The sequence below is a fragment of the Enhydra lutris genome, unplaced genomic scaffold, assembly GCF_002288905.1.
Source record: "Enhydra lutris kenyoni isolate GAN:26980312 unplaced genomic scaffold, ASM228890v2 scaffoldscaffold15, whole genome shotgun sequence".
Taxonomy (NCBI): domain Eukaryota; kingdom Metazoa; phylum Chordata; class Mammalia; order Carnivora; family Mustelidae; genus Enhydra; species Enhydra lutris.
In genome coordinates this window covers 27,928,011-28,000,099 of record NW_019154099.1, presented here as the reverse complement: position 1 = coordinate 28,000,099, position 72,089 = coordinate 27,928,011, and positions in this window count along the sequence as shown.

Genomic DNA, 72,089 nt, shown 5'->3' with positions numbered 1-72,089 from the left:
AACTTTTATTTACTTATTAATATTATGAGTTAAATTATCAACTATTTACTTCTCTTAAAAAATAATTTGGCAAACTTACATACATTTCTCTCATATGAAAACTGGGGTTTGTTGAAAATTTTAGGAGTAGATGATTGTTAATCCTTTTCTTACATTATGTATTTCTATTTCAAGATTCCTTTCATAAATATCACAATATACCTTATATACAAGAGCAACATTTTTTTGTGTTTAAAATGTTGTTACTCAGCAAGCTTCCTAATCATTTTCTTCTACCTTAAATTTTTATCAAAATAAATTTTTATTGGGCTGTAATACTTCCTCGAAGGTTTTTTTTAAAAAATAGGCTTCGTAAAAACATTATTGCCTGGCATTATTTGTCTTTTGTATCTAAACTCTCACTTGCACTTTCAGTCTGGAAAATAATTTTGTGCTCAGACCTTTCTTTTTTTCTTCAGTCTCACCTATCTATTATCTCTGTGTTACCTTTTTGCTCATTATTTGCCATTCATTACTTTTTAGTCTACATTCTGGTGTAATTTCTCAAGTTGGATTAGTGATTGGTAATTCTAATTGGAGCCACATTCATTCCACTATTACTTCATTCTACTGAGGGGTTTACTTTTTTATGTTTTTTATTTTACAAAGACTTTTCCTTCTATTTCTCGATTTGTCCCTAATGTGGCAGTCTGGATTCAATTAATTAAATTGTTGATGTCATTATCTTTCAATCGCCACAGTGACTGAACAGTGGGCATCTCAAGTTTTATTCTACCTATTCCATTACTGTGTTGGTGTCTGACACTTGATCTAATTGTGCAGATCAGTCCCCCTTGTGTATGTTGCTGACCCATCTTATATACTCACTGAGTCCTCAGTATATTATCATACCTTTCAACATAAACATACAATTAGCAGCAGGAAGTTGTACAGCCCATTTGGTTAAGACTTCCTGGGTTTAAATTCCGATTCTTTACTTAATACCTGGATAATGTACTCCTGTTTTGTCATTTATAAAATAAAGACAATAATAGTACTGAATGCATGGAGTTGGGATGATTAAATATATAGAACACTTACCCAGGGCTTGGTACACAGTAAGCACGTAAACAGTGCTAACTCTCCAGTAACAGTGTCATTTAGCAACATTTCTCCATGTAAGTCCAATTCTAGAGTTTTCTGATCATTTGTTGCTACCAGGTCACTGGGAAATAAGGACAATTCTCTTCCCAGGGATGTTGGAGATGAATGAATGAGAAAGCTGGTTTCTCTGAGTGGAGGTAGATGGATGCTAGGGGAAGTGATCTGGGAGCGCTTCTAGCTGCAGTGTGTTAGATAGACTGTGCTTGGCAGGTTGAGTCCTTCAGTTGAGGACAGCCCACTGGTTTGAAAGCTTCTTCCCAGGACATGGTTGGCTGGCAGAGCTAGGTCTTCTGTCAGCTTAAATGATGTAGATCCGTTCAGCTCAGCTGGCTGGACCTCCTTAAGCAAGACTGGCTGCTGAAGGATTACTAGTCCTAATCAAGGGATCAAATAATAAAACTTGGGTGTAAGTAACTTACTGAGTGTACCTGATGACAAAAGAATCTGTTTTCCTCCTCCGATATCTTGAACAGTGGAGGAGGGAAAGCAAGTCATCCCTGTGGTCTATCAGGATCACCTCTACTGACTCAGTGAAAACACCAAACTTGAGGTAATTAGCTGAAACCCTGAATTAATTTCTTTTGTAACCCTAATTTTTCCCTTCCTATGTGAGTTTAATAACTTCAACAAAAAAACCAAGTGAGAAACAATATATCGAACCGAATGCTTAGCTCATAATTTTCCATTTGAAGCATTTTAAAAAGGGAAATTATGTGAAAATTGTGGGTTTTAGAAAAATGACTCGTAGCTGTGTAAAAACCAGACTGGCTTGTTTCTCCTTCCTTCATTAGCCACAGTCCAATTTCTACAAAGCCACCAGGCTTATTTTTCTGAAACCACAAATCTGCTCAAATAATATCACTTTTTTAAAGACTTATTTATTTATTTGAGAGAGAGTGAGAGGGAGAGTGAGAGCAAGAGCCAGTGTGCCTTCTGGAGAGGCAGGGGGAGGGAATCTTTAAGCAGACTCCCCACTGAGCTTGGAGCCTGACATGGGGCTCAATTTCATGACCCATGGGATCATGACCTGAGCCAAAACCAAGAGTCAGGTACAACCAACCAAGCCACCAATTTCACTTTTTAAAACACTTCTGATGGAAGGAAGACAAAAGTGGTGGCTATCCAAATAATCTTGAAGCTGGCTGATGAAGTTCTCATCTATAGTAGCAGTGGTTGGGACAGAGAGAAACAAACTAAATTGAGAAAAATTGGCCTGTAGAAATAACAAGACTTGGTGTGGAGTTCGTTTTAAAGAGTGTGAGTCATTCGTTTATATAATTAAAAATTATTAAACACCTACTATTTAGAAGCTGGTTTAAAAAAAAAAAAGGTCAAAAATCAGATTAGTTGCCTTCAAGGAACTCTTGATATAATGGAAGAGACATGTAATCTAATAATTATAATACTAAGTGATGAGTTCAGTATGGGGATGCTCACACATTATTATAGGAGCATGGCAGTGGATATAAATAATTCTCCCTGATAGGCCCCAGAAAAGACTTAATAAAGAAAATCACTTTGGGAATATGTTTGAAAAAATCTGTAGGAGTAAGTGAAGTAGGCAAAAAGAAAAAATAGAGTTCCATGCAATGAGAAAAGAATTTTCCAGTGAGAAACAGGACACAAAGTGTTCAAGGCATAATTATATGGCTGGGTGCAAGGCAGAACTTTGGGAACATTGAAGGATCAAGTTGTAAAGGCAGCAAAGTGAAAATTCTGGAAGTTTTTTTAACTTGGACCTTACAGGCAAAAGAGGATAATTGGAAGGATGTAGATATGGAGCTGACTTGATCTGGAAGGGGAGTTCAGGGTAGATTTGAGAAGTTTAAGGAGGAAAGCATTAAGATCAGTTAAGTGAAAACTCAGATAAATAATGAGCAGCACCTAAACTAAGGTACCAAGAGAAGTTGACATTCCATGAAATGACTGTAATGCTATTTGCAAAATTATTCAAAGAATACAGACACATACCATACATACACCTCAGTTTTAGAGGAGCATAAATAAATCTAAAAATCCTGGGTCAATAAGATTATTGTGTACTAAAATACTCATAAATTTATAATACAAAATCCAATGGATCAAGTTCCTCAACCTGCAGAAAAACTGAACCTCAGTGAACCTCAAAATGTCCCTCTGTTATTACTGGGAGTTCCTAAGGAGACATTTCTTATGTGCTCACAAGTCAGCCTGTCAGCCTCCTCACTACGTGGTGTCTGTTCTTTCGTCCTGGCTCTAGCATGTTTTCATCTATTCCCTGCAGGGCCCTGCTTCTGCCTCTGACGATGGTGTCCCTTGTGAGCAGGCCAGTGGTCATGCCAAAGATGCTGCCTCTGGAAACTCTCCAAGCTATGAAGCTTGAGTGCCAGAGGAGTGGTGTTTTCTTCATAAAGGTTCTGAGAACAGTCTCTTCTCTAACTCTGTCCATAGTCTGTCACTTGGCCCAGAAACAGCCTCTGTGGATATCCAGTTTCATAAAGTCTCTCAGACAATTCCATTGTTCTTGACCCTGTTCTCCTACTTCCTGTCTCACCAAGTTTCTCATGAAAAACTTCTGCCACAGGGGCTCAAATACTGGTGTCTAAGAATCTGACGTTAGATTTCTTCTGTGGCTCTCTCTCCTCAGTTCCCAAAGAATCTCTAGAAAAGCCAATTAATTTACCTGTGTTACCACTCTTCCCCCCCAAAAAAAAAAAATTTTTTTTTTTTTTGTTGCTATTTAAAGCTAAGAAACTCTGTATTGCTGGGAGTTCCAAGAGGTATCAGTATGGAACTCAATCATCTAGGATCAACAGAAAATTCAAAATAATAGCTTTAAATGATAAGAATTCTGAAAATAATCAGAAAGAAAAGAATTATTTTCTATCTGATAGAAAAGAATTATTTTCTATCTGATAACAAGAAGTCTAGAGAATGGTGGTTCAGGACAGGCTGAGTGACTCAGTGGTCACCTGGGACCCAGGGTTTCTCCATCAAGAGGTAAAATTTGTCCTCATGCTTGTCACCGCATGATCACAAGAGGGCTGCCGCACTTACAGCCAATATTTTTGAGTCACAAACAGCAGGGAGCTTTTCTTAGAGGACTTCTTCATATGCCTGATTGTCCATAATAGAGTCACTCGATTAGTCCTGAGAAAGATGGCCAAGAAAATTGAGTGTTTACCTTTCCAAACTCCAGAATTAAAATAGGGGTGGAAATCTTTGGCAATGACTGTTGCATGGTTCCATCCATTGAACCTAAAGCACCCTGGAAATTCCCTTTTGAAGGGAATTAGTATATAATGAGGCTGGGTTTGCCAGCTAAAAAAACCAGGGCATCCAATTAAATCGGAAATTCATATGAAAAATGGATAGTTTTTTAATATAGAAATGTATCTCCTGCAACATTTTGGTCAAACTTATATTAAAAATTGTTGATGTTTATCTGAAATTGAAATGGGAGTCTTCTGTATTTTATTTGCTCAGTCTAGCAACCTTGAATGGGGTCTTTGCCTTTGGTTACTAGGTGATCTCATAAATTAGTTAATATTTCTGGGCCCCAAATTATAAAAGCAACACTACAGTTTAGTCATAATGTGCTAGTACTTTGAATCTGTTGCAGTGATTCCCAGGAAGCCATCTAAAAATCCTCTAGACCTCTCCTTCAGAGAGTCTGATAGAAGAAGAGAACATACACTCTAGTCTTTGGTAATGTGCCTGGTGAGTCCTTCTTCACTGCCTAGTCCAGACAAGCAGATCCAGCACGTAGTCATTACCCTGCAAACACACAGCCACCCACCCACATGTAGCCCTCTCTGTCCTCCTCCCATGCCCTCGGGTGGTAGCAGATAGCAATAAAATCTGAGTTTGTGGAACGGGTAGATGTATGTCTGTGTTCTCAGGTGCAGAGTGCCCTTGGACTAGAAAATCAGCCTTTGTCTGAACTAAGAAAATCCACAGATACAATTTCTTCAAATTTTTAAATTTAATGTTGATTAACTGAAATATCCACTCAAATGGTTTTGCAACAAAGGAATCACATGAACCAAACAGGAATTCAAGTCTCCAACTATTAGAAAAATAGAACCCTTCTCAAAGCTTCGAGATTGCAATTTTCCAGGTTTTACCTTCCTTCATAATTCCCTGATACCCTTTCTCGAGCTGGGCTGAGCCACCCATGTTCAAAAGTGATATCATGTGTTGGAGAAAGAGATAATGACAATCAAAATTAGGGGACTCATCAGGGACCTGAGAAAGTTCTTCAGTTCTTTCTTTAAAGGGTGGCTGAAAACAAGACTTGTACCTTTAGACTGAGGAAGCCCTCTCCTTGGATAGTTTATGGATAGGGCTGGAGGCCCTGAAGATACTGAACATTATAAGTATTTTGCATAAATAGGGATCTGAACAAGTTTTAATTTTAAAAAATGGGATCCTTTTTACACTTAAGGAATGGTGCTGGTCATGCCAATTACACATATAATTTTTTATATATCTATACTCTGAATATCTTGGAAACAGAACTATGTCTTCATCTTTATATTCCCAGAATGTTACCTGAGCTCCAGACACAGACATGTGTCATATAACTTTTTTGAATAAATAAAGAGATTAGTTTCTGACTAACTCCTCTCTACCCAGCCAGGGGAAAGAAATAAAATGTTCTCTTTTGACTGCTGCACAGAAGTTTGCTTGGTGAGATGGGCAAATGTTTTTACTAGTCACAATTGAGGGATGCAGAAAGTCCTTATTGAGAGTAAAACTACATTTGTAGAACTTACAGGAAAATTCCAGGTGTCCCAGAAATAAGTTTAAACACTATGAGCTTTGACACCTGGAAATTAGCAAATGAAACTTGAGTGAGCAAGGAATTTTTTTAATGCCATCCTTCAAAAAAATTTTATATATAGCATTTCCTAATACTTCTCACCTCTAAATCAAGAAGCTAGATTTAATTACTTAATCCTCTCAATGTGCTCTTTTTCTCACAATGTTATATAAATAAAAGAGGCTTCCAAAAACGATTTCTCTGTTTACTTGTGAGGTTATTAAAAAGTTGCTAAAAACACTGCAATGGTTGTCTTTGTACATGTATGTTTGTGCACACAGATGAATATTTTTCTGTTGAATAGGTCCTTAGAGGTCAAATTGTTAGATCAAAGCACACCCACATTTTTAAGTTCTCATCTGTAGTGCTAATAAAGTGAATGAGATGGTCTATTTCCCCACATTCTCACCAAAACTAGGCATTATTATATTTTTAATTTTCACTAGTCTGATGGTCAGAAACTGTCATTTCAGTATTTTGATTTCAATTTCTCAGGTTACTAGTGACATTCTGTGTTTATTTTAACTTGCAAATATTTTCTATGAATTATCTGCTCTAGTCATTTGCCCATTTTTCCCCACTACATTGTAATTTGAGTCCGTCTGCAGAAGCTTCTATGTTTTACGATTATCCGCAACTATTTTTAAAAACCAGTTATGCGGGGTATTAACTTTAAATTATTATTATTATTTTTTTTTTTAAGATTTTGTTTATTTGACAGACAGAGATCACAAGTAGGCAGAGAGGCAGACAGAGAGGAAGGGAAGCAGGCTCCCTGCTGAGTAGAGAGCCCGATATGGGGCTCGATCCCAGGACCCTGGAATCATGACCCGAGGCGAAGGCAGAGGCTTTAACCCACTGAGCCACCCAGGCGCCCCTAACTTTAAATTATTTAACATGCAGCTCTGCCTCTTGTAGTCAATGTAACAGTGCTGAGTTTGACGCCCCTTCAATATAGTAAGGATGCCAAAAATTTGCTAGGCAAAGCTACTAGAGGTAATTGTATTATCTCATCCTAATCACCATTGCTATCTCCATCTCAGCTGCTCCCCATTTATAAAAGGGAAGAGGAAAAGCAGGGAAAAGAACACAAAATGCGAGGATAAAAATTGAAGGCCTGTGGATATATGGATAAGATGATAGTTCATTGCTGATCCATACCACATCTCAGTCTTATTTAATGTAAATTATCACTAAATTTAATCATCTGATGCATTTTATTAAAATCAAACATAATAAAGTCTTTTATTACAAAACATAAACTGGAAGGAATTATTCACATTGTGCCAAGTGTACACATGATTATGATTATGTTACAGTAAGATACAATTTGCTAACAAGTCACCTTACCAAGAGGGGTATGCCTGTTGTAGAAAGAAGGTGGTATGAAACTAAAATTAAGCATTAATTTTCCTCTACATTAGGGTATATTTTTACCGCAAAAAAAAAAAAATGGATAAAGCTGGGTACATATTTTGTTATCCTTTCAACAATACGTCTAAACCTTGGGCTAAATATTGTGTGTCTTTGATGTGAGAATTCCCGGACTTGGGAAAAGAAGTTTATTCGTTTCTCACCCTCCTCAAATAACCATGTAGATATGGTGTTGGCTTTTAGCACACTCTTTATGACTTCCCATTTATATTAAAGTGTCACTAGCAGGGCGCCTGGGTGGCTCCATCATTAAGCATCTGCCTTTGGCTCAGGTCATGATCCCAGTGTTCTGGGATCAAGCCCCATATAGAGCTCCCTGCTTGGCAGGAAACCTGCTTCTCCCTCTCCCACTTCCCCTGCTTGTGTTCCTGCTCTTGCTGTCTTTCTCTCTCTCTGTCAAATAAATAAATAAAATCTAAAAAAATTAAGTGACACTAGTATGATCACGATTCACAGATTGTATAATGATGACATAATCTTTTGAATAATTCACCACACTCTGTGGCAATAGTCTTATGCCTGTTGATGACCACTACCAGTCAAAACTATGGCCTTATGATTTAAAGGAAATATTCTAGTTTGGGGAAAAAATATTGTCTCTTATGCTTGGGGGTAGTTTCCAAATGATGTGCTTAATCATGGCTCACATGGGTGAGTCTAGCATCAGTCATGACAGCACCGTTAAACAAATCTGGACTTACCCTAGATCACGGTCCATGACAACTGGACAGCCAGTCCATTAAGCTTCTTCATTCTTATAAAGAATCAAAAAGAAAGCAGATAGGAAAACCATTAGGATTGCAAAAAGAATTTTTAATAAAGGGATGCAAATTATCAGGGTAATAGTAGTAACCCATTATTGACCCTACAAAGTAGATAGTATTGGAGAGATAACAATTTTTAAGATAAGCTCCCAAAGAAATAATTTGCTAAAGACCATGGGACTCAGAGATGTCAGAGCCAGGATTCAAATCTTTACTGTTCCACTGCCTGTCATGAATTCTGGTGCTAAGCCTTAAGAGATTCATTTCCATTGCACAAAAAGCACGAATCACAAAAAGGATGAATTGGGGATTCTTTTCATTTTAATAGCAGTGTGAGGGAACCACAAAAGATCTGAGCAGTGAGTCAGCACACTTGGATCATAACATCTTCACCATGAATCAGGGAAAATGAATCTAAGTAAATTAAGGTCTTGTGGGCTTCTCTCTACAACTGCTCATTTCTGACTTTCTAAAAATAATTATATTCTCTCATCTACATTAAGTGATCTAACTGGAACTTTGTGCTTATTATCATTATATTCAGTCACTGACTTTCATTCTACCAATATTTATTGAGCAGCTATTACAAGTCAGACATTATTCAAATATACATCAATGAATTAACAGCTTCTCCTCATCAACAGGTTAGTATATTATTTTCCGTCATATTGAAAATCGAATCAATTCACTTCACAATAAACACAGGGAAAAACGGGGAAAAGAAAAAAATATATACTAATTCCTACCTCTGTAATCTTGAAATGGTAATAAAACCCAAGACAATATTTTATTTTCTCTTCTTGCCAACCTATTTCTAATATGGAGTTTTATGATCTTTAGAATGAGAGAAACATACAGGGATTGAGACTATAAGAATGAAGAGAGGAATCAAAATAAATTCTGTAAACTAGTTTTCACCTACTTAGCTGGATCTAAATGGAACTTAAGTTACAAAAATAAAAAATGGCAATTGTTGTTTTCTTTTCCTCCCATGTCTTCAGGACCACCAATGCCATGTCCAACCTGACATTGAAGATGACCCAAAATAACAGATGTACCTAGTTGGGCCCAGAGTGTAAAAACATGTAAACATGGGCTGAGATAAGGTGTAAGCAAACACCTCCACTTTTCTTTTATATTATGCACTGGACATCACACCATGGGCTTTTCTGCTCATGGCCCTAGACTGAAGCCAGAGAAGGGTGAAGAAATTGGATTAGAAATATGATTTTGCCACTGTCAAGTATCCAAAACATAAATGAAGTAATGGAACCTGACCAGCCACACAAGAAGTTTTAAATCTCAAAAGGAAATGGAAAAATATTAGTTGGCAAAAGCAGTGTTTTAACCAGTCCCAATGCTTCAACTCAGGAAACAAAGAAGAAGCAGCCATTTAAAATGGTGCTTTGTGTCAGTAAGTTTATTAAATGGGAAGACTGGCAATCTTGGGTAAAAGTAGACTGTCCATCCAATTAAATTACAGAATATTAAAAAGGTCAAAGCAATATAGAAGTCCTCTAATTCATAGAAAACACTAAAATTCTGATTTCTCATACTCCTGACAAAGATTGTAATTGCGATTTGAAAAGGGTAAAATATTTATCTAGTCCTTTGACAAAGATTGAAATGAGAATGTGACTGGTCACAAATGTAACCTCACAAATGTAATGTGAAAACTAATTTTTTTTTAAAATAAGGCTGAAGCAATATACCTATTTCTTTTGTCTCTGCAAGGAGGACTACAAAAGTGGTTCTAACAAAATCATTTATTCTTTTAATCTTGTAATTTAAGTTTAAAGTTACCTTGTTATGTATGAAATGATATTATTTATCTAAAATCTCCAGGAGCTTCTGTACCACATAAGCATTAACTCTTCACCCATCTGTGGGTTGTTTTGTGGTTTTCAGTTAATATTTAGTTTCCTTCATACATTGTTAAAGACATTCAAGTGGAGCCCTGTGTGTGCACCTAATCTTTCTAATGGATACAGGGTAAAAACTGCAACATGTGCACAATAATGGTGTGACTTTGTTTGCAATAAACATTTAAAATGACCGACTTTCTCATAAATACACTAAATAGGATGATCTATGAGATTTCTAATTTATTCTTGTTTAAAATTTAACCATGCTTTTTTAAAGCATATCAATTTTGTTAATACCATGTAATTAAAACATGTCAGTGCGCAGCAAGTTTTAGTCTAAATTAATGACTATGAGAATTATTTTAATTAAATAACCAATTATAGAAAAATCACAAGCATGAGAGCTGACATTTAAATGAATTTCATTTAAATTGCTTCTTAACATTGTCCCATCTAGGACACTAATGCAGAATGAACTATTGTATCAACTTAGATTATCACTATTTTTGTATGCACATAATGTATTCATATTCAATCACTGGAACTGAGCAGGATATTTGGTATCGATCTTAAACTTCTATTAAAAAAAACACAACAGAACGAGCTAAAGTAAAAACAAACCATCTTTCTTTTCTCTTTGCTTTTTTTAAAATATGGGCTTCTAAATGCTATTGTAATTCTCACAGGAAAAAATGTTTACACATTTGGGAATTATTTAATATACTTAATTATACCGAATTAAACCAGGAGACTTTTGAAATTCACTTTTAAGGGAATATGCATATGTGACTTCAATACCCTGCACATAGTGGGGCTCAATAATCCTGGGTATCAGTGATTTTATATATATATATATATATATACATATATATATATATATATATATATTTCTTTGTCTCTTTTTTCACATGTGCTGTTGTGGTATGTGGCCTCCTCTTGGAAATTGGACATTTCAAGACCCTTATCAGATTAGGTTATCTAAACTGTGCGAATCCGGGCTGGATATTTGTTTAAATGTTTGTTCCTAAATAACTCAAACAATACAGTGTCGTTTTCTCTAGTTTAATGAATTATTGCTATTATTTTTTATATTGTGTAATTGTTTTTAATATTCATTTCATATTCATCCTTCCACAAAAAAAAAATAGAATTGTCTTCTAGAAAAAAAGCTAGCTCATCTATTGTAGTCATCCTCACTAAAAATTTTTAACTTTATAATACTATTTCTGGTAGAAGAGAAGAATGCCTGAACACAAGGCAAATTTATCCCAGGTGTGTTGTCTTATTATCACAAAATATAAGTTGTAGAGGACGCTGCAGAAAGAGCTGAAGTTTTATCTATTTATGAATTGGAGTTAAACATATTTTGATTCATTGCCAAAGTATCAATAAGATTTTAAAGGAGGTATGAGAGCCATATAAAGGATTTCTCCTTTGTTTGCTGTCATATCACACAGTTTGATACAGAATGTATGATTTTTTTAAGCAGACAATTAATATTCTTTTAACTTATTTTCTCTAGGGTGAATTTTACACATCTTTTTGGGGAAAATCTTATTTATTTGGAAGTTTGCAATCTGTAATAAAAGGTGCTTTCACCATGGCTTGCTGGAAAAAAAAAAAAGCAGCCATATTTAGATTTGACTAGTTAATTGTTCTCCTTCATTAGAATGCATTAGGGCATGCAGTTTAATTATTATGTTCATATTTGTAGACTTTACTTTTTTAAGTCATCAAAGATTGTTTAATATCAGAAAAATGATTTTTTTTGCATATTTCATCTTGCTACCACTTTAAAAATAAAGAGGAAAAGAAAAGGCTACTGCATTTGTTGTTCATTGATTAACCAGTAATGTTATGTATAAATAATGTATCTGACAGTATGGCAGCCCACTTGGGACATTATGCCATTTACTACAAAATAGGATGCAACATACAACTGAGCAGTGAGAACAAATTAAACATCTTTCCTTGGTAACTTTAGCATTTTTATTAGGTGATAAACATTACAGTGAGAGGAAAGCAGATGTAGTTATTTCAGTAATATTAACCTTAATCGAAAGCTAACTTGACGTACAGCATAATACTCTTGCATTATAAGATTTTGTCCAATAACAATAGAAACCAAAATTTCCTAGGTCATAATGAGATAATACCTGTAAAAATTAATGACTATCTTGTGTAAAATCTCATCTATAGCTACTGGATTGTATTATTAATATTGATGAAAAAAATTTAAACATAAATCTAATGTGTTATAAGCATGAAAAATCCCCAAATATTTTTAATGTGGTATTATTTTTGCCTTAACTAAAGTGTCCTATAGTATTATTTGACTATGTGTGAATTTCCTTCCTCTAGGGCTGTGTTAATGTAATCTCAAAACTCTTTTAGAAGCATCCAAATAGTGACTAAAGTTAAGAGCAGTAATGTAATTAGCACTCAACATCCATCTTCCCTCCCTTCTCATTTCATTCCATCATTTACTCATGGGGATACAGAGATGAAATGCCCCTGTCCTTAAAGGAATTAACAATTGAGTAATTGAGAAAAACTATTGAAGTCCATTTAATATACAGGATGAATTGTGGAACCAGATCCTTTCTTCCTTTCATTCAAAAATATTTATTGTGTGCTTACTGTGTGTCAGGCACAGTTCTGGGATCTTTAGTGTAGAGCAGGAACAGAACAAAGATTCTTCTCAGTATCATGCTTATATTTGAACGGGGTGGGGGGGAAGTCCATAAACAATATCATAAATACATAATTTGTATTGTATGTTACAAGGTGAAAAGTTACAAGGTGAAAAGTACTAAAAAGGGTGCAGTGGAGTAGACGAAAACCTGGAGAATGGGAGTCAGAAGAGTGGTTGTCAGGGTGGGCATCATTAAAAATTTGAGCTACAGTTGAAGAAGGTGAAAAAAGGTTGGCCTCAGCCAGGAGAAAAGCACACTGGGCAGAGGAAGCAACCCATAAAGTGGTCCTGAATTTGGACTCTGCCTCACATCCTGAAGAACAACAAGGAAGTCAGTGTGTCTGGAACTGAGGAAGCAAGGTCAGAGAAGAGTTCAGATAGGAGCTGGGATACCAGATCATGTAGGGGTCATGGGCTCTTGTAAGGAATTTGGCCTTTGTAAAAAAAAAAGAAAAGAAAAGAAAAGAAAAAAAAAGAAAAGAAGAAAATAACCAGGCAGTCATTACAGGAGGGTGAGCATGAGAATGATATAACTTGACTTCTGTTTTATAGGATCACTCTGCCTTCTGTACTGGGTATTCACTGTAGGAGATCAAGAGTAAAAGAAAGGAGAGGCACCTGGGTGGCTCAGTGGGTTAAGCCTCTACCTTCGGCTCAGGTCATGATCTCAAGGTCCTGGGATCAAGCCCCACATGAGGCTCTCTGCTCGGTGGGGAGCATGCTTCCCCCTCTCTGCCTGTCTCTCTGCCTACTTGTGATCTTTCTCTGTCAAATAAATAAAATATTTAAAAAAAAAAGAAAGAAAGAAAGAAAGAAAGAAGGAAAGAAAAAGAAAGAAAGGAGACCAGGTAGGAGACTATTACAGCAAATCAGGCAAGAAATGATGGTAGCTCATGTCAGGATGGTATCAGTAGAGGTTGAAAAGTGACAAATTCCCGAAGTATTTTGAAGATCCACCCAAAGATTTCTAGGAAGTAAGGCATGAATGTGAGAATGGAAGGATAATTCCAATGTTTGGGGCCTGAGCAACCAGACAAACAGAATTACCACTGCTTGAGATGGATTAAGCAAAAGGCAATCAAGACTTCCAAACTGGACTTGTCGAGCTTAAGATGTTTATTACATAAAGTAGTGGAAATGTAAAGGAGGCAGTTGAATTTAACAGCATGGGGAGAGGTGTGGAATGGAAATAGAAGTTTGGAAGTATTCAACATCTAGATGGTATTTAAAGCCATGAGATTGGAGATACCAAAAGAATGTGTGTAGATGAAGAGATGAGTCCAAACACCTGTGTTCCACTCTTACGAGGTCTGGGGGTAAAGAACCAGCAAAGAAGACTGAGAAGGCAGGAGACCAGCAGAGTGCAACGAAAACCAGTTCAGTGTACCAAAAAATCGAAGACAAGAAAGTACGTCAAGAAAGAGAGAGTGATCAATTGTGTCAAATTCTTCTAACAGTTCAGGGAGATGAGAACTGAGAACAGACCCTCAGATTTAGCAACATGGCCTTTGACCAGAGCAGCTTCAGTAGATGCAAGTCAGATTGGAGTGAGTTTAAGGCAGAATGGGAGCAGGGAGTTGAGAGAAAATAAAAACAGACGACTTTTTCCAAAGAGTTTTGCCTCAAGTGGAGCAAAGAAACCATGTGGCTGCTGATGGCAGGCAAGATGAGGAGAACAGTATCATTGTAGAATAAAAGAAATTACATCAGGATGTTTACTTGCTGGTGAGAAGGATCAAGTGGAGAAGGAAGCACTGGTGATGAAGAGAGGGAGGATTTCCAGAGCTGTATTCTGGACAAGGTGAGAAGAGGTGGGACAGAGGCCCAAGTGGTGGGGCTGGCTGTAGATAGAAGCAGAGACAGTTGAGTCTGCGGTAAAGGGCAGGAAGCAGATGTGGGTGAAGATACCACTGGTGGGTGGCCAATGTGGTCAAGTCTAAGGAGGTTTCCTTCCGACTGCTTCCATTTTACTAGAAAAATGGGAAACTCTGGGCATAGAATCTGCCCTAACTATGGATGCTCTCCAAGCACTTGCCCTAGGGACTTAGAACAGTCTACTGGTGTTGGCCAGGTGAAGAAAGGATCAGAGGGCGGTCAGGGGTGTTAACAGCTAGAGCCAGCATGCCCGCAGAGTGCTAGTGATCTAGATTTGCATAGCACTTTGTTGTCACAAAACACTTTTATATCCATTTTCTCATTTATTCTTCACAACAGGAAAAAAATTATCAATGCTCCCACCTTATAGAAGAGGACACTGAGCCTTGGGGGAAAAAGAAAAAGATCATTTGCTAATAAGTAGGCCTCTGGCAACTGACCTTCCAGAAGGAATTCTTCCTAAAATATCTACTAAATACTAAAGTATTTTTGGTGGTAGTCAAACATAGTCTTGTTTGCCAGACAAGAAGATTGATTATTCTGATAAAAAACAGAACAAGTATCGCAAAATGGGAGGATATTTATTCTTATTCACCACTGTTATTACTATCTTCCTAATAATGATTCACTTGCCCAATACACTCCGACAGGTCTTGAGAATTTTATTTCTCAGCAAAAGAAATGACAGTATTAAAAATGGCCACGGGGAGACATTTTAAAAGTCTCTCCAGGAGGTGCTGTGGAGCCATTAAACGTCAAATTCAGGCTCTAAGGAGTGAGGAGGCAGCTTTGGGAGTGCCAAGGAAAAATAAATAATTAAAGCCCGAGAAAGTGGCTAGGATGTGATACACGTTCCTCCTGGCTCTTTTGAATTCAGTCATGATGATGCAACAGCACATTTTCCAACTTTTCCTCATCTTCAATTTTCTTTGTGTTGCATTCCAAAAGACCTTCTTAAAGAAAAGAATGGTAGCCACAACAACTCAGGGTGTAAATACTGATAACACAATCCTCACCAATAGGTGATAGGAGACAATTTAATAAATTTAATTCAGGACATTAAGGCAGTGACTAGGAAGACAGTGACTAGTAATAGTAAGCGATCCTTGTCTTTTTATTTTACTCAGTTAGGATTTTCTTTTCCATTATCAATCCCCAAATACAGAGCATTCTCATTAGTGTAATGTTCCACAGGTTGTAAGGTGTGTTCATACCCATTACCTCATTTCGTTCTCCGTGTAAGATGGTAACCACCAGTTTAATTGGTTAGATCCCCAGTTAGGGTAGTTGGGTGAGTGCTGAAACCACATCGTCCTGTTCATCAACAGGCTGTTAGCACAAGCCTGGGGTGGGGAGAGTTTCATCCAACAGCAAAGAGAATTGCAGTAAACACACAAGCATCCTCCCCATTTGACAGACGACAAACCTAACAAAACTTTTAGAGCTGGTAAATGGCGGTTTGAAGTAAGGTCTATGATTCTTAATCTAGTGTTATTTTCACACGTAGTGAGTCTCAGCATCTCTAAACCTCACCCTTTCTGCAGAAGACAGCAAGATTGTAAGGAAGCAATAAGGAGGACAAGATATGCCTTGCTTATGCTATATTTAGAAATAAGATAATATAATGGGTTATAGTATCATACTATATATGAAATGATTGTACTCTCTGCTATGCTTCTTGAAATGTATTTAAATATACTTCTTTTCCTAGCAAAATGTAAGTGTATGTGTATATTGAGGGAAGAGTTAGGTGATTTATTACCCTTGGAAATCATAGGAATAGGTATAATGCTTTGAGAAATCAGTTTTATTATACAATTGACATAATCTAAAGGAATCTTTTAAAACTTTCATTTAATCTTACAAAGCAAATAGGTATTCCTTTTTTTTTTTATTAAAGTACAGGATGGTTTTGTACTAACTTTTCTTTAGATTCTTTTAAAAAATAAGTTTATTGATATTGGCGAAGATGCAGAGAAAGGGATACCCTCTTGCACTGTTGGTGGGAATGTAAACAGGTGCAGCCACTCTAGAAAACAGAAGTTTCTCAAAAAGTTAAAAATAAGACTACCCTAAAACCCAACAATTTCACTACTAGGTGTTTACCCAAAGGATACCAACATAGTGATTCAAAGGTGCACCTGCACCTCAATGTTAATAACAGCAATGTCCACAATAGCTGAACTATGGAAAGAGCCCAGATGTCCATCAACAGATGAATGGATAAAGAAGGTAGAGTATTAGTCAGTCACGAAAAAGAATGAAAGCTTGCCATTTGCATTGATGTGGATAAAAGTAGAGGGTATTGTGCTAAGAGGAATAAGTCAGTGAGAGAAAGACAAATACCAAAAAATTTCACTCATTTGTAGAACTTAAATAAAATAGGTGAACATAGGGGAAGGCAGGGAAAAATAAAATAAGATGAAAACAGAGAGGGAGGCAAACCATAGGAGACTCTTAACTACAGGAAGCAAACAGGGTTGTTGGAGGGGAGGTTGGTGGGGGGATGGGGTAATTGAGTGGTGAGTATTAAGAGGGAACTTGATGTAATAAGCACTGGGTGTTATGTGAAACTGATGAATCATTAAATTCCACCCCTGAAACTAGTAATACACTATATGTTAACTAAACCGAATTTAAATTTAAAAATTAAATAATTATATCCCCTATATCAAAAAATAGAAAATAAAAACATAAATGAAAAATATGTTTATCATTTTGCATGTTCCCTTAGGATAAAAAGCTGGCCAGTATCTAAAAGAAAGAATAATAATAATAAAATAAGTGAATTGTCCTTACATTTGCAGTTCTATTGACAAAGGTAAATCCTTGTTAATGTTTTCCAGTGGAATCGAAGCTTTTGAAAAGGAAGGTCCTGATTGGGACTAATCACTGGCTGAGGTATCCCGGACCCAAGGAATTGAAATCTTTATATTAAACACTGTTCTCAGAATAGAGATGCTAATGTAGGCAGTGCAACATTTTTTTTAAGTAAGAGTTTGTCATCATTCTTACAGCCTTCCAGCTTGCATTCACTTATCCACCATTGCTCAGTTCCTGATGCGGGACCCCCTCTAACAGGGCCCCCACATATATGTGTCATCCACACCGCCAATGTGACTTCTCCATATCAAGTTGTAGTTTCCCAGCCTACCACTTGATGGCAGACACAGTAAAAGTCAGTGGGGGAAGCAAATCCAAAGTTCTCAGAAGCCTTGTTGGAAATACGGAGCCCCCACTCCTGTGGGGCTCTACAGCCTGCTCTCGCTGCATGGATTCAGAACTGAAATGCCGCCAGATCAGTGTGGGTCTGATGGGATGGGGGAATGGGGCTGTGTGCCAGCGGGGGAGCGAGGCAGTGGGGCGAGGACAGGAGGACTGGGAGAGAAGTAGAAAAGGGAGGAAGAAAAGGTGATGGAATTGGGAAGAATGGATCTTGAATTGAACCAGGAGTCGTGGTAGGACATTCGCAGTGAAATAAGAACACTGACCATCCTGTATCCTAGTGTTGTGATGGAGCATCTGTACAGAGACAGGAGAAATCATTTAGCCTTGAAATCTCTCTCTCTAGTGCTTTCTTTCTATATATATAGTGCTTTCTCTATATCATATATCATACATATACTAGTTTCCTAGAGCTGCCCTAACGAATTACCACAAGCCAGGTAGCCTGAAACAACAGAAATGTATATACCCTTTCACAGTTCTAGAAGCCAGAAATCCAAAATCCAGGAGTCAGCAGCATTGTTTTCTTCTGGAGGTTCTGGGGGAGGAGCAGTTCCCTGCCTCTCTCCTGGCTTCTGGTGGCTGCCAGCAGCCCTTGATGATCTTGGCTTGTGGGGACATCACTCCTGTCTCTGCCTCTGTCTTCACGTAGGTTTCTTCTTTCTGTGTCTCAAATTTCCCTCCATCTTTCTCTTGTAAGGACACACATCATTGGGTTTAGGGCCCACCCTAAAGCCTAAATGATCTCAAGGTGCTTAATTACAACTGCAAAGACCGTTTTCCCAACTAAGGTCACAATCATAGACTTCAAGTCAGGGGCCTCAATTCAAAACACACACACACACACACATAAACACAAAATCATATACGTAATGTACATGATGTATACACTAATAGCATATATACACATACATACATATACACTTACGTATGCAAAAAAGAGGATCATACATTTTTAGAAAGGGTATTATAATTATGTTTTATGTGTTTTTAAGAGCCACAAATTTTGTAATGTCTCACAGAATTATTTTCATGACTAGATGTATTTACAGAGTTGCTTTATAAGTCAGAAAGTCTCCATTCCTTGAAGACTTAATAGTTTCTGCTTGTTTTGTTGTCTCTCATGCCATTAGAATAACTTACTTGCTAAGATTAGAGATAGAGAAAAATGAAGTAGACATAAAAATATTTGAACTGGAGATTGTCTTATTTATGTAAGAGCCTGTAAAAGAATTTTCCCCCATCCAGTTGTCAAAGGAGCCTCCCAGATGTCCCCAACTGCTTGCTCCTGCTACTTCTACACTGTACTCCTGTCCCCTCCAGTGTGGGCTGCACCCAGCGGCTCACTTGTAAAGAGCAGAAGGCAGCAAATGAGATGGGATGTCACTTCTGAGGCTGGGTTACAAAAAGACAGTGGTTTCTGTCTTGCCAGCCTCTGCTTCCTCTCCCTTGTCCATTCTGATGAAGACAAGTGCTCTTCAGAGAGCACCAGCTAGGACGGAACCAAAAGATGTCTTCCTCCAACAAGCGAGGAGTAAAACTCAGGCTCTCCTTCCCACTGCCTGAGAGGAACCAAGTCCTGTCAACTACCACAGGGGATGAAACTGCTGGCACATTGCTTGTAGCTTCATACAGACCCTCAGCCAGACCCGCCTTGCTAAGCTACACCCAATACCTGATCCACGGAAGCCGTGAAATTACAAATATTTGTAGTTCCAAGCCAAGTGATCTGTAATGTGCACTTTCCCATAATGTGAAGTATTTTAAGTCTGTTGATATTGAATCTCATTTATTGATCCCTCTATCGTACTTCTCTGCAATGCAACGGTCTATAAATCGAAATTAATGTTACTTTCTAATTCCTGTGACAAGCTCTCAGTGTTTAAAATTGTTCTGGATTGAATTAGTATTGTTTTTTGTATAATCCTGCCCAAACAAGAAATTATATATTCTTATATATATAATTATATATATATAATTATATATATTATAAATTCTATATTCTATAAGTTATATATATTATATATATATAACTTATTTGAGTTAATAATCAAATATACAAGGCAATTTTTTTTTTGAAAATGCAACTCTTAAACAGGAGGGTGGTGTTATTTCTCATACCTGTGGGTAACTATTATATTTAGCATGTGATAATTTTCAGAACTAATTTCATTCTAATCTTTCATTTTTATAATTATAAGCATGGTGAACTTTGCTTACTTATCCACATAAAGAAGTAGATGGAAGTAGATGTTTTGTCGCAATCGTGTTCAGGAATGGCTAAATAATTTGTTGGGCCCAGTACAAAATAAAAACGTGGGCCCCTTGTTCAGAAGAAGGAATAAAGTGACTTTACAGTTATTAAAATATGAAGCTTTTTCATTCCCCACCGCCCGTCTTTCTCTTGACTTCTTGTGAAGTTTTTTTATTTGCTACTTAGTGTCATTCTAAGAAAAGACAAATTAAAATTTTAAATTATTAGCATGAATTTCCCCCATTCATCTTTATATTGTGCAATGACAGTTTTACATGCAAATATAAAAGCATTTGACTTGTATGCCAAATCACCGAAATTATACAGTCTGTCTTTTGCAGCCCATACATACATGTGTATTTTATTCTTACCAGACTGGTGGAAAAACTGCACAAAATCAGCTCAACTGTTTTTGTTTTCCTGCTTTGTTTTAATATGCACACCATTTCTACTTTTGACTTACTATCAAGTAAAGAGAGATAGAAAGAAAAGGCCATCCTTTCCATTCCTTTAATGCTCTCATTTTCTGCATACATGGCTGGTTAACACAAGAAAGTAACACAAATAGGAAAATATATGATAGGGTCCCTATTTTGTTGAAATGTCTTTTCATCACCTTCTCTCTGTATCTGATGCAAATTCTAATTCAAATGGCAAGTGTGGCCTCTGAGAACCCATACCCTCATCTACTCAGTTGTTGATGCAACACACTTTCATGTAGCTGCTTTGAGTTTTGCTGAACTCCCAAGCATCAAGGGTCCACCAGAATTCAACATTGCTGGGTTACCACAAACAATATGAAAAAGGGCCAGCAAGGCATGGTAGACATGTGTATTGAGTGAGAATCTCTTTTGCTTATCTTCATGCTTCATTGTCCCATTAGACTTCATTGCAAAACACAAGTTCAAAGATAAAATTGTTTACATTTTCAGGACATTAAGAACAGAGACATTAAACCAAGCTCAAGGCCCTCTGACCGCAGGGTCCCATGCAATGGCAGTTTTACACCCATGAAGCTGACTTTGGTACTATTACTCGGTTCTTTAAAATCATCCTGAATATTTCAAATGATTTTTCAGCTGACTGTACCACAAAAACCTACTTAGAATTGTTCAAAACCAAGAACTAGAATCTATTTGGCTTGTGAAGTCTTTACCACAATGGTCATTAAAGCCATTTCCTTCCTGGTGTACATACACCCCCCTGCCCAACACACACACAATCCTAGTGGTCCATTTGTTTCGCTCCTTAGGGGTTTCATAACTGGAGGCAATGCACCTTACTAAGAATCCAGTGCAGTGCCATATATGCCTACCTTTGTGAAGCTAGCAAAGGGGAACAGTTAAAAAGGAGATAGAAACCAGACCTCCTTCACAGGCGTTTTTCAGGCGAATCCATTGTAGAAAGGAGAATGTATAGAAGTTAAGGGTCTGGAAATCGATTCAATTAGAACTATCCACACCTTCATTTTTAGAAAGTCTTTGTTCTAGCTCAGTATAATGCAGTCCCTCAGAAGCAACTTAGGTTAAGGAAGCTAAAACAAATTCATAATTCATAAAAAGGCCATAAGATGTTTAAGAAAATTTAAGTTGTACCGAAGCATCTGATTTTATCCAGAAGGCTTCAGTATAATAAATCCTTGCTAGAAAAACTAGATTTGTTCATCTAGATGAGGAATGATACAGAATCTGGGATTTCATTGTCTGTAACAACTCCAGTGAATGTGATTGAAGAAGTTAAATATGTACTGAATTCTCAGAAATGAAATCTTTATTTTTCTTGGCTTAATAATATAAATGTGATTCCTTTAAATTCAGGTTGTTTGTTGATTGAACTCTTTCTATAGAACATCTCATTTGAAAATTCAAGTCAAAAAAGTTTCATGGTAAAATCTTTCTGCCTTTAGAATTATTAAAGATGCATATTCACTGGTAGGTACTCATTCTTGACACTTTATTTACTTTTTTCCCGGCCCCCTGTGGCCAAGATCTCCTGTAGTTGGGCCTAATATATAATCTGTTCTATATTTTAAAGGACTATCATTTGATATTCTTCTGAAATATATATATAGCCATACATATATATAAATGTGTGTATGTGTATACACACACACACACACACACACACACACACATTTACATAGATTACATTAAATTCTTTCAAAATTTCGTTCCAGTATTCTCTTTGATAAATTACAAATCTAAACTTCTCAAGATAATATTCTATATAAGAATAAGTGAACCTCAGACTCAGTAATCCACAATTTATCAGAGTTTGGAATGTAGAGAGCCAAAATGACCCATTAATGTTTATAGCTTTTATGAACCATCCTTTGGTCTTTGAATCAGTGAGAAAGTTAGCTGTAGAAGCCCATGGTAGAGGAACTGTTTGTTGCTCACCCAAAATTTCCATCTTAATATCCCTCAAATGACAAAATCTATCGGCATGTCCTCTTGAGAAGTAAGAAAAAATTATTTCGAATGAGAAAACAACAATATGTTTTAGATTCTATTTTTTGTACTTTATAAACTTGACTCTATAAAGTTTACTTTATAAACTTGACTGTACTTAATAAACTTGACTCTACTTTTGGATGAGTTATCTATATACCACCCTGCTATTGAGAATTAGGGGGGAAAGTATTCTTTTCTGCATTAATGAAACGGTTTGATTGTCATGTACTAGAAATGACCTCAACACATAATTGATTCTGCCTTTTAATTATTGTCAGAAATAGTGGCATAGGATCAACTATTCAAAACTCAAATCATAAGTTTTGGCAGATGTCCTCCAGCAGTAACTGGCTTATATCCAACACTTCTGTGTAACGGGTCAAATCATTCAGTTATCTATGGATACATTTTGCCAATTAATCTATCTCGAAGGTTCACCAGGAGTTACATTGTTTAAAATGAGTTATATTTTATAGATACTTTATGTGAGGTGTTTTATGGTCATGGTGGGAGGCAAAGGGGGGGGGATTATCAACTACCGTTTTGGAAATCACCTGGGCTGTCTATTTGTTGAAGCAGAGGCAGAAACACTTTTCAAAGAAATCTCAACCCTTCTCACAGTCACTCCTTTGGTCTACCTCCAAACAAAGGTGGTCTGACTAGTTTTGAAAAATATATTTCAGGTCTATCCTCTATTAGTCAAGGGTCAAGCCTATAACTTCACTTTAAAACTGCAACATAGAATTCTCATATGTTCCCTTTTTTTTTTCTTTTTTTTGTCAAATAATGTTACCCTTGAACTCTCTGGTGTTCAAATCTTCTCCAGGTTTCATTTCAAGAAATAATATTCATGAAAGATATATGATCCACAGATTATTGCAAATATTCTCAATTTTATTCTGGGGTCAGTTCAGCTGCATATTTATAATTATTGTTTTGGGTTAATAATGATTGCTGCATTTTCTCAAGAGAATGGTACTGACATCATTAGGGCACATAATAAAAAGTAGAATAAGAAACAACAATTATTAACAGGGCTCACCCTAGGGGTATTTAGGACGTTTTTACTTTTATCACACCTAAAGGAGATCCCATAGCACTGTGCTTCCCTTACAGAAATTGTGTTTTCTTTATGGGAACTGTGATGAAATTTTCCTCTTTGTTCTGGGAATCAGTTCTTCTCCAACAACTAGAATTGGGGTGTATCTTCATGTATACTAACCTTGTTTCTGGCCTTAGTTTTTTTTTTTTTTTTTTTTTTTCACATCACGTTTATTTTTTTGTTCTATTTCCTCCTCTCTCTGTTTTTTTCCTGGCTCAAGTTCAATCTTATTGGAAGATTAGGGTTTAAAGATGGAATCAATCCAGAACATGCTCCTCTCCCCTCCCCCTTTTTAAAAAAGAGAATAAAAACTGGACACTCTGCCTCATTAGAAAACAGGAGGTGAAGGAGTCAGAGCACATTTCCTGGACTTCTACAGGAGAGAGACGGCAGCTTTTGGACAAAGTGAAGAATAAGATAGGATCTTTGCTCTTTTGTACTGAGAATGAATGTTCAGGTGAGACATGGTGTGGGTCCCATGGAAGTTCCAAGGTTGCAGGGACACCCAATCTAGGCTACCTTGAAGAGCTCTCCACCGCACTGGCCCCTTTCCACTAGGAGTCTGCTGGAGGACCCTTCTGGAGTAATCTGACATTGACAGGAATCATCCCTGGGCTGACTGTGTGCTAATTCTATGGAAGGATAAATAGAGCCTCACCAGATCTTCTCAGACTGTGGTTCTATGAGCTGTACATGGCTAGGCTCTACCTAAACTACGAGAAGTGAGTTCAGTTCAGGGAGCTAGCTACATGGTGCTCATCATCCCTTACCTCCCCATGAAGATTTGGGTTTGGGAGATTTGGGGTGCAGTTACCTGTGAGCGAGAGACCAGCCTAGCTCCCAGTGTCTGCTGCAACACATGCATTTCTATCTGGTTGACTCCTAGGCCTCATCTCTTTTATCCTATTCCATCTCGTGTGTTATAGTAATCTGAATATTTAAGTAGTATAAATTTTAAGTAAAAGATTTTCATAACTGTATAAGAAATTTAAAAAAAAGTTCCAGATTTCAGAAATGAAGTCATTTTCTCTGTGGTCAGATTCCCAAATATGATCATAGGATTGAGTTACCAACAAGGAGCAGAGCTTAAGGTCTTCAGAGAGTCAAGAAATGAGTAGGCTATGGCCTTAGCTTTGTAATGCAGGAAATTTAAATAGCTCAAGATGGTAAGTAAACAGGTAGAGTAGAAAGAAACAGGATGAGTTAACAGTCTCAGTGTTTGCAGACCGTGGCTAATCACTGAGTGCCTGGAAAGTCCAAGCAAAGAGAATGAGAGGATCGTGAAGACAATGAGTGGTCCATGAATGCGTTTCATGTATGTGAAGATGAAAAAGCATTTTGAGGAGAGATGTTGAGGATATAGGAGCTGCTGTAGGTAATAAGTAGAGGTGAGGAAGGGCATATCAGAATGGAGGGAGAGTTGGGAAAAAGATTAATGTTTGTGCGTGAAAGAAATGGGGAGGGGAGTCCTACATTTGGGCAGAAATTAGATGATAAGGATAGAAGGTCTGGATAAAGTCAATGATGTCTAGTTTCAAATGGCACCGGTCCAACTGGTACCAAGTCCTGGTTCCCACAGACCACTATCTTGAGTCTTGACCAGCATCAATTTGGCATATCCAAACTTATATTTCTACTCGACCGTGCTTGCAAATGCAGAAGCATGTGTTACTTTCATCAACTCCCTAAGCCTCTCATTCTCTCCCATAAATTCCTAAGTCTTTAGTCAAAATCAAGAAGGAAAAGTCAACCTGTGCTGAATGCAAAACTTGCAATAGCAAAATATTTATGCTACTACTTTTGTGTGTATCCACACTTTGCCTTTTACTCAGTCAGAGCCGTCCACACTCCCATAGACAGCGCCAGTAAGAGGGAGCTCTGCACAACCTCCAGTCTTGTTTTTGGCCAGTCCTGTGGCCTCTTGCCTTGTTCTTGCCCCACTCCCTAACTTTTAACTCCACTCTTGTTTGTCTAGCTCCTAATCTTTTAGATTTCATCCTCCACTCGAGACCCTACATTTATTCCTTAAAGCTGATGACAGATTTAGTGTCTTTAGTGTTTCCATCTCAAATATGATTCTACGCTGATCATTGTCTACATGTGCCTGGAAACATATACACAGCGGATAGCTACCCTCCTGATCAGTTCTGCCACTGGACATTCACCAGCCACAGTGGTCAGAGTGAAACACTTCACCTTCTCGAAGGTTTGATAAACACCCCCCCCATCCCTAATCAAATCCTTCACATTCGACAATATACTCTGCTGAGATCTTCCTAAGTGATGATCCCCTAATCAAATAGTGCAAGCTGCCCGAATGTATCACTAATTCAAATGTGCAAGTGGAATTTCTCCTAAGGGTTAAATATGTATTTCAATCTGATCTCCTCTGGATTTTGTCATAAAAGTGTTAAGAAGTTCTATTAAGTGGCAAGAGGACAAGTAATGTAGTAGTACACAGAGGCTCTGGGGCTAGAAAACCTTTCAGGACAGAGAGCCACCCCTCCACGTGCTTGGTGAGACTCTTGTTTTACCTGTCTCACCATCTGCCATATTAGAGGACTGAAGTCATCCACAGGAAGGTGAGGAAAGGGAAAAAAATAAGACAGATGACCAGAAATCAGTAACATTGTTAAAAGAGGTATAGGGGTGCCTGGGTGGCTCAGTGGGTTAAGCCTCTGCCTTCTGCCCAGGTCATGATCTCAGAGTCCTGGGATTAAGCCCCGCATTGGGCTCTCTGCTCAGCAGGGGGCCTGCTTCCCCCTTCTCTCTGCCTGCCGCTCCCCCTGCTTGTGCTCGCTCTCTCTGTCAAATAAATAAACAAAATCTTTATTTAAAAAATAAAAATAAATAAAATAGGTGTTATATTCTTGCAAACACTATGGATATGAGCCTGAGAGCTGGGGACACTTTACAGTAGTAACAATTAAATTCTTAACATGCCTATAACATCCTATACAGTTAACAAGTCAGTACTCATATCCAGAAGGTTACAGTGAGAAAATGGAGACTGAAAATATTTATTTATTTTTTATTATGTTATGTTAGTCACCAACAAGCTGCTTAAATCACACAATCTGGGGCGCCTGGGTGGCTCAGTGGATTAAAGCCTCTGCTTTCAGCTCAGGTCATGATCCCAGGGTCCTGGGATCGAGCCCCACATCGGGTTCTCTGCTCAGCGGGGAGCCTGCTTCCTCCTCTCTCTCTCTGCCTGCCTCTCTACCTACTTGTGATCTCTGTCTATCAAATATATAAATTTTTTTAAAAAATCTTTAAAAAAAATCACACAATCTACCATCAGTAGCCATAGTTTATTCTGCATTTGCCGTTCTAAGACTTGACGGCATTCACTCCCCTAGTCAGCACCACATTTCTCTGAGGGACATACTTAGAAATCCTCATTCATGTGTAGATAAGTGGAGGAACAGAGAGGTTAAGTAACTGGCTCATAACACACAGGGAATGAATAATAGCACACGGCTCCAGTTCAGGAAGTTTCCCTGGAGGCCACATCTTAATCCTTCTACCCAGCTGCCTGTTCAAGGGCCCCGACCACTTGCCCCTTCTAGCAAGCACGAGACGTTAAGAGTAGTATATCTCTTTGTATGTCTCCTTGTGGGGAAGCCCCACAATGAACTGCGAAAGGAAGGTGCTTCGTTCGTACTCAGATAAAATGCAGAAAAAAAGTGAAAAATGACTACTAATAAAATTTAATCCCAGGAAATGCCAGTTGCCTGCTGTAAGTGTGTGTAACTCCTCCATATCATTGGAAGATAAGCACGTAGCCTTCACAGGAAACTATTTGCTTTGGGTAGCAATGATTCTTTGCATTCAGGAAACTTGCTATGCATACAGAAACATAAAAAGCTTCGATTGTACTTCTCAGTGGTGCTAAAATATTCCGTAGATAAACATTTCGCTTTGTTTCCTTCTTAGTAAAATTATTTTTTTCTGCTTTGATAGATTTTCTCCTATTTAAGGTGACCTGTCCTAACCCCTGTTAGAAGAAAATAAGAAATACTCTCTATATACAAGATAAGACAAATCTAATAGTTGTGTTTGCAAACATCAAATAGCAGTGGGCTCAAGAAGTGTGATATAAAGCTATCAATTAATTTTGTTGTAACTGTATGCACCTGTGAACAACAGCTTAATTAAAGAGGCAAACAGAAATCTCTCACAATAATACCTCACATTACTTGCACTTATGTGACTGTCAATTAGCTGGAGTGGATAAACACAATTGGAAGTATGCCACGCGGACTTCTGGTAAAGGAAAGAAAAAAGATAGAACCAAGAGATACGTGAATAGAGAAAGGAGGACCCATAGGCCAATATGGACAATTCTCTGTGGGAGAAATATCCATTCCAATAAAGGAAATAAAAGTAGATGCTTTATACTGAAAGAACCAAACTCCCTCAGTCACTGGAACAAAGAAAATGAAGCTTTCGTACACAAATATACATCAAAAGGAAAAAGAGCCGGAGCATCTGGGCTGCCTGCAACAGGAGCTCAGCGCTGGTGTTTTATTTCTATATAAAAGAAAGCAAGACGAATCTCTAGGCTACTTGTCTCCCAAGATAATAACATTCTACCTCAAGGTCTCTCCTCACAATTTTACGTTGTCCACAATTCTTTAGTCTTTCAAAAACAACTTTGGCAAAGGGTTTGGGAGAGACGCTCACAACTTGCCAGAAGAGTATGTCAAGGTTCCTTCTGGATAAAGAGATGGATTATACAAGTTGGAAATTTCCAGTTGTCAGCTCTGGCTCTCCGGTGATTTATTTTGCTAATTGAAGGGAAAGGACTACGGAGTTATAAGATTGAAAATTGAGCAGGCAACATTTGAATTATGATGAAATTATAGCCTACCGCTAAAAGCCTCCTTCAACCTTTGTCATCAAGGAGGGTAGTGAAATTGTCACTGCTTTTATCCACCAGTGAGGCAAGTCTCAGTGATGTCTCAAGAAGCCAAACCAAGCATTCGCGCTGTGTCACCAGAGAATAATCATGACAGCCCTCTGAACCTAGAAAGGGCTGGAAGCCCCTTGAGGGCTGGGATTGCACCTTAACCTGGGTTTCCTGAATGTCTGATGCAGTGGCTGGAACTCAGTTACAACAAACTTGAATGAAAATTACACTTTTTTTAAAAAACCTCATCCTATCCCCACCCTCCTAGTTCTTAAGCTCTTGAGGCAGGCAATGGACTTTATTTTATGAATAAAAACACAAAAATGGAACTGAAAGAAAGCCGGACTCCTGTAACTTCGTGGTTTGCTGCTAAGCCCTTGCTGGTCCTGAGACATAAATATAGAGGAGAAAACATTTGAGCGTTTACAGGTGGAGTCCATATGTATTCCAGAAATACTCGTATGACGATACACGATATGTTTCTAACTTTAAAACAAAATACATTTCTTTCTCTTGTCTTTTCTTTCACCCATTTTGCTCACCTCTAACTCCCCGCCTCAGGCAATCAAAGTCTGTTCTCTATATCCATAAGCTTGTTTGTTCTGACTTATTTCACTTAGCATAATGCCCTCAAGTTTTGTCCATGTTGTCACAACTGGCAAGATTTCCTTCTTTTTAGTGAATAGTGTTCCTTTGAACATACATATATGAAATATATATGATATTTACATATTATATATATTTGGTATCTATCACATACCTATGATATATAGCATATGGTAAATGTGTATATATACTATATGTGTATATATGCTATATAACATATCTATCTCACATCTTCTTTATCCATTCATCCACTGATGGACATTTAGGTTGTTTCCATAACTTGGTAATTGTGAATTATATTGCAATGCAATAAACATGGGGGTGCATACCTTTATGAATTAGTGTTTTTGTTTTTGTTTTTCAGATAAATATTCCAGAAATAGAATTGCTGGATAACAAAACAGTCCCATTTTTAATTTTTAAAGGAGCCTCCATAACATTTTCCACAGTGCTGCAACCGTTTGCATTTCCACCAGCAGTACATAAGGGTTTCCTTTCCTCTACATCCTCCCCAACACTTGCTGTTTCTTATCTCTTTGATAATAGCCATGCTACCAGGTGTGAGGGGTGTCTGTTATGGTTTGGATTTGCATTTCACTGATGACTAGTGATGGCGAGCATCTTTTCATGTGTCCATTGGCCATCTTTTTCTTTGGGGGAAAAAAGGTCTATTTTTTGTTTTGTTTGCTATTGAGTTGTTTACTCTTTTTTATTGATTTGGATTTTAGTTTGGCTATTAACCCCTTTATATATTTGGATAATTAACCGCTTACTGGACATGATTTGTAATTTTTTTTCATTCAGTAGATTGTCTTTCATTTTGTAGATGATAAAAGGTATATTTCTAAGGCAAATACAAAATAATTCCCAAAATAATGCCTAAAATTACTTGTGATTATGTATCTGTGATAATAGATGTCAAATCTGGTTCATTATCTGTTTTTATAAATAAAGTTGTGCTGGAATTGAGCATGCTAATGTGTTCATGTATTGTCTCTGGCTGACTTCCCACTACAATGGCAGAGCTCAGCCATTGTGGCAGAGACAATAGGGCTTGCAAAGCCTGGCCCACTTATTACCAGGTCCGGTACAGAAAAAGTCTGGTGACCCCTAATTGAGTTGATACGATTATATTCTTCTAAAAAATGCTTACCAAATATGGGGCACTGTGATGTATCTCATTATCTTCTTTCCATGACTTGTCTCATTAAATTGAGCCGACAAATACATGCAGTTGATTTGATTTTTATCTTCATTTTCATAGTTGAAGTCTAGAGAGGTTAGGTAACTAGCCTGTTGTTCAGAGGTTAAACCCTCTTAGAAACCCTCCTTGAGGCCGTGCTGTTGGGCTGGTAGGTGAAGGTTTTGTTTACTTTCCTTGTATGCCAGTAACACTGTAATTACCTATGAGACAGTTACCACAGGGTGATTATTGTGATCACACAGATTATTGTGATCACAACAGATCACACGGTCTGTTGATTATCTGCCCAGCTACCTGCCTACTACACAGGCCTGTGTCATATTCTTCTCAATCCCTGCATGTAAGTGCAACATTGCAGGTGTCCCAGCTTCTTGTTAAATGAGTGAATACCCATATTGGTGTACAACACTCTCTTCGTCCATTTGAGCAGCCATAACAAAATACTATACACCGGATGGCTTAAACAACAGAAATTTATTTTCACCCTCATGATCTTATTTAACCTTAGTCCTCTCCTTAAAGACACTATCTCAATATAGTCATATGTGGGGTTAGAACTTCAATGTATGAATTTTGGGGGACACCATTCAGTCCATAGCAGTTAGTAGGGAAGACATTATTAGTTGTCTGCACTAAACTTCATTTTCAATCCCCATCTGCCCTGTTATCTTTATTATGAAGCTGGAAAAGTTAAAACTTTCAGTAGAGACTAGCAGAGGCCATATGATGAGATCTCTTCATCCAGCCCATTTCTCTTCCTTTTTTCTGCCTGGAATAGGGACATGATATCTAAAGGTGCAGCCTTCCTCCATTGTAAGGTCCAAAACCATATGCTAACTAAGGGAGGGCTGGAAGGAGCCTGGATCCTCAGGGTCACTGGTAATTTGCACACCAGCGTAGAACTGCCTGTTTCCAGACTTCTTGGTACATGATACAATCCTTGCTACCAAATGGAGTCCCAGCTGATTTCACTTGGCATAAAGGGAACGACTTCACCCAAGTTAGAAGTACCAGAATTCATTGTACCACTGACTAGCCTTGCAATATTGAGCAAGCCCTTCACCTCAAAGAAGTGGAGCTCGATGACTAACGGATGACTTTCTTCCAGCTCTAAAATTATATGATTTGATGGTTCATCCAGGGAAAAAAGTCTGTAAGGAGCCAGGACATTCCCAGATAATTCAGTAATAATATTTTTAAAGAGCGAGTTTGCTTGAAGAGTATGTATGAGATGAATACATATTTTTAAAAAGTATTTTAGTTAATCTTGCCTGTAAAACCCCTTTGCCATGGTGTTTTCTCTGTGAGCATTATCTTAAATTTGTAATGATTTATTTTCTTAGAGAGCACCAGTAAGGACTGACAAAGAATGACATGGTCTCTCCTGTCCCACTTGCAGAGGATGCTGTGTCCCTGTGACTCTAGCTGACCCCTAAATATACTGTTAAGCACATATTTTAAACGTGACAAGATAATCAATAAATCTCATAAATATTGATGTCTCACAGAGGAAATGTATCTTCTCGAGATCAGCATATGGAGCGCAGCACCCCATCCAGTCATTCTTCATAAGTCCTATAGAAAGTCATTGTCACATTATTTTTGCTTTCTTACTATGTCATTATAGAGTGTGTCAAGGATGCCTGTCAGGCACTTGTACCAACAATGTTTTGAAGCCATGACATCATTTTGACACTAATTTCCATTTTTCCATTATTCCATAAGAAGCCCCTAACATCTCCTATTTTATGGCAAGCTTTTTACTGTCTAAGAACTCAGACGTCAACTGTGACTCTCGCTTCCACAAAAAAATATATATATATAAAAAAAGGTTGGTTGTTAATTGATGTGCTAAGGATTAGAGTAATCTTTGTGTATCCTGGTAATATGATATACAGTGATTGGACTGATCCCCCCCCTTTAAGTCTCTGCCTAATGACACCCCCATTTTTCAATTCCTTAATAGCTGCAAGCCTTATGGAAGGAAATCCTTGGCCTTACCAAGTAGTTTCATTTTCAGGAATAACTCCAGTGTGAGCGAGATAAAACAGTGGGAGCCAACGATTTTTCAGAGTACTTTACACTGTCACCCACCCCATCCAAGTCTGTCGCACTTACAGTAAGTGGTTTCACTAAAACCCTTCAGTTTATTGATGCCTCCTTCATCCTTCATTGCATGTTTGCATCTGGCTCTGTTGGGACGGGCTGCATGTAATAGAAAGTGCTCCTCACCCAGCAGGGAACCGGGTCTGATTCAAGGCCGTGTGAGCTATGTGCGTCCTTGGAGACGGAAGACATGACAGTCTTGTTCGGGTCTTTGAGAAGCATTTTCCTAACTAAATGGGCTCCCTGTGCCCAGATGGGTGACAAAATGTAACAGTCCACAGTTTGAGAGAAAAAAAAGAAAAAAAAAAAAAAAAAAAAACTAGACGGGTTTAATAGAAACCCAAAGATGAGCTTTTATCTTAACTAGGCATCTTATCTTATAGGAAATAAGCTGAGTCAGTATTTTAGTCCCAAGAATTAGAGCTGAGGTAGGACTTTAGAATTTTGACAAAATTTTAAAATTCAGGGCTTATTTTGATGCTTCAGCATAGTATAGCGGTAAAGCTTATGGACTCTGGAGCTCTTTCTCTGTATTCACAAATGCCTCTGTCACTTACAAGCTGTGTGACCTTGGGCAGGTTACTTAACCTATCTGTGTATCAGTGTCTGCACCTGAAAATGGAGATAATAATAGGACCTTACCTCATAAGATTGTTATGAAATTTGAGCTCATACATCTAAAGTGTTTAAAACAATGCCTGACCCTGTAAGTACTCATCCAATAAATGTTAGCTATAATCAGCAAATGGCCATTTTTTTCATCACTGTTTATGAGCATTTGGTTGTTAGGGATAAAAGCACCAAATACTCCCAGTGAGCTACAAAGCAGCATCTGGTCTAACCTTATTCCTCTAGACTACGGAGGCTTCACGATGTGTCCTCCTGGTTTGGTTGAAGTGCAGTCTCCAGAATTCCCTTTCTGGTGTGTTTCCAGTTAGGGCAGACCAAAAGGGACGTTTTCCTAGAACATTTTCCAGGGGATGGAAGGGAAGCAGTTAGCCATTTGGTAGAATACACACCCCCCTTACTCAATTATATGCAAACCTATGTGCTGCTAGGAAGGGATTTTGTAGGAATCATTAAGAGCCCCTAATCAACCAACCACAAATTAATTAAAAGTGTCTGACTTAATCTTATGATCTCTTCATTCTGACCCTCTTTCATTAAAATTTTTGAAGTAATATTTCATAATTTTTTTCCTATTTTTTATTTTCCTACATTTGTCCCATCTCTTAGGCCTTCCTCACCTCCAATCCACAATGTTTAAATCAAGTGACGTCCTTTAAAAGAAGGTTTATAGTGTCCCTGGGATGGGACTCCAAACTTCCACTCATGTTCTTGGATTCCATCCCACGGATGATCTTCCCTTCTTGACTGCTTCTCTGTGGGTCCAAGCTTCACCTTTGGGGGGTTCTACACTGCACACAATCTTACTGACCTGGATGCTTGCCCTAGACTTCAGGCTTGCTTAGTTCCGCATTTTTGTGAGACTATACCTTATAATAAATCTGTTTATCTATCTAAGCCAGTTCTCACTAGTTCTGCTTCTCTGGTTGAACCTTGACTTACACCTAGATTTACCAGGATGGAATTTTGGCTAAGAATACTACATATCAGAGTCACCTTAAAATTCAAATCCAGTCTTTGAGATACCTGAAATAATTAACAGTGTAGGTAACCATTATAAAGTCCTATTTAAATGATTATGTAAAAGTGAGATAATTCAGCTTCTATATTAGATATGACTTAAAATACACTAATATCAATGGTGAATTATTTGAACATTAGGAACTGGTAGTAAAGAAGCCATGAGAGGTAGGATAAAAGTAGGAAAATAAAAATTTAAAAACAAATTACGGAATGTCATTTCAAAAGTTATGAGAGTAGGGGGGCATCTGGGTGGCTCAGTCAGTTAAATATCTGACTTTTGATACCAGCTCAAGTCATGATCTCAGGGTTGTGGGATTAAGCCCTGTGTTGGGTTCTGGGCTCAAGGGGACCTCTGCTTCCCTCCCTTTCCCTCTGCCCCTCCCCCTGCTCTCTCTCTTACTCTCTTTCTAAAATAAATAAATAAACCTTTTAAAAAGTTATGAACGTAGGGCAAAATGAAGAGATGATAAGATTTCAAGAAGTCTCAAATTTGGATGGAATAGAATATAATACAAAAGCTAAAAAGGCAAAAAAAAAAAACCCCAATAATAATAATAAACATTTTTTTTAAGTATAACTAAAAAGAGGTGGAGCAAAAATGACCAGGATATACATAACATGGAAACCTTAGTGAATAATAAATTCATACTATACAGCATTCTGTACCAAATGTTAAATGAAAGAACCAATTAAATAAAATGCGTCCACACAAGTATCTTTTTACTGCTTTCTACAACTCTCTTTTTTAATGCAGTCAGATACTACCCTAATATAAATTACTCCCTGGAAACAAGTTGATCACTTTCAGAAGATGAATGAACTCCCAGTACAGGTTAATAGAATTGAGCATAGTAGAGCCTCAGTTTGATCCATAGACCTTAGAGTCCAAAAGAACTTCAAAGTAGGTAAAGCAAGGGGAAAAAATATGCATACCTTACCCTTTCGGGATATTTTGTGTAAGATTTTCCTGACAGAAGAAAGAGAAAATGGGGAAGAAGAGGAAATGACACAAGCCAAAAAAAGATTTTCCCCATGAACCCATGGGAAAAAGAGGGGAAAGGAGAAATGGGTAGGAAAACACAAGGTAGGTAAGCTTCGGAAGGCACCCATCAAGGACAAGACACTGATTAAACAAGGAAATCGGTTAATAATTATATCTTCTTTTCATTATAATTTCTGAATAGGAAGAAATATCACAATATTAGGAAAGTCTGGGGAAAATAATTCCATAGGGCCCCAGGATGCAATTCGGTGACCATTTTCTTGCTTTTGATTTGATGTTGCATTTTAAAATCTATTATTTTAAATTTGGGGACAAGAAAATAATATACATTGGCTTCCCTTTTATAGTCTGAGTAATTGAAAAGAAGGAAAGAGAAAGTCTCCTTTTGTCCTACACCCCTATAACCTTGACTGGCTGTAGCCTAGTTCTCAGGTAAATATGGGCGTCATGAAGGAAAAATTTGGCCCCAAGAATGTGAGAATACCATGTGGAAGATTTACTGTCAAATGATAGTTATCCATAATTGCCAGTCATTAGGGCAACTTTCTTAACATCAAAGCATATATTTATGCTTTATGTACCAAAGCAAATAAAACTTTCATACGCTGGTGCAAGTTTACACTCTGGGGTGTGTGAGTTTCCTTAAACTGACTTTTTATCCTTTAGGGGAAGTTGTATATTTGTTGAAATACAACTGAGTGCAATATGATGGGTTAGAAAGAATAATGGAGGATTGAAAGTCATGAGCTCATATAAAGTGCTAGGAAAACTTTTTTTTTTTCCCCTTTGAAGTGATATAAAAGCAAATTGTCAATAGAAGAATTGCTATGAAGTGCCAAAGCCTTAAAAAATCATCTTAATTACACCACAACTGAGTCAATCAACAAACTGTATATGCAGGTGAAGGTACATCCTATACTGGGATCCATGAAAAAGATAAAAAATAACAATGGTATTAATAACTAACTTTTGCGTACTGCTTTATAATGAAAAAAAAAGACTTTGGCATTTATTATCTAATTTAATTCTCAAAAGGCCATGTGAACCATGTATACCTAAGCTTCAAAACTTTGAAGAGAATTTACAAGATGTTTAGCAAATGAACTAAACCTCCTACAAAGCAACAAAAAATATAACGTTAGTGTGTAGATAGAGCAAACTGGATGCAAGGGTGATTATAAAGTAATGATTCTATATTATTACAAGTTTCCTCCCCACTCCTCCCCACTCCACCCCCCCTAAAAAACCACATACATGTAAGTTTTTCTTCCAAATTGTCCAAAGCTAGAAAGCTACATACTTACTATGCTGAGTTTTCATGTCATTTAACTTGTGGGTACTCCCTTTTTGAAACTATTTTCTGAGCTGACTTTTGAAAGAAAAATGTCTTCATTGCTTTGTAGTTGCATTTTGCTTTGATTACAATAACTATTACCCAAAGTTTAAAATGAATTTTGGTTGTCTCTTAAAAATTCGAATTTGCCTTCAAATGATACAAATTGGGCACTTAAAAAAGATGTCATGAATTTTAAAAGAAAACTTTTTATCTAATTAAAAAAAATATATTATATATATATGTATGTAAAGAGAGACAGACGATCTCTCTGTCTCTCTTTACATATATATATATATATATATATAATATATATTTTTTTTTAATTAGATAAAAAAGTTTTCTTTTGTAAAGAGAGACAGAGAGATTGTTTTTGGATAGAGAAGAAAGCATACAGCTACTTGAAGGAACTGTCTAATTCTACCCCTTGTACTTTGCATTTAAAAGACCAGTCCTAGGACTCTTCACTACAAGGCTCTGATGAGCTCCTCAAGACAAAACCCCCAAGAAAAGAATATGAGAAATTAGAATTAAGTAACTAGACTAAATTTAGAAACACAATGACATGATGTGAAATAAAGGTCACAAACTGAGGATTGGGCATCACTCCGTAGACTGGCTGTCAAGGGGCTCATCTCTTGCAAGTGTGAAGGACATTATTACACAAACTTCCCACATGGTAACTTTACTACTGATGCTCCCTTAATTGTCTACACTTCTTTTTGCCTTAATTTTCTTAGTTATTAAAAAATAATTTGATATTATTATCTCTATAACCCACTGCAAATTCACCTCAGGACAAAGATGAATATAGATAAATTATACATTAATTGGTTTCAGTGGGTGGATGGTGGCAAAGAGTTATACCATCAATCTGAAATATATGGAAAAAAAGAAAACACTACACTTAAGTTACCTTGGGTGAAAAATGATGTCAGATATCTCAAGATCACAGGTATTTACACCTGTCTGAGTCTCTTTCTCCCTTTGTCCTCAACGTCAGGTTAACTTCTGCTTTGAGTTCACGAAAGCCTATGCTAATAGATAAAGTTGAATGACTATTAATTAATACCATAAAATTAATACCATTTGTAGAGGTAGCAAGCAGATTGACTGAGACCTTAGGAAATATTAGAAATATTAGAAAATACTCTTAAAGGTGACAGCAGTCAACACAACTTGCTTATTTAATTAGTTATTTGTCAATATTTATTGAGATCCCAGTATATCCTAGACACTTTCCTAAGTAGTGGGGAGACAGAGGTGAATGAGAAAATCAGGAGCTCTGTCTTCCTGAGATCATTGTCTGATAGGAATGGCACAAGGCAGACCCTCAACAAATGCTTCCAGAAAAGTGTTTTTAAGGAAAGCATTTATAAAAGTGAGATGTAGAGTAGAGCAGTTAGGTCTGGGGATGAGTTTGTGAAAGAGAAAGAAAGCAGTTTAAAAAGACCTTGAGATTTTCTAGTGATAATTTTTAATATCCATTCAAATATTTAGCCTAAAGACCTGGAAATAATTAGTAAGTTAGAAATGGAGGGGTGTGACAGATGTTAGGACTTATTGTGGTGATCATTTTGCCATATATACAAATACCAGATTATTATGTCACACACCTGAAACTAACATAATATTATATGTCAATTATAACTCAAGTTTTAAAAAAAGAAAATCTTTTAACAATAACAACAAGAAATGAAGTGGAGGATATGGGAGAATGATTTACGGGCAGGAAGGGGGTAAATGAAATAGGAACGCCTTTTCACACAGCAAGTTTCTGTGCAATAGGCAGAAAGAAATTTGAGAGCAGAATACACGTAAGGGAATAAGTACATGAACAATATTAAATTTAATTATCAGAGACAGAGGAACAGTCCCTTAGTCATCAAGAAAGCACTTTTCTTGCAAAAGTGCAAGCAAAAAGAAAACACTTTTCACCCAAATATGTACTTATCCAGAAAAACTAATTTCGCCACTTGAGTACAAAACATTTACCTTGTAAATACATGTACTTGATTTCTTAAGCAAATAGTAAATAGCAAAAGCCATGGAGGTCCAATACAGATATTCTGTTTCTTGGATATTCTTTGACTTTGTTAATTAAGAAGCTAAGACACATAATGAACCTCTATTTTCTACTATCCCCAAGTAAGTCAGTGTGAAAACATTTGGACCACTGGAAGTATTGAACGGGATCTATCGCTTATTATTCCCAACACATGCAAAGGGAAAATTCCATTTTAAATATCGATTTACGCAGCCCCGTTCTGATTGCTGCCTCTGAATTGCCGCTGCTCCCATCCTCAGGAAACTGAGTTCCGTGAATCAGAACTGTGCAAAAAAACCAAATCTCTATCCTGCAAGGACAGGAGGAGCGCTACTGCCAATGCAGGTCAATCAAGTTATAATGGGCTCTAATTAGCACTCTGAAAGCTGTTAAATTCTTTACCTGCAGCTGAATGGCAGTTAAAAAGGTGTGAAATCCTTTCTTTCCTTTGAAAACATCACAGAGTTTACAAATTTTCCCCCAATCTCTCTCGTGTATCTTCAAGTCCAGAGGGAGAACCAAATGGAAAGAGAAAAGGTGGTTTGAGAATCAAAAGGTTGTTATTAATTTTTAATCTTTGGGGATCCTAAGAATACCCACTTAGCTTCTGTCCCTCAGTGTTCAGGTCTGTGAAATGGGATGGGAACAAAAATACCTACCTTGCCGAAGAATTGTGAGGAATAATTATTTAATGTTCATAATGCTCTTTGAAGATGAAGAAAATGATTCATGTGGCTATAAGTGTTATAATCATCAACCTAAGCCCAGGCAGAAATATCAGAAAAATTAAAGCTAGCTTTGAGTGAAGAGAAAATTTATTCTTGATGCCTGTGGTTTTAGATTTCTGATGCCGACACAAAATGCACAAAATTCGAGATTTAAAGCAAAATTATATAGAGAAAACCTCTCATGCTGCTTCAGCTCATATCCCTTCTGATCCTGAACTAGATAGCATACGGCGATATAAGCTTGAAATGGAAGAGTATTTCTCAGATGGTGTTCATCATTCCTTACTCATCCACATGGAAAAATTAATTTAGTACATGCAGGTGTAAGTGTAATTGTGCATGAAAAATTATTTACAAAAGATAGCAAAATGATTCACTAATCATATTTGTGTTTGGTGTCTCTTTTCACTTCCTTTTTATGTTATATAATTATAATTACAATCTTAGAAAATTTAAGTCATATTGTTTTTTTCTGGTGTCTATTTCAACTTGGAAACACTTCCACTTTAAAACTGTCATCAATAAACATGTGAATGCACATTAAATACTTTACACTTTAATAGATTCGGTTTGGAAGTAAATAAGAGAAGAAGAACAGGGTTCCAACTTTCATGGATCTCAAATTTAATGTAGACAATATAAATGCAGCAAAGGAAGTCTAGACTTAACAAATATTAAAAATAAGAGACATATTCATAGAGAAAAATGATGTAGGCCAGGAGATAAGGAGAGAAAATGATTTTTTCCAATTTTTCTACTACTTATATATTTATATTTATATAAGAATATATTTATATATTTACTTATATACTTATATATTTATATATTTATATATTACATACATACAATATCTTACGGATATTTTTTTACTCCAAGAGTTGAAAGATTAAAAAAAAGAAACTACTAAACGAAAAAGAAACTACTAAAGAACAATAAGTAATTGCAACTCAGCCTATGAGAAGAGAGGGCTATTTAAGAACTGAAAGTGTCCCCTCATTCAGTAGAGTCGTCTGCTGAGTTTGTGCTTCTAGAACCCTGGGTGTCAGTTTCTATGGAGGAATACTCCCACAAACTCTATCCAGGCTCCTATCCTGAATTTCAGATCTATATTCAAATACTCATGGGTGACCTTCAATTGGATGTCCTCAAGGCACTTTAAATTCATTTGTCACAGCTGACTATAATAAATTCCCGATCCAACTTTTTCCTGCTGTGCTTTATCTCCATTAACGGTTGGTTCTGCTATTCACGAAGAGTGCTGAATTAGAAACCTAAGCTTTATTATTGATTATTATTATTAAAAACCCACTTCTAATCCATCACCAAGTCCTATCAGTGTTACTTCCAAAGTTTGCTTAAATTCACCCACGTTATTTCAGTTCCCCACTCTAGTTTATGTCACTGTCACCTTTTAGCTGAATGAGGGTGTTTCACATGGGTGTCTTTATTGTGAGCAAGAGAAATGCCTTCAACTTTCTTAAACAAAGACCATGAGTTTATGGAGAAGATCTAAGGTAGCTCTCAGAATCTCTGGGCAGGTTGAATAATTGGGCTTGAGAAAGAACAGGATAAGGGATTGAGACCACGGGAATGAATAGTGCCTCTGCTGATTTGGTGAACACCAAAATTTTGGAAATTTTTGTCATTTATCTCAAGGATAAAACTGTGAATTGAATGTTATTATCCTAACTTGAGCCCTTTGCCCAATCCTCGGCCAGGTCTGGGTGCCACACAGGCAGGGGAGATCAGATGCTGAGCTCAGAGCCACCATAAAGTATGATGTAATCCTTCCTAAGCCTTTTTGTGTCCAATCTTACTCTCTCCCTTCCCCCCACTCTGCATACAGCCAGAGACACTATCCTGAAACACAAATGTAAATGAACAATGGTATCTCACTTGAAACCCTACTGCAGCTGCCTCTGTACCTCAGGAAAAAGGTCCTCCCATCTTTATCAACTGGCGCCTCCTTTAAGAACAATCTTTACTTTCTGCCGTTCTACTCCCTCCCTTGTCAGATGCTCTCAAAGTTCCAGCACACTGACATTCTTGAGAACCACTCCACATTCTTTCCTTTAGGTCTTTCAAAATGCTCTCTGCCTAAAATGCTCTTCCCTCTCCTCCTTATCCCTTTCACACAGCTCTTATTACCTCTCCCGACATTACTCTGTATTAAAACAGCTGGTGTATTGCCTCCTTCATGTGGAGGGTTGACTGGTCTCCTCCAAAACCTTATCTCCACTCAGAGCATCAGAATGTGAACTTTTCTTGGACATAGAATCTATGCAGTTGTAACTAGTTAAGGATCCGGAGAGGAACTCATCCTGGATTTATACTCAATGACTGGTGTCTTTATAAGAGAAGAGGACACAGAGACACAGAGGGAAGACAGGGACAAGTGGAATCACAGAGGTCACATGCACATAGAGGAAGATATTGGATTTATACCTCCACAAGCCAAGGAATACCTAGACACTGGAAGAAGCAAGAAAGTTTCCTCCTCTAAAGGCTTCAGAGAGAGTCTGGTCCTCCTGACCCTTTGATTCTAGTCTCAAGAACTGTGAGAGAATAAATTTCTGTTGTTTTAAGTCATTGAAGTTGGGGTAATTTTTTCCTTTTTTTAACTACAGCCTGAGGAAACTAATACATTGGACAATATGCTCTGCTAGGGATAGGAAAAACATTTATTGTGCTTATTTTTGTATCCCAAGAGCTTAGCCTAATGCTTATTGTATAATGGGCTTTCAATAAATAATTGTAGGATGAGTGACTAAAGGCAAGTCTTCCCCACATTCCTAGTACACCAAATCTTGGCTCTGTCCCAACCCATCCCATCCCTACAGTGGGTATTATCATCTCTCGGTTTTAATAATCCACAGACATAATAGATTAATACCTATTTATATCTACTCTTAAAATAGTACCTTGGGGTTATTTAAGCTAAAGTGCATGTGGGAGAATATACCTCTTAAACAAGATTTGCATTTTATCAGCAGGAAAAAAATAAAGCTGTAAACTAAAGAATAAATCTCTTGTTATAAAATTCCACATCTCAGTAGAAATACAGAAGATATTATCTTAGGCAAAGGAGATAACCTTGGGTTTCTGAAACTTATTTTTTCAGATTTTGAAGATTATATGACTTTGTCTGACCCTAATCTTTTGCACATAGATGTTTTAGTTAAAAATGAAAAGATTTTACCAAGAAGACGTAAGTATCTCAAATTTCCGAATATCATCTTCTCAGGAAAAGATCAGTAATTTGATTAAATGGAATCTTCAAAACACACACATACACACACACACACACACACACACACACACACACACGTGAATCTGGTCTAAAGTACAAAGGCAAATAACTGATTATAGACTCTGCCCTGGAACCAAACAGATCCTCCTTTTGAGTGCTTCTCTGCAAGGCGTTGGCAATATTGATTGAATCAATCTGCTTTCAATATGCCAAATGTATCTCAGTTCATTTCGAAGCAACAATCACATAAGCAAACCAAAAAAGCAGATTTACATCTGGGTGCAGACGTCCTTGCCCTTTATGGAGCACAGGTGCACTTGTGTCTGCGCATGTGCATGCACACGCACACTACGTGTTATAATAAGGTATTTCACTCTACGCACATCAGTTAGAATTAAGAAAGGAGCTGAATTTCCAGGGTTATTAAGAGCTCTTTTCTCACCAGCTCCATCAGTCATTGTCCAATCCCACAAATGGAATAACAAAACCTTGTGAAGGCATTAGCATTCACCCTGAAGAGCTCTCTGCTATCTGTCTTAATATTCCAATTCTAAAGATTTCTTTAGATGACACATTTTAAGATTGCCTTCTATGCAAGGTTTATATTGAAGCCCTCTAGCACATCCTAACAAAAATTATATCTCTTATCACTTATTATTATACATAAGAAAGGGTTGAAAATTGCAGAAGTAGACTCTAGAAATGTAATCTATAATATGCAGACAACAAACTTTTGCTAACTGGATAAAAATGCTTTATAAATTCTATAAATTAACAATATACTCGAATATGAAAATATAGATTCTAATCGCCTGCCTATACCAAAAATAGATTTTTTGGAACTCCAACTCTATAGTATGATAGAAAGTAAAATTAAATTTTGGATACAAAGAAATTTTGGATATAAACCTTGCTCATCTTTTGAAAAATAAGAAGTATCACTTATCGTTCAGTTATTTTTCAAGAGATGTTTAATTGAAGAAACTTAAAACGTATGACTGACGACTGAAGGAAAACAGATTGACCTAGAAAGTTGACTGAGTGGGAATAGTACAAAGGAATAATGTTTCAAATGTACCCAGCTAATAGAATGTGCAAGTTGCAAAGTATTGGGCACCAATATTCTGCATATGCCCAGAGAAACTATAGACATCGACTTCCTGAAAGAAGTTTGGAATGTGGAGGAGGAAGTGGGCTTATGAGCCTTCTTCTGATTCCTGGATGAAACAATGAAGGTGTCTTCTTTTTTCATCCCCATCCCCCACATTTGGCATGACAAGGAATGTTTCTAAATTCATTTGGCAAGCGAGCTGAGAAATAGAGTGAAAGCCAAGGAGGGAGTGAACTTTTGAATTGATGCATTTGGGAAAGCTGCTCAAAGATATTGTTACATTTACCTGGGGGTGCGTGATAGCCACAGCCTGTTTTTCTCAATTGTTGGACCATGTGCTTGGGAGTCTAGCATTGTTCCATCCCTGCTGACTGCACACCCTCTGTGTTCTAGGCCCCCTCACTACTTGATTTTACTTTGTACGAAAGGTGACTTTTCTTAACGTACCACCTCAGCCCCCCTTAATTTACTGTTTTATCTGCAGACTTTCAAAGGCATCCTCTTAATTAGTTTACCAAAGGGAAATTTCTGGATAATTCAGAGGAGTTTGTATTATTTCACTCTCAACAATCCATGCTTGTAAACAATATTTTCACAATTCTGGTATGGAGTCATTATAAAGTATCCTGGTTATAAAAGCAAGGGGTGGGGAAGTTAACAGGGAAGGGACACACTTTCTAAGTCACTTGGTCCAAATGCTCTACAGACATCTGATTAGCTCAGCTCAACCTTTAGACCGAGTTTCTTGAGTCCAGTTTTTATCCTGTTCCGGGAAACTATGGTAGGGAAAGAGATAAGGTGGGATCATTTGGTTAAAACTAGAAAATTGAGGCTGTTTTTGAAGCAGAATCTCTTATTAGCTTAAATGGGCAGAGAAACAAAACTTCATTTGGGATTCAAACCAATTAGCCCAAATCCCATGTTCCCTCCATCATATCATGATGGTGGTTCTTAACTGACTACTTTCTTTATTTGACGTGCATTTTGATGGTTGCATCAGCTCTCATGGTTTTAACTACTACCTACACACAGTTCTCTATCTCTAACCCTGACCTGTTTCCTATATATTAAACTTGAAAATCCAATTATCTATTGGATATAGTCACTAGATTGTCCCAGAAATCACAACAAACTGCATGTGCAATTACCTTAAAGAGTTACTCTAAGAATCAGAACTGATTCATTTAAAGCATTGAAAACTTTGCCTGGGATGAAGCAGAGGCCGAATAAAAGAGTGTCTTTATACTGTTTCCATAACGCAGCTCATCACCCACCCCTACCCAGTCTGGTCTTCCTTGTCATCCATCCATTTCAGGTAACTCACTGCCTTTCAACCAGTTGTCTACAGCAGAAACCTGGGAGGTGTGCTGAATACTTCCCCTCTGCCAGGTCATACATCCTACCAATTATATCCACCAAACGGTTCTTGAATTTTTGAGCCCCCTAGAAATGACCATCATTGCTGTTCGAAAGGCCCAGAAGGAGAGTAAACATTTCTGAGAAGAAGATGGCAGTAGCATTAACAACTCCTCTGCTAGTGGAGGTGAGGAAGGCAGAGGGGGAAAAGGGGGCAGAAGAAAAAGCTGGGAGAACCAGGTGCTTTGCCTTGTGGGGACACAGTGACTGAGTTTGTGGTTTTGCAAGTGGAGGCTAGATGAGCACAACTTGCCACATCAAGCCCCGGATGCCCAAAAGGAGCACTAGGCAAGTCACTAGGCACGTCAGCCCCTTGCATACTGATGGAGGGAGAGAGGAAAAAGTGTTGACAAATATGATACTTTAAAAAGGAGGTCCTGACTTCGTGACTTCTAGTTGCATTTTCTTGTTATAATTTTTATTTCAGTATCATAAACACCATCACACGTCATCCCTGGAATTATGCTGCTTCCCTTTAATGCCTGAGCCAAGCGAGGCAAAAGAAAACAAATGAAATCTCCCGTGGTTCTCTTTTGCACCGCTGAAACACTGTAATTTCATGCAGAACTTCGCATATGCTAAATAGGAACAAAAGGAAAATGATTAGAGAAAATGCAAACATCATCTTCACAATTACTTTTCCAAATTACAGGGTTTTGATGCTACAATTATTAAATGTAGGACCCAAAATACCGGTATGGCTTGCCTTTTCTCCCAACCGCAGACTGTCTCCCCTTGGGAGATGCAATCTTATCTTTCACCTGCCTACAATAGTCTCCCAGACAAATTAAATCCTTTTTTTTTTTTTGTCTGATTTAAGGCAAAAGTACAAATTCTAGGGAGATTATTTTGGGTCTGTCCATGCCTTCCCAGTTCCTGACCTGTAGGACCTGACTTTGCCAGAGATAATTGGCAGGAAGCTCCCACTGGCTGGTGCTACAGTCATGCTGCTCTGCCCAGCTCAAGAGGGAGTCTGTCTCCTCTTTCTTTTAGGTCTTGTAGCCTACATACCAAGTGAAGCCTCCTCAGAGTTTATCTACTTTGAAATCTTAATATAATGCAGGCTTAATGTTATAATATTCATAGAAACTAATTAAATCAAAAGATCACACTGATACAGTATCGTCACAAAAACCCCTAGGACTGGCATTTGGATCATTTCCATGAAATCATTCTACACAAAGGACATGTTACAGTTGAAAGCAACCTCAAAATCCAGTCGGTCCAATTTGTTTCTTCTAGAAATAAGAATTCTCACATCCAAGGGATGGACTGATTCACCCCACGCCCTACCCTGGGACCTCCTACCCTGTTTAACCATGTGCTAGTCTCATATCTTCTGCAACCAATAGGCAGCTATGAGCAGCCCCAATCTGTTGCCAGCTTACATCCCAGGCTCCTGCTCATTTCCTTTCATCTTCTCCATGTTTACAGCACCATCCCTAAATGCATTATTACATCTAACTTGGCTATTTTTTTTTCCTGAACCCTGATTTACTTCTTGGACCTACTTTTCTAACCCGAGGGTTTTAAGTGTATTTAGATGTGGTTTTTGTGCTGGACCCCAGCCATGGTCCTACCACTGCTCTGGTTGTGTATCCAGTTTTCTGAGTCAACCTTCACTGCCATCCTAGGCAAGTGCTCCTAGGACATACTCCTTTGTGTAATCTGGGATCTTCTAAATTTCGTTTCAGAAAGAGTTCATTAAGTTGATGTATTTATTTTTGTAATTACTAACCATGAGGGGAAAGGAAAACCTACAGATATGCCAAATAAAACTTTACTATCCATTAAGCCTGAATATGCTGTTATCCTTTATTTTGTATTATATAACAATTAAGAACATAGGCTCAGTGTAGCAGAATGGGAAATATATATTTCGTCTTTATCCCCAGTCCCTGGCACTTGGCCTCTGAAAAACCCTTGGAATATCCAGAGTGATGAGTGTCTTCGGTATGCTAATGAAATGACTGGTTTCTGGGGGCCCTTAAATAACTTCCAGATTAGTCAGCATGAATCTTCATCAATCATAGAAAATTCTCATTCATTATTTCTTTATTTCCTATGTTCTATTCTCTTTTTCTCTCTTCCCCTAATGGAAATCTGATTAGATAATCTGAGACTCTTTAACTTTAATCCTGTAACTTGGTTATTCGTGCCATTTAATCTGTCATATTTCCTTTCTACTGCATTCTGGAAAATTCTTTCTGACTTACCTTCCTTTCTACCAAATTTCTCTCCTTTTGTGTCTAATCTACTATTGAAGTTAAACATTGAGTTTTCAGTTTCAATTGCTAGTCACCAGAAAGAGTAAGGCATGATTAGAGGGATAGACTTTCCAAGTCCTGAGGGACTGGTGATTGAGTAAATTACCAATGGCTAATGATTTAATCAAGCACACCTACATAATGAAACCTCCATAAAAAACAAATGGGGTTCAGAGAGCTTCTACATTGGTTAATGCATGGAAGTGCTAAGAGGGTAGTATTCCCAGAGGCAGGATGGAAGCTTCTTATGTCTGCCCTATGCATCTCATCCATTTGGCTCTTCCTGTGTTCTATCCCTTACAATAAACTGGTAGTAGTGAGTAAACCATTTTCGTGAGTTATGTGAGCCATTCTAGCAAATTATTGAACATGAGGGAGGGAGGTCATGGGAACCTCCAATCTGTGGCCAAATTAGACAAAAATGTGGACAACCTGGGAACCTAATACTTGCAGTGGTGTCCAAAGTGATGATCCTCATGAGGGCCTGAGCCTTTACACTTACGGAGGCTGATGCTAACCCTGTGTAGTTAGTGCCAGAATTGAATTGAATTGTAGGATACCCAACTGGCATCCAAAGAGTGGAGAATTAATTAGTGTAAAGAAACAAATGAACACACACACACACACACACATTTGGTGTCAAAAATTCTGTGAATAAAACCATCTTACCCAGACAGCCAGAATTCAAATCCAGGTTTTACCAATTTCCAACTATGTGATCTTGGACAGGTTACCTAACCTCAACTGTAGCTCTTCTGTGAGACAGGTGACAAAAATAGAAGTATCTACCTCATGGGGTGGTGAGGATGACATAGGTTAATGCATAAAATTATTGAAAACTTTTCCTAGAAGTCAATAAATAGCATTTATAAAATCTTCACATTTATATTTACTTTCCTTTACCAACCTATTGCTCTTTGTTGTTTCTTATATTTCATAACTTCCATCCATGATTTTTTTCCCCAAAAAAAGCACTTTTTTAGAATTCTCCTTAATGAGGGCTTGATATTGGTATATACTCTCATTTTTGGTTTATCTGAAAATATCTTTACTTAGTCCTCATATTTTAAAGATAGTTTCACTTGGTATAGTTTGGTATTTATTTCCTTCTATCACACTGAAAATATCATTTCAGACTTCTGACTTGATACTGTTAAGAATTCCCTGCTTTTTCTTTTATGTCACTTTGTTTTTATTATTTTGTAGTATCACTGTGCTGTATCTGGGTGTGTATTTCTTTTTCTTACCCTGGGACTTATTGAACTTCTTGAATCTTCATCAGTCATGGAAAATTCTCATACATTACTTCTTCATTTCCCATGTTCTATTCTCTCTTTCTCTCTCCCCTAATGGAAATCTGATTAGATAATTGGAGACTCTTTTAACTTTAATCCTGTAACTTGGTTATTCGTGCCCTTTAATCTCTCATATTTCCTTTCTACTGCATTCTGGAAATTTCTTTTTGACTTACCTTCCTTTCTACCAAATTTCTCTCCTTCTGTGTCTAATTTACTATTAAAGTTAAACATAGAGTTTTCAGTTCCAATTGCTGTATTTTTTTAATTTCAGAGAGTTCTGTTTCATCCTTTTTAAAATCTGCTAGTTCAGGGTTTTTTATTTTTTGTTTTTGTTTGTTTGTTTTTCTTTTCATTTGTTTTTTGTTTGTTTTAGTTTACTGTTCCCTGTAGATCTTTTAATCTTTTATTTTTCAAGTATAATAAAGCACAATTATTACAATGTTTAAATCTCTGTGGGATTCATTCTGGTTTTATGTCTTCCTGTTGGTTGTTAAGATCCATACCATGCTTCCTATCTTACATTATCTTTTATAGGGAGCTCTTTTTCTTAGAAAATCATTGTAAGGATTCTTAAAAACATGGATAAAGACTTATTTATTTATAGAAGGTATATATATTAGTATATATATTTTTTCTTTCCTGAGGCACCATGGGCACTATCAATCATGTCTCTTTAAGCAAATGTATGTCCTAGATGTGTGGTTGCTTGAGACTTGAAAACCTTTTGAGGGCTTATTTGTGATTGTAACTTCTGAGGACTGGTTCTCATTCTCCTCTTGCCCTGCTCTGCTCAGCCGCTAGTTAACTTGTCTTTAAGACTTTTAGGAAGAGGACATTATTTTTTGTTTGACTTAGTTCCTGAGTGTGAAGTTTATAGTCCAAAGTCACCAACTTTGTCAGGTGAGAGTCTCCTGTTAGAACACCATCTTGGGAAGGACTTAGATTGTGATTTTTGACCTCAAGTGCAAAAGACTGTGAAAATCATGCTTCAAGTTTCTATTTACAGGAATGCCCTTAGGGAAGAAGAAGGTGAATGATGACAATGATGATGATGGGTGTGGGAGAGGGTGGGAAACTAGGAAGGAGGCCCTGTCCACTTAGCTGCGTTCCTGCTTTTTGCCCTGATAATCATCTTTTCAGTAATTAGAACAATGTACTTTACTTGAAAAATTTATGCATCTGGGTATTTAATTATTTCGCCAGTTGCTATCATCCAGAAGAAAGAATCTTAGCCTAATAAATTATAGGACATATTAGTCATGCCAAATGCCATTGACAAAATCAAACACCTCCTAAAATTTATATTGTATTTTTAAATTTTTAGTCTGGTTCATTGTAAGAATTTAGCAAATATCTGTTGACTAAAATTGTCTTCTGATTTATATAATCAGTAGAAGTTAAATGGTGTAGCTTCCTTATAAAAGCATAACTTTGAAAGTATGCTCTTAGAGAAATGACTGGACAGGACCAGATTAAAACATTTAGAGATCTAAGCACTACAAAGAATTTAGGTGCCCCTTTCCTGTAGGATTTCAAATAGAAAAATTTTAAACCATTAAAATAACCTTGAGGATTACTCTAATGCACGTAAAGAAAAAAAAAGTTAAACTTTTTTCTAATATCTCATCCTTGTATTTTTCTTTTGCCCCTTGGATGGAGCTATAAGCATGTCATTTGGCCTGCTGGGTCTAAGTCTTCCAAAATGAATTCTGCTGTTAAGAATCACTTTCCCGGGACGCCTGGGTGGCTCAGTTGGTTAAGCAGCTGCCTTCGGCTCAGGTCATGATCCCAGCGTCCTGGGATCGAGTCCCACATCGGGCTCCTTGCTCATCAGGGAGCCTGCTTCTCCCTCTGCCTCTGCCTTCCATTCTGTCTGCCTGTGCTTGCTCTCTCCCCTAAAAAAAAAAAAAAAAAAAAAAAAGAATCACTTTCCCAAATAATTTTTTAAATCCCACTATTCTTATGCTGTTCACCTTCTTCACCCCTCATCAACTGTGACCTTGCCATCAGATTCTGGGTTATTTCTGACTCTGTCTCCCAGTGTTTTGTTCCTGGCCTTGTCTTGGTGGTAAGCACCAGGCTTTACCTCTCACATTACCTGCCAACCCATTCTTTTGTGTTTTCTGCTTCCATTTTAAAACTAGAGCTAATAGCAACAATATTCTTCTGGTTGGCTAAATTTGAGAGTCTGTAGCAAATTAAAGCAATGTCTTTGTGAGGCTAATACACCACTACAGCCTACTGATTAAGACATTTCGTGGCATGGACTTGCCAACATGAAGATGCTTCCTAGGTATTTAAGACATTATTGACTTCTAAGCTTCTGTTACCACATTAAGATGAAAATTGAATTTGGCATCTGTTGCTCTTGCTTGCTCAGCTTTCTACAAATCTTTGTGGTAGCACTGGGACCTTCAAATCCAGTCTTGCCCAACTCCCACTCCCAGCCTTAGTTAAGAGATAAGCCAATCAAACTTTTCCCCAGGAATCTGAATTTCTAATGAAGTTTCATTTCTAATGAAGTTACATTCCAATGAACTTCTAATGAACATTTCTTACTTTCATTTCTAATGAAGTTACAATGATGAAATTTATTCCATCACCAGTTTGTAAAAGAAACCATCTATGAGTTGCTAACAGGGATCCCCAAAGCTGTTTGTCCTTTTGATACTCAGTTTTAGTTGCTAAACCCTCCCTTTGAGTGTATGAGTTACCCAGTATCCTTTCATTAAAGCCATTTTTATTTTTATTTCTGTCTCATACAACCAAAAAATTCTTACTAAAACAAAAAAAGTTTTCATTAATTTTTACCGTTGGCATATTTCGTTTGAGTGTCAAAGCTATGCTTAATCTCAAAATGCCAATGAGCATTGAGAATAGTGTCAACATTCAGAATAGGTCAATAAGTATATTGACAAAGAAGTCTTTGTAGTTATCTGAGGAGTCAAGAAGTTTCAAGATCATTTCTATACTTTGTCCATGTAATGTATATATAGGCAATGATCAGCAGTCTCTTTGGGGATCCTTGTCTATAGATAATGTTGCCTTTCTAATTATACAATTGTGCATGCAGTCATGGATTTATTATATATGGTACAGTACAACACAAGATTTGTTTCCATGCTTTTGAAAGTCTTGTACTATTTACAATATGGGAAGTTATTTTGTTTATTCTCCATAAGCACAGCAGCAATAGAAGTAACCACAACTAAAAAAAGATCAAAAGATCTTTGATTTAGTAATTCTTCTCTTGGAAATCTAGTCTCTGGTCATATTTCCAAATATTAGGCAGTGTTTGCAAACAACCTAAATATTCAATCATAAGGAGGGTGGTATAGTCATTGAACAGAATATTGCACAGACACTCCCAATGCTCATATTCTGTCACAGAGATTCAGAAAGCTGGAGTTAACATTTCAACCCTATTGCTTTCTTAAAAGATCTTAAGAAAATGACTTAGCAACCTGTGCCTTATTGCTTTTATTTGTAAAATGTAGATTACAATAATGCGTATGACATTGTGTTGGGAGATTTAATGTGTTTCTGTACATAAAATTATTGAAATGGTATCTGGCACAGGGGCACCTGGGTGACTCAGTTGGTTAAGCATCTGGCTCTTGATTTCAGTTCAGGTCATGATCTCAAGCTTGTGAGATAGTGCCCTGCATTGGGCTTCATGCTGGGCATGGAGCCTGCTTAGGATTCTCTCTTTCTCTCTGTCACTCCCCCGCCCCAACACCCTACCACCCCATCTTCCTCACTAAAAATTTTTTAAAAAGTCTCTGGCACAGCATTAAGGAGGACATAAAATTGTAGATGTTATGTGATTACAACTTTGTTTAAAAAATAGAATACATTTAAAACCCTGGAGATATTGAGGTCTAACAATTGTTTAATGGGATAGTGGAATTGTGGCTGTTTTCTTCCTCCAAGTTTCTTTATTTAAGAAAAAAAGACATTTTATAATGAAAAATAATTTTTCAAAAATAAGGCTTTTCTGATCAAATCATCTGATCAACTGGGCAGAATTACATATATGCTCATGTAATTTCCCTGGGAGTTGAAGGTATCAATCAGAGAAACATAGAATTCAAGCCATTCTTAATCAATCCAAGTCATTCCTAATGACTTTTCTTTCTAGAAAAGAGCTCTTTTTGGAAAAATATATTGTTATTATTCCCCAGAGTAAGTATGTCCTTTTCTTCACATTAGACTCAACTCATACTTTCACATGAAGGTGTTGGTTAAAATAAACATTTGGTGACTTGAAGTTAATTTCAATTCAGAAAACATGTGAAAGGAGTATATAGTACGTGCCAGGCTACTCAGCATAACGTAACAAGGCTAACACTTCCTTGGGAAGAGACCAATCATCCTTGGTCAAGATCCATGTTAATTTTCAGAAAAGCTTTTAAGAGAAAGATTTTCCGATTTGGAAAACACTTCAAAAGAACTTAAAGTGCTCTTGGGTCTAGTTGAAACCTCATTTGCAATGATCAGAGCTGTGTACCAGCTATACTATGATTTCTGATAATGGGTTCTGCATTAATTTCTGTTGTTTCAGGAAGTTATGTAGATAAAGCTCATCTAAGCTTGTCGGTCTTATCACTCTGAAACCGGTTAGAGGGTTAGATGCAGACTAATTGGGATGGCTCGGGATGGGCTGTAGGAGGAGAAAGTCCCACACAATCTACCCAGTAAAAATAGCTGCTACACGGTGAGTGCTTAGAAGGTGTCCAGCATCTTACCTGCTATGATTGGTTTGAAGTTAAAAGCCCTAGTGAAGCTTTACTAATCTTCTTTGTTTCAATCGCTTTGCCCCAAGACTTGGTAGGGACCAAACAGGAAGTCACAGATGGTGCTTTTTTTCAAAGGTTGCTTGCTCCTTCCCTACTATCTCTTCTCACACAGAAACATCAATAAAAAAAAGCTAGAGATCAGAGTAGGGGACCTTCTCTTGTGCTCATTGGCTCAAGGGCAGAGATTACCATAGATTAAAGGGGCTATTGGAGAATTGCCTCAGAGGCAGATAATGTTCACCAGCAGTGCCCTGTGATACTCCTTAGGAGCACAGAATAGTAAAGTACTTCATTCCAACAATGTGTGTTAAATCCCAGGATCCTTACTTTATGTGCCCCTCCCTTTCCTCCACGTGCCTCAAATTACACGGTTGGAATTTCTCTTTTTGTTGTTCCCATTTCAAAAACCGGTTCTGTGAATCTGAATGTAGCCTCGTGCCTTCCTGGAGGTGGAAAATGCCAAAAGCTAATGTTAATTATATTCCTAAAATTGTGGTACTGTTCTTTTCTTTCTGGTCTTACCTCCCTCTTATCCTTCAAGGGATACTCCCCACCCCCCATCCCTTTTCTATCCTAAATATCAGTTATAGATTTTTATTAATATCTAGATTCTCATTATTGTCATTGGCTCAACTGATCTCTTTTCTTGGATCATCTTTGATTATTTCAGTTGTTTGGCGGAAAATACAATTCCTACTCAACGCTCTGCTTTTATACTAAATAAGACCTCATTTGCAGCCTTTAATTTAGATCAGTCTTTCTGTATTAACAAACTGATCTAGGGTAGCATCCTAGCTCTTCTTCAGCGACTTGCAATCAGCTAAACTTCAAATCCTGAAGCTTGAATTTAATACAATGACATATGTAAAATGGAATTTTGCAATAAATTTAAAGAAATGGAACTTAATGTATCTTAATAGCTTCTCTTGAATCTATATCTTCAATTGTTAATAAGCCACATCACTGAGGAAATTATTTCAGTGATTGATTATGTATCTCCTAACTCAATTTTAATTTGTTAAAATCCATAAATAAGAATCTTTAAAAATATATATGCATAACAGCTTCTGAAGTAGTCATGTATTTCCTTTAAACCAGAAGAGTAGAATTATTATTGAAATACGTGCATGTAATTTAGATTACATACATCTTAGCAAATTAAATATATTCATTATAAGAAATACTGAGTTATTTTATATCCTTCAATAGAAATTTTGTTCATTGATCTCCCCTTAACCAATTCCCAAGCAACAGAATTAATGCTGGCTAATTTAAAGAGAAAAGCAATTTATGGGAAGCATATCACGTAGAAATTTGAATAGCCAGGCTCTGCAAAAATGCAGGAAATAAAAGTTTGGAAGTCAATCAACCAAACTAGGATAATATTTCCGGCATCTGGACCTCTGACACTCTGCAACCAGACATTCATGCAGACACTGTTGCTCAATATCACATGGATCTTCTCCTTCCAGGCTCCTAACTGTGCAGTCTTCACTGTGAGTAATTTCTCAGCTATCCTTAGTCTTGGAATTCTCTTAAAAGCTGAAGTCCGGAAAAGGAGAGTTTGATTACCTGACCCTGCGTCACTTTTGCCCTGGCTCCCAATAGGCAATAGAGACTGGAGTTTGCTCTTTGGGTTTCACGGGGAGAGGTGTAAGGAAGGATTTTTCCTTTCGGCAAAACTCACACAGAGGGGCTTCACCCAACTAAGAAAAGCATGTGGATGCTGCGCTACAAAAGAAGGCAGTTGTCCATCCAAGTAATTACATTTATTTACTCCATTCCTTTTCTGTTCAAATTAAGCCTTCCCACTTTATACCTAAGGGATTTAATTTTTTTAAATCATAATTATAATTTTATAATATTTCAATACCAGTTCTCTAGATAGGGAGGAAAAGATTTATACATATATTGAAAGGAGTCTGGGGTAGAAATGAGTTTGCCTATCTACTTCAAGGACAATTTAAAGAGGAGAATATGAAAGAAATTCTGTCTCTGTTAATGGCTATGAGGTAATGACACAGAACATGTGTCATTAAATTTGTCTGGAAAAAAATATTTTTTTAATTTACTTGAAAGCATCAGAGAAGCCATAAGATAGTGAAGAAAATACCAATGACAATCGGTGGACAGACGGTGGCCTGAGAGAGAGGATGACACTGGCATTTAGAGTAACATTTATCCAGAGGGTGTTTGGTCAATTAGAGAGAGGCTGATTTGAGACTGCGAAACTGAGCAATAGCTGTGAAAGTTTGTGTAGCTGAGAGGCAGGGATGGGAGTCCAGGACCCACCCGTCAAAAATGGAGACCAGATAAACCCTAATCGTATTGAGTTGGGAATTCCAAAGGACTCCTGTTTAATAGCAGAGATGAACCAAAAAAGATGGGCTTTCCCAGGAAGTGTGGCTTATTTCAGTCCAAGAAATTGCCTTAAAGCGATTCAGATAACTAGTTGCCACGTGTCCTTTAGCGAAGCAAACATAAAGGACTCTCCTGGCCCTCAGAGTATTTCTACAGGTAATATTTGCAAATACAATGTTTATAACAGAATTTTAAAAAGGAACAAGGCACACAAAGAAGCTAGGCACTATAATTTAAAACAAGTAGAAACGAGACATAGTAAAAATGGCCCTACAGAGTGTCCCAATACTGAAGTAATCACATATAGGCTTTAAAATCACCATCATTTTAGTGTACAAGAAAACAAAATGTAAGAGAATTTTGGCAGAGCCTAAAAACAATAACACAATAAAAAACAAACAAACAAAAAAGAAACAAACAAACAAAAAAGAAATTCTAGGATTGAACTTCAAAGTAACTGAAAAAACTTGATGGATGAGTTTAACAGCCTACTAGACAACAATCAAGAGAAAATTTATAGATTGCAAGATAAGTCAGAAGAAAATATTCAGCAGATAAAACAGACACAAATGGATGGAAAATACAGAAGATAGTAAGAGACCAAAAGATACAATGAAGAAGGTCTAACCTACCTGTTAATGAAGCATGAAAAGAAAAATCTAGAATAATTCAAAAGCAATATTTGTAACATAATGAATAAGAACTTCCAAAAAAATAATGAGGGACTTCAAGCCATAGATTCAAGAAGCTCAACCAGTACAAATTAGGGAGAGGGAGAGGAAAGAATGTCAAGCAGATTCCACACTCAGAGCAGAGGCAGATGCAGGCCTCATCCCATGACCCTGAGATCCTGACCTAAGCCAAAATCAAGAGTCAGAAGCTTAACGGAATGAGCAACCCAGCACCCCCAATGTGATCAACTTCTTATCCAGAAGACAATTGTGTGCATCAGAAAGCTTTCTTTTTCCCCTCCTCTTCCTTTTCCTTTTATTGTTTTCTTCCTCCTTTTTCTAATGATGAAGAAAGAAAAATTTTAAAGATATGTTTTAGAGAGAGTAATAGTGGAAAAAATAAAGAAGATAGAAGTGTACATTTGTAGGTAAATCTAATTTGGTTGATGGTATTAATTAATAAATAATAATATTGTCTAATAGGGTTTAAAATATAAAAATATAGTAAGTGATAGCAATAGTATATAAGTCAGGGGTGGACAAATAAATTTAAGGTGTTCTGAAGTCTGCTTTATTTAAGAATAAGAGAAAATTACAACTAATTTTAGGCTTTATAATAAAAAAGTCTTATGCTGTACTTTCTAAGAAAACCACTACAAAAATAGGGAAAGAATATGTAAGCTAAAAGGAGTCAGAGCTCTGACACTCAGAACTCAGTGTGAGTTCTGAGCAAATGGGGAAAGGATGGTGAATGGAGTAATAAAACATAATTTGTCCAAAAGGAAGCAAGAAAGAAGAAAAACACGGCATGGATAAAAAAATAGAGATCACTGAGTATGATTATTTAAACTCAATTATATCAGTAATTAGATTAAATATATGTGATCTAAATCCTCCAATTAAAGATAAGGAATCATATTAGATCAAAACTAAAACCCGACTATGGGCTACTTACAGAAATACAACAGAAATAAAAGAACAAAAGAGTTTGAAAACAAAAGATGGAAAGATAAATGTGGAATTCAAATGAAAGCTGGCACAGTCATGTTAATATCAGACAATATTTACAATTATTATAGATATGTTAATATTAATTTTTAAAAAATGATAGTGATAGAGAGAAGCACTTTGTAATGACAAAATATGCAAATCTAGGAAGATATATTTTTTACTAACTCAGTAACAGTCTCAAAGCCAAAATTAAAAGAACACAATGAGACATAGAAAAGCCAATATTTTGTAAGATTTTCAACAAAATTCTCTCAGTAAATGATTTAATAAGAAGGCACATATCAGTAAGAGTCTGGAAAGTTTAAACAATGGGATCAGTAAACTTCACCGAATGTGTACCTATAGAATCTTGCATCCCGACATCTGTAGATAATACATTCTTTCCAGGCATATGGAACATTTTAAAAAATTATTCAGACTCTGGCAGTAAAGCAAATCTCAGCAAATATCCAATTTGTTTTCTGACTATAGTAGATTTAATCTTCAAATCTATTTTTAACAAAAAGAAACTAGAATATCTCATATGTTTAGAAATTAATAAATATTCTTATAACAAATTGTATGAATTCAATAAGGAAATCACAAAGTAAATTAGAGAATCCAAACAATGTATCAAATCTTGGGTGATGCTGCTCAAGTTTAGAGGAACACTGATGGCTTTAAATGTGTGTATTAGAAATGAATAAAAGGTTATAAGGGGCAATAAAATATGCAATACAAGAAAAATAAAGAAATATGAACAACTTTATGCTAGCAATATTGAAAATATGGTTGAAATGCACAAATTCTTAGAAAAATACAATTTCCCAAGAGTAGCAAAAACATACTAAAAATATGAAATATCAACTCCATATGTAAACATTCTTCCCAAGAAAATTATAGGCCCAGATGACTACAAAATATTTAATGAAGAAATGATATCAATTGTACAAAACATTTTCCATAGGATAGAAAAGAAATCTGCAGAGAAGGCATTCCCCAATTTTATATGAGGCTAGCACAATCTTGATCACAAAACCTAAGGACAATAGAAGTAGGGAGAATTACAGGAAAATCACAATAGCATACAAGCAAAGCTGCTAAACAATATATAGAAAGGATAATATGTCATGACTAAGCTGAGTTCATTTCTTGAATGCGAAGTGGATTTAACATTCAAAACTCAATTGATAAATATCATCAGATGAACAGAATGAGGAAGAAAATAATTAGATCATCTTGATAAATGCAGAAATACACTGATGAAATTAAACAATCATGTATGTTAAAATTGGTGAGAATTGAAGGAAATTTTCTTAATCTGATAAAACACACATATGAAGATCTTAGAGCCACCACACTAATAATCAATTACGACAAGACTTCCCTTTGAAATTGGGATGTTGGGGACAAAATAAAAATGCCTGCTATCACCACTCAGTGATATTCAACATTATCCTAGAGATTTCCATCAGGAAAGTCAAGCCAGAAAAAGAAATAGAACATAAGTGCTGTAGAGAGGAAGACATAAAATTATAATTTTAATATGATGATTATATTTGTAGAAAATCCAAAAATTACAGAGATAAATTATTAGAATTAGTAAGTGACTTTAGCAAGACAAAGTCATATAAAAAATCAATTGCATTGCTATAAATCAACAAAAGATGGAATATAAAATTTAAAATATAGATATAATTTATAAACTTTCATATACCTAGGAACAATATATGTGTAAGACCTTTATACAGGAAACCATAAATATTATTAGAGAAATTAAATGGAGAGATATGCTCTGCTTAAACCCTTGCTACCCAAAGTACATCCAACTGACCAGCAGCATCAGCATTATCTATAAGCTTATAAGAAAATCAGCATCTTGGGCTCCATCCCAGACTTACTGAATCAGAAATTGTATTTTAACAAGAACATCTTGTGGACTGTACACATAGCTTAAAGTAGGAGAAGCACAAGTTCAGAAAATCCAATATGGAATGATCCTGGTTCTCTGTACACTAATATATAGATTTGTGCAATCTCAATCAAAATTCCAACAGATGTGTGTGTATATGAAAGTTGATAAAATGATTCTAAAATGTGTATAAAAATGCTGAAGTCCAAAAAGAGCTGAGACATTCTTAAAGAACACTATGGAAAATTTGCTCTCCTGAATTAAGACTATATTAGGGTTCAGTCAGCGAAGCAGAAGCACTAAGATAAAGATATGTACAGATGTAGATGTCGGGAGATGTGTGTATGTGTGCATGTGTGTATTTGGTACAGAGATGTCAATTTACACAATTGTGAGACCCATTTAAACCTCAGTAAGGCTGTCACCTCGCCCCTGATCTAGAGCTTGAAGTCTGCAAGGTAGATAGTTGGAAGAGAAAAGTGACATAAAGTGAGGTAGAGGGAGGTAAAGCTGAACCCAATAGCATGAACTGGAGCCCAACAAGGACAGAATGAAATCTGTGTCGGTTCACAGTGCTTCCAGCCCTAATAGAGTGGGAGTCCTTTAGAAGAAGCTGGCACACTTCATCACAGACCCAGACCCACCTGAGATCCCAGAAAGACTGAAGACGACCCAGAGGAAGTGGGAAAATTGCACTCTTGCTGATTACCCCACACCAAGGTGGTTCAGAGCTACAAAAGTGCCCGGCCATCCTGTCTTGACCTTCTAAGCCTACGAAAGAATGTGGTTGCCACTTCAATTCCACCCTTCATATCTTTCCACCAAATGTCTCCTGTGACCCACATTAGCCTTAAACACATAGGAAAGGGGATTCTGGGAAACAATGTAGCCTAGCCAAGTTGATGCATTACAGAGCCATTAGTAGGTAGGTATGGGTGCAAAGATAAACCAAATAAGCCAAATGGAATAGAATTGTGAGTTTAGAAACAGAGCCACACATTAATGGATCCCTGGTTTGCAATAAAGGTAATAAATAAAAAAGTAGTTAAAATAAAACCAAATCAAAAATATATTTCTGAGTTTTTTAGATTAAAATTCTCTTTCCTTCACTTCAAACTTTATTCCTTCTCCTTCTGAAAGCCGTCTGTTCATATAGCTTGATGTTGAAAGAATGACAATGTGTAAGTGTTTAAACACACGTAAGTTTGACCAAGAGTTACCTGTAGGATTGAAGAGAGCAGTGATGCTAAGTAAAACCTTACACTTGGTAATTGCTGAATCCGGCTAAAGGAGGTGGCACAAAATATTTTTTTAAAAATCATACATTTGGTGAGCAGTTTTATTTTTGAAAAAAAAACACAGCTTCAATACAATGGATCATGCTTATATTTCGTTCCAACACTCTGAAATCTGAGAGATGAATCCTACCTTTGACCTATAAATCAGGAGTTCTTTAAAAAAATGATACCTCAACTAAAAGTGATAGTACCATAATAAGCACTCTACTTGGCAAATGGCTTCAAATCTCAAATAAAACATTGAAAATCAAAATTTAATTCAAAGTTGTATTTTCTAATACATTTTACCAGAGAAAAAACAAAATATCAAAATAATATTTGGTATAAAACATATCTGGCATTTAATATGCATTAAGTCTTCAGGTCATTTTGAAATCAGTATATCTGATTGTTTATATCATACTCTTTGATCCATGTGGAAAATTTGATTGACTGTCAACACTCTTCACAACATTTATAAATTTTAGCCCTTCTATCAAAAATGTTTTCAAGGTGATTTTATTACATGTTATTGAAAGTTCTTTGTTAAGTGCTGTAATGTGAAGGGCCCACCTAAGTCAGTAGTTCCTAAACTTGTGTGTACATTGGAAGCCCTTGGGGACTACTACCTGTGCCCCACAGATTTAACTAGTCTGGGGTGTGGCCTGAATTTTGGAATTTTCAAAAGATCTCCAGGTGATTCTAATGTGCAAACAAGTTCAGGAACCACTGACCTATGCCATTTAAGGTGGATGTCCTGAATGTCCTTGGCTCCAATCTATCCTCAGAAACCAAGTGTCTTGAAATGAGCATCTTCACTTAGGGTCTATATTTATGACTTAAGATACACTTCTCAATAAATCAAAACAGTTCTTGCTAAGGTCACTATGATGATTAATTTTATGTGTCAACTTAGCTAGGCCATGGTATCCAAATGCCTGGTCAAACACTTCCCTAGATGTTTCTGGGAAGGTAAGTTTTAGATGAAGTTAACATTTAAATCAGTAGACTTTTTTTAAGATTTTATTTATTTGACAGAGAGAGAGAGTGGGATCACAAGCAGGCAGAGAGGCAGGCAGAGACAGAGGGAAGCAGGCTCCCTGCTGAGCAGGGAGCCTGATGCCGGGCTCCATCCCGGGACCCTAAGACCATGACCTGAGCCAAAGGCAGAGGCTTAACCCACGGAGCCACCCAGGTTCCCCTAAATTAGTAGACGTTGAGTAAAACAGATTACTCTCCTAAACGTGGGAGAAGCTCATTCAATCAGTTGATGATCTTAAGAGAAAAAGGACTGACCTTCTCAAAGGAAGAGGGAATTTTCTCCAAACCACTTTCAGACTCGGGCTGCATCCGCTCTTCCTTTCATCCCCAGCCTGCCACCCTACCTCCAGATTTTGCACTTGCAAGCTTCCACAACTGTGTGAGCCAATTCCTGAAGATAAATTCTCTTATATTCCTAATTGTTTCTACTGATTATATCATATAGATCATAATATATAATATATACTATATTCTATTAATATATAGTAATTATGGTAATATACTATATATTGTATTTATTATATGTATATGTATATATACATATATATGTACATATGTATGTATATATGTATATTTCATACATATACACATATACTTTATTTATTATATGTAGTGTGTGTGTATATATATGATATACATGCATATGTTATGTACAATAGGATATTATAGATAAGTATTAGTGTGTGTCTGTATAATGTGTATACGTATTCTATTGTTTCTGTTTCTCTGGCGAACCCTGGCTCATACAATTGCCAGTGACATCCAAGTTGCGAAATCCAGAGGTCATTTTCAGTCTTCTCCTTACTTGGCCTTTCAGTGGCATTTCACCCCATTAATGGTGCTCCAATTACCCTTTTCCTATGACTCTTGATTTTCCAATTTTCCTCATCTAGTTGCTTAACTTTATCGAGTTTTAAAAATACTGATACCTGTGTTGTACCTCCGGCAAGTCTGATTTAATCGGTCCGAGATGCAGTCTGGAAGCTAAGATTTATAAAAGTTCCCCAGGTAATTAAATGGTTAGAGCCAAAGTTCAGAATCACTGGTCTACAACACCATGAGGCCTGACTCTGGTGTGGGTTCATCTACTTCCTCTTACTAATGGGGAGTCTTCAACACTCCTTCTTTTGATGCTGCACCTTTCCCTGGACTCCAGAAACATCTCTATCTGCAGCTTCAAGAGCTAAAACTTAACTCCAATCCAAAGGTCATTCTGACAGCTCAAATATAATATGAAACCCCATTCTGTCTTCGTTGGTGAAGGGAGCAATATTGGCAAGAGACCTGGTTGTCCTCTCATTGTTCTTACTGGGCTCAGGGCAGACGACCCGAACATCCCTGTCTTCTCTCTGACACAAGATGGTACTACTTCCACCCTAGGTGCAGCTACCATATCCGCCATCTATCCTGAAGGCCTGCTTTCAATTTTCCTAATGCAGAAGGAGGTCAGAGCTCAAAATCTTTACTCTTAACTAAACAGGGTCAAAAAGGCAATCCATATTATTTTTATATCATTCTCTTTGAAAAGGGGATGATGGAATGAGTTATAATGCAGCTCCTTAATACTCGGATTTACGTGTGCTGACAGTCCAATCACATATTCGGAAGCTGATGAAGGGCAGGACAGGCTGCCGCTCCCCCAGTTAACTCCAGGCCTCCAAGCATGGCTCTCTTACGGGTGTTTTTGCTTTGTCTGTGTGGTATAGTTCCCTTGATTATCATCCTTAGGATTCTCACTGTTCTTATTTTAATCTTCCAATTTGCAAAATACATAAAATAAAAAACTTAGCGCTCAAATGAATTTTTTTTATCCCAGCTTCCATGCCAGCCAGATGCATTCTGTCACATCGTGCTAGTATATGCTGTTTGATGTCGTGCACCATAGTGTTTTCTAAATTATTCACATATTGAATTTAAATTTATGCAATAATGGGAAATGGAGAAAATGCTCTCTTAGTTTGCTTTTTTGCCTCTATTTATCCATATCACTTTTTGATTCGAAAGGCAAATCTCCAATTTTGAAGTTTTATGCTAGTGCCTGAAATCCAAGGAGGGTGAGTGTTGTTATTTTCATTGTTTGGGAAACAAAAATGTACCTCTGATAATTTTTGTCTTTGATTACTGCTTCTTCAAAGGATTTAAACCAGAATGAAAGCCTTTGAAATCTTCAGAGATAAGGAGACATGAGAGTTATTCTGTATGCACTGGATAAACAGATGTCTTAGCTTTTCAAACCAAACCTGGAAAATATAATCACAAGCTTCATCTGAAACAGAACAATTTTTGCCGGTGTATAGTGTTTTATATTTTACTAATGTGAAATGGAAGAAATAATGTCATTTCATTCCTTTTTCTTGTCTAAGAATTTAGTTCCAATTAACATTTCAGAAAACTTTTTTTTTTTTCATCTCAGGAAAAAAGATACATTCCATAGGAGGGGGGGGAATCTCTTTTCCTTGTCATTTTGAGTACAAATAAACACAATTAGAAACATATCTATACATTGCTTGGGAAGTTGAGATCCTAATTGAGAAATTCCAAATTAATAAAAGCCAAATTTCTTTCATTTACTCAATGGACCAAATCTTGTAATCAAATTTCTTCTGAGATATCCATCGACTTCAGTGAGAGTTCCTCACATGGGATAATTGTAAAATTAAACTCAATGCTCTTAATACGGGGGAAGAAAACCAACAACAACACTAACAGACTTTGCACTGAAGCAACTGATGGCCTCCACTGGGTAACCCACTCACTGGGTGATGATGGCTGTAGTTGCTTCCTGATTCATAGCAGCACAGAAATGGACTTAATGATGCAAAGAAACAAATCATCTCTATCCATTATGCTTTCAGCCTTTCCAAGATAAGAGTACTTCCTCTTTACATACTTGCAAGGGTGAAAGAGAAAAAGAGAATCATGCTGTCCATTGGCTAGAATGTTGCCTTGTGCCGGATAAACACAGCTAATTTTGAAGTTTAGATCTGAAGTGAAGACTCAGCTAATTACACAACTTAGAATTCAAACATCTTAGGAAATACCGACTTTATGATATTCCAACGGGGGCTGAGAACACTGTCACCAGCTATGCCATTGGATAAATTCTAATTCTTTTGGAGAGACTATGAGGGAAAAATGGAGCCGATCAGCCTCGAAGGGACAGGATTCAGTTTTGTTCGACACTGTGTCCTCGGGGTTTTAGCGTTTGCTTAATTGGAAATGTAAAATAAACCCGAAGATATTCGACTTGAAGTCTGAAGATGGTAAATGAAGTAAACAACATTGGCACAAAATGGGCTTCGGAGAACCAAAATGGCCCTCAAAACCTGCCGTGTGGATTGCTGACAGGGAAATGGATGCTCAAGAGTATTTTGTATATTCCCTTTATTTTTACCCGGAAAGAAACTGATGCTTTACAAGGAGGTAAGTGACTTATAAAAGGTCTCACATGCCGGAGGGGTAAAGTCTGGCTCTATCACAGCTTCAGGGACATGCTTCTATAGGTTTTACTCTTTTTCCCTAAATGGACTTACCCTGGGTGCCATGAATACCAATGTTGCCAGCCTGGTCTGCCCTTGATTCAGATACCATGCAGGGCCCTGAAACTTTCATCTCCTCAGCTCCCTTCCCAATCCAACAACTAGATCAAGGTGATTTTAGGAGCAAAGGAAAAGCACCACTCTCTTCTCTCACTGAACATACCTCCCTGTCAGCAAGTACTTATGAAAGGAGCAGTCCTCTCTGAACTCATTGACATGGTTCACTTGGGAACAAAAACGTGTACATGGATAAGTTCTACCAAACAGTATGGATTATTAGACACTTTAAGCCATATTTGAAAGTCAAAGTTTAAGCCTAAATATACCCCTTAATGATTCTTACTTCTTTTCTGCCGTGGGTGAGATAATCCTGACAAGTCCTGATAGGGCCCCTAGGTGGCTCAGTCGGTTAAGCGTCTGCCTTCAGCTCAGGTCATGATCTCACTGTCCTAGGATTGAGCCCCATGTCAGGCTCCCTGCTCAATGGGGAGGCTGCCTCTCCTTCCTCCTCTCCACCACCCCTGGCTCATGATCTCTTGCAAATGAATAAATAAAATCTTTTAAAAAAATGTCCCTATAAGCAGATTGATTCCTGTTTTCTTTCTTCATCACCCAAAGTGAAATAGCCAAAAAATAAAAATGTGAGACATGTCACTTACAACCACCAGAAAAGAACTTTTGAATCTCCTTTTGTTATAACAGTATTGATTTTATATTTTGTTTAACTATTAATGTTAATAATAGCTATTATTCTACCAGCATGATGTGAAGAGGGCCTGTCATGAATTAACCGGGTGAGGAATCTTCTTCATTTTTCTCAACTCCATTCAATGTCTGTTTCAAGCTCCATTCTGTGCAGTGGTGGAAATATTAATTCAATCAACTCAATGTAAACTCAGTTAATCTAGAGTTAGTTTGATTGATATTTTGTTTCACCTGCAACTTTGAGAGTTGTCTTGATTCTCACTTTCCTTCCCTCTTGCATTAAAGTTCCAAGGGGTTTTTATAGAATGATAACTTAATACTCTGGGCATCTAAGGTACAGCATGGTGACTATACTTAACTATAACGTTCCATGTACTTGGAACTTGCTAAGAGATCTTAATGTCCTCACAACTGCCACCACAACAAAATGCTAATTATGTGAAGGGTGTGTTAACTAACCTTATTGTGGCAATCGTTTCACAATATATACACGTATTAAATCATCACATTATACACAGTGCGGTGTGTCAATTATATCTCTGGAATTTTTTTTTTTAAAGCTTAATGTAATCATCACCCTCTACACTTAAATTTGCTGATTCTCTCTATTAGTTTTCTGTTCCCATGTAACAAATTATCACAAACTTGAGAACTTTAAAGAACACCCCCTTATGATAACAGTTCTATAGATCAGAAGTCCAGATGTCTCAGCTGAGTTCTCTTTTTCAGGTCTTCCCAGAACAAAATCAAGGTATCAGCCCGACAGGGCTCTTATCTGGAGGCTCTGGAGAAGAATCCATTCCGATTTTTGGCAGAATCCAGTTCCTGGTTGCTGCAGAAGCAGGGCCCCACTTCCTTGCTGGCTATGGACCAGGAGTCACTCTCTCTCATTTCCTAGAGTCACTTTCGAGTCCTTGCTCGTGCCCTCACCCATCTTCAAGCCAGCGAGTGCACATTGTGCTTCGAATCTGCCTGACTTACCCTTTTGCCAGCAGCTAAAGAAAGCTCTCTGCTTCTAAAGGACTCATGTGATCAGACGAAGTCAGCTAATTTATTCTTGGGAAAGGTACAAAACCGGAAGTGCTTGAAGTGGCCGCTAGGAACAAGTATTCCTAGATAGAAGGGCAAAATTCCCTAGTGTTCAGGTGTTCACAGTGAAACCCTAAGGTGCCTTGAAGATTCTTCTTTTGCCATTTTTTTTAAAATATTTTATTTATTTATTTGACAGACAGAGATCACAAGTAGGCAGAGAGGAAGGCGGGGGGGGGGGGGAGCAGGCTCCCTGCTGAGCAGAGAGCCCAATGCGGCCCGATCCCAGAACCCTGAGATCATGAGCTAAGCTGAAGGCAGAGGATTTAATCCACTGGGTCACCCAGGCGCCCCTTCTTTTGCCATTTTTAAGGCATCTGTCTCCTTCTTGGTTCCTCCCTACTTTTGGAGAGATGTTGAGCCCACCTACTCTCTGGGTGTAACTAACAGTTACACCTTCAGGATGTTCCCAGTGCGTCCAGTGAGACTGGGTCAATCAAGGCTGAAATTCTCAAGCCTGCTCTCGCTCTTCGTCTTCATGTGTCATGATTTTTATTCAACGCTGAAAGCTACAGATTATCTGTTTTTGAGATCCAGCATTGTGCTATCTTCCCTGGAGAGTTTTGACTCTTCTTTCACCGAACAGTTCAAATTATTGACTCATCATCCCAAATGTGCATTAGCTTGGTTTTAAAATTTTGTTAGTGGGAATCTAGGGAAAGTTAAATTTTTTTCTCAAACTCCCCAGTTCAGTAGGACTCGATCTCAAAACTTCCTGCTTGGAGAATTTGTTAGGGCTTTACGTTTTGCTAATGTGGGTTTTGTGCAGGTCTTCTAGCATGTGGTGCATAATTCTAAGCCAGTCTCTCTGGTATCTCGGTTGGACGCCAGGTCTGTCAATAAGGTGTTCGCATTCTGTCTCCATCATGGCAAGAATGAGAGCTTCAGTGCCGCTGCTATCTTAGCACCGCTCAGCCTCTAGTATCTTCATTTGAGTCCCAACTTCTGAAATCCTATAATCCTCAGGAAATTTCCCCAACGGTATACAATCCAGGCCTCAGACATCGACACACAGGAGACTCCTTGGACTTCTGTGACTCTCCACACAGTTAAATCATCACAAATACACTTTGCGAAAGATTCCACCTACCTCATCTGGCCCATACTCTGATCTGTACCTCCTGGCAACAGCCTCCTTCCTATAGCTGGATAGTTGTCCCTTTGCTAAGAATTGGAGGATTATGGGACTTCTCTTGTTTGTTTTTCTTCTGTCAGGAACTGACGTTCACAACCATTTTGGGATCCAAACCTGAAAATCCTTATTTCATATATTTTTCCATTGTTCTGTTTGTTTACAAATAGAGGGCTGGTCCAAAACCAGTGACTCAATCACGTTAGAAGCAGAACTCAAACTGATGCATTCTTGTACGAATAATTTAATCCCTCGGGACTCTATCATTCCTAGGCATAAAATGAGAGACCTTGCCTCTAAGTAACCTTCTTATTTTAAATAACTTGCTGAAATGCAGTAGATACGTCAGGGTTGTTCAGGTATGAAGGTGTCAACTTGATATTTTAGTCAATCTCTCCAAATGCAGTGATTTTCAAATTATTGGGTTTTTAAGTCCTTATTGGCAGCTCCTGAGTTATAAAGCAATATTTGCTTTAATATTAAAGAATACTGCACTGTTACCCACTAATTCAGCAAATCTTTATTGACTGTAAGTATGTTTCGAGAACTGTGATGGTTGGTATGACGCCTGATTTTTACTCCTAGTTTCTAATACTCTCTTATTTAATATCATTTTGTATATTATAAACAAAACTGCCTCTTACATTCCTCAATGTTCACTTTTATATATTCTTGGGTATTCATTACCTAAAACATCATTTATTGTCCACTAAAGATGTACCAGACACTGCTGCCTGCTGTGAATGTAATGAATGAGACCTAATACTTACCTCTAAGGAGCTGTGTCTATTAAAAAAGACTAAGGCATATGAATAGTAAAAGCTTACTAATAAGACTGTGCCCAAAATATTTTGAGGCTACAGATGAAAGTGATTAATTCTGCCAGAGGCTTCTGATGTAAGTTCCTGGAAAGGGTTGGCTTTAAGCTGGCAGACTAGCGGAGGAAAAGCAGTTAAAGCTAAGGAGTTTAACCTTGACCACAGTACTGACTGGCTAAGAGATCACGGGCAGCTGTACATACTTCTCTTGGATTCTGTTTGTACTCTTGTCTCAGCTTCACTTTCCTCTCTTCCAAAATGGGAGGATAATGGCACCTGGGTGGCTCAGTCGTTAAGCGTCTGCCTTCGGCTCAGGTCATGATCCCAGGGTCCTGGGATTGAGCCCCACATTGGGCTCCCTGCTCAGTGGGAAGCGTGTTTTCCCTCTCCCACTCCCCCTGCTTGTGTTCCCTCTCTCACTACGTCTCTCTCTGTCAAAAAAATTAAATAAAATCTTTTATAAAATAGAATAAAATGGGATGAAATATTGACTTTTCTGTTTCTTTGTGAAGATTAGAAACCTGAAGTTTAGAAATATTTATGTATGCCTAAAAATGATACCCACCATCATTTTGTTACACACTGTGACTATTTTACTGTCGAGACATGCATCTTTCCCATAGTGTGGGAAATTTTCTCTGGGTATTCTTGTATGGAAAATGTTTCCATATAAACTGTGCATGAATTATTTGAATCTTAGGAAATGAAAAAAAATCAGCAAGAATAACATTAAATTTTGGACTTTGCTTTGTTAATTCAGGAATTCCACTAACATTTTGCAGTTCCAGAATACCACTGTATATTTCTACTCTTCAACATTGTTATAGGTAAAGGAGTTTGTGCTGAAATTTTCTAAAACCCAGAGGGAATCTTAGCATTTGTCTTATGGATTATGTAATAACATTTATCTTGTCCTTTTGTCAGAAAAACCAAGCCTATTGTTATGAATTTGTCATATTATTTTTAACAAATCAATGTTCCTTCCCTAACTTTCCTATTTCTGAATTTCTATAATCACTTTTTCTCTTTCTCTTTCATGTATCACCATTATTTTTCTTCAAAATATCTCTTCAATTGGGGATTTTTTAAGAGGCTGTGGATTGTTTATTGTTTTTATTAGATAATCACCCTTGCTCAGGAACAAATAAATACAATAAAAATTACCCATTTCAGGTGCACAGTTTGGAGTTTTGACAAGTGATCCTAGCTCAGTAATTTCTAGAGCTCTCACAGTGCTGGCAGTGTTTGAATTTCAACTAGCAGAATATAGAGTCCTTATGAGACACCAAGGTGCAGTAGAAACCCAGAAGAATCCGTGTCTTAGCAGAACAAAAATAGCCAGAATAAAAATATTCTACCCTAATAAAGCTTAAAAACCACCTTCAGAAGGCTTAAGCTAATCTTAACTGGTAGAATAAAGTCTAACACTTTCTGAAAGAAGACCACAAAATCTAGTACTCAACAACATAAAATTCAAATGTCTATCATCCAATCAAAATCAGTTTGAGGGAGAGCAGAAAAATGAAACCATAATCAGGAGAAAACTCATTAAATAAAAACACTCACAAATGAGACAGTGATAGAATAATCATGCAAGAACATTAAAAGAGCCATCAAAAATATGTTAAATGTTTAAAAGAAAACATGATAACAGTGAGAGAAATAGGGGCTGTAAACAGGAATTAAAAAAAATTTTGAGAGGCAAAAAATATCTAAAATGAAACAAAATAAATGTATGGGATTAACAGAAGATTAGAGACTTGAGAAGAAAAATCAGTGAACCTGAAATCATAATATAAATTATCCAAAATGAAGTACATGGAGGAAAAAAAAAAGATTGAAAAAAAATCACTAGCTTATTAGCAACCTGTCGTATAATATCAAGAGTCGTAACATGCATATAATAGAAACCGAAAAGGAGGGAATGGATATATTTTTAAAATTAATGTCTAAGTTGCTTTTTTTTTCAATTTTTTATTCCCAAGCAGAATAAATGCAAAGAAAACCACACACTTTACATCATAATCAAATTTCTGAAACCAGTGATAAATAAAACAAAACAACCAGCCGTTGGGGCAGGGGGAGACATCACAGGGAGGAAAAAAGACACATCACATGCAAAATAACATAGAAAAGAACATCTTCAGAATCCTCATTTGTAACTATGTGACCCAGAAAACACGAAACAAGCCTTTTAATGTGCTGGAAAGGGGACTGAGAGTGGAAATCTCTTCAAAATGGGCTGTTACACCCAGAAAAAAATTCCTTCAAAAATGATGGTGAATAACTTGTCTAATCATGAAAAAATCATCAGATAAATCCAGATTGAAGGATATCTGATCCGTATTTCTTAAGACTGTCAAGGTCATGACAAACAAGGGATGAATGAAAAACTGTCACACTCCAGAGGCCCCTAAAAAGACATGGCAACCAGCTCTAGAAATTGCTAAGCTACGATCTCTTTCTCTATGTGTCTCTCTCCCTGTGTCTTTCCTGCTCTTCTCTGGTGCTTTGCATTGTAAATTCCAGTAGCCTGGACTGCCTCAAATTTAACCTCCATTCCCTCAACTTAGTTTAGGAACCATTATCCTGGATCATAATCAAGAAAATGCACAGTTGCAATAATTTGCAATATAGAAATATAGAAATAATATTTCTATAATTTCCAATTATAGAAATACTTCTTTTACTTTCTGTGTCTCAGATATCTTAGTCTTATACTACCTGTAATCTAATGTAAAAAACGTGTGTTTCTTTTACATATCTAGTACTTTGTTTTGTTTTTTTAGTTTTTTTGTGGTAAGAAGTGTACTTCCATTTAATCCCAGGGCTGGAAGCAGAAATTCATCCCTCTTATTTATACTCTCTCCATTATCAAAAGCCTATATTCTAATTACTTAAAATCTATATTCCTTCGGTGGCCTTTGAAATGATCACCTTGACCATCTAGCCTCCACATCCCTCCCCAGAACATCTTTCAGACTATTGTCAGATTAATCTCCCATTAGTACCCTTTTCTTCACACCATTCCACTTTAAAAAAATGTTATTGATTCCCTCTCACCCATCACATTTAATAAAATATGAAAGGTTTTGTGTCTGGATTTTAACATTGGTGCTAATTGACTCTTCCCAAGCATGTTTCTTTCTACTTCCTGTGTGTGCTGACTACTCTAGAACAATTGGTCTATTTACTATCCTGATGGATACC